The 61254-nt window shown below is 41.4% G+C and overlaps 1 protein-coding gene across 1 annotated transcript; it reads left to right on the forward strand.

Annotated features, from left to right (window-relative positions):
• Positions 1-16483: 16483 nt before the first annotated feature.
• LOC121398013 lies at positions 16484-40990 on the forward strand. Its single transcript, XM_041576355.1, has 9 exons — positions 16484-16657; positions 17313-17639; positions 18673-18972; positions 21840-21941; positions 22655-23014; positions 35098-35406; positions 36404-36739; positions 38935-39240; positions 40836-40990. Exons 1-9 carry the CDS (start codon positions 16591-16593, stop codon positions 40874-40876), a joined length of 2148 nt encoding a protein of 715 aa, XP_041432289.1. The 5' UTR covers positions 16484-16590; the 3' UTR covers positions 40877-40990.
• The last annotated feature ends 20264 nt before the right edge of the window (positions 40991-61254 follow it).

Genomic DNA, 61254 nt, shown 5'->3' on the forward strand with positions numbered 1-61254 from the left:
TTTTAAATTAAAAATATGAATATGCTTTGGATTTTACTGTAGAAATGCTTGTAAATATTAGCATTGTTTTTAATTATTGAATTTCAATTTGCTTGTATGATAGAAAGCCACTGTGTTAATGAACCCAAAATTGTTATTAACTTCCTAATTTAATATGTCAAGATTCTAACATAATTATTTTTCTTGACAATCAATGGCTAAAGTACAAATGTAAGGTACAGGTATGGGACCTGTTATGCAGATTGCTTGGGACCTGAGGTGTTCTGGATAATGGAACATTCCTTAATTTGGATCTTCATACATGAAATGTACTAGAAATTGATTGAAATAAAGCCAAAAATTAAAAAACATTAAACAAACTCAAAAGGCTGGTTTTGCTTCGAATAAAGATTAATTATATCTTACTTGGGATCAAGTATAAGGTTCAGCAATATTATTACAGACAATATGGAAAACGTTTTTAAAGATGTGGATTTTTTTCAAAAAATGGAGTCTACATAAGATAGCCTTTCAATAAATTGGAGCTAACGGGTTAATGGGCTTCACAATACCAGGTGTCATACCTGTACTTTGCTATTGTAATTAATTGTACAGCCATTTATTATGTACTATATAAAAAGGGAATGTTGTCAAACTAACTTTACCCACGATTATTTGGAAATGATCAGTTTATACCAATGTTTTGTCTACAAAACATTAATTAAAGGTAGAAGCCTGTGTCTCAAGAGAGCTATTTCTATGTTTACAGTGATTTATTAAATCCTAATTTAATTCACGTATTCACTTACTAAACTACAAATGTTATGTCATGTAATCAGGACTGTTTTTAGGTCTGATGCTGCCCTAGGCATTAGACCTGAATACGGTCCCTACATGCTGCTTGTGACATCAGTATGTCGTACGAATGATGTCACAGGCACAAACGTAGCGGAAGTGATGTCACACGGCACACAGAAGTGACGTCACTTCCGCAACCAGCCGGCCCCCTACCCCTCACCCTCCAGCTCTTTTACTAGATTACCTAAGGAAATTTGCGGAAGTAGTTGGTTTTTTTTTTATATATAAAAAACTTCTATAGGCACCCAAGGCACAGGTGAAGTTCACAAAGTTTAGTTCTGTTGTTACACATTGACACACTACAGCCTTTAATCTTTTAATTTATGAAATACTGTATTAGAATGGGAAACTGAACCTAGTTAGGGTGAGAAGTGCTGAAAGGAGCCAAAAAGCCCTTCCCTACCAATTACTTGCAAAGTGAAGCCTTCTGACATCGGAAGGTATTTACTTGTCTCATGCCATACACACAGCGCTGCCTAGATACCAAACATGACAGTTTTGATACTCCCATAAGGCATCATGGGTGGAGACATGCAAATCACTCCTTTGTGTCCCTTTGGCCAACTCTGCATCCAGAACCACTGGTTTATAGCACAGATACAGCCTAATGGTTCAGAGCCAGATATCCAAACTTACAGACAGTCTGTTTCGATACTGTATTGAAAACATTTTCTAAAATTCTCACATGAACTATTTACCCAGACCCAGTTGTTTTTTCAACACAGAACTGTGGTTTTTTAAAATCAGCCGTATTCTCCTGCAATTAGAATCATATAATTTAAAAGAATGCTATTGAGTTTATGACTTTATCTACCACAGTGTTACTGCAGTCTGGAAAAAACCATAGTAGTAATTTTACCTCTTCAGTTAAAATTAGTAGTTCTTCAAAAGCAAATTTTTCTTGTTTACTTCTTATGCCACATTGAGATTTAGGTATCAGTTGTTTTGCCTTTGTTGTACTACTGTTGCTTTGTGATTTTTCTGCTCTGGCCTCTGTTTCAGGTAAGTTTGAATTTTCACCATCGTCTGTTGATGAATTTGCTAGGTCATCAAGATTTATTGTATTTAAATCCTGAGTGTAGAAGGATAATTTTATATTGAAAGTTGTTGGTGTGTTGGGCATTTCCTGTTTTCACTTTAATAATGCGTGTTTCTGACAAAGAAATTCATTCTTGTCTGTTTTTTTTTGCATTTTGACTTAATGTCTTTCCCTAAAATTAGAAAAAAAGTTAAAAAAAAAACATACAACTTAGTACTTTATAGTTAAATAAGTAGCAACTTTAGAACCCATTACTAATACAGAACTACACTTGTTCACTACCTATTTCAGTTTGCATGAATTTTTTTAAAGACAAATTCCCCCCCATGTTTGAGCACATCACAGTCCCTCTGCTTGCTTACTAATGGAAAGTAGCTTGGGAACGGCAGCTCCCCAGTGGCCTCTTGGATGTAAGTGTAATTTTTATAGGAATTATTTATTTTAAAATTAAAAACTGGGTAAATAGACAAAATAGTGCAAAAAAAAAAAACCATGTTTTTAATATAGTTAATTAGGCAAAAATGTAATGTATAAAGGCTGGAGTGACTGGATGTGTAACATAATAGCCAGAACACTACTTCCTGCGTTTCAGTTCTCTTGGTTCCCATTGATTGGTTACCAGTCGATAACTAGAGACTTGAGGGGGGGGCACATGGGTCTCAATTGTTGCTTTCGAATCTGAGCAGATTACAAAAGATCAATTACAAACTCACTGAACAGTTATGTCCCATGTGGCCCCTCTTATAGTCAATGACTAACTCAGAGTTAGAGAGCTGAAATGCAGGAAGTAGTGTTCTGGCTATTATGTTACACATCCAGTCTCTCATGGTAAGTTAGGTTGTAAAAAAAATCGCCCATCAATTACAAACTTTTAACTTTTTTAACCTGCCTAGCTGCTAGTTGATCCCTGGTCTGGGCTAAGGTAATTTGGCACACAAGGCAAGGGCTTCAATCAATGCCCCCCCACCGGTCCTGCATTACAATTTCCCAATTTACCATTCATATTGCTCCCTGTACCTGTGCCAGAAGTTATTTTGCCCCCATTTGTCCTTTGCCAATGGCAGCCAATCACTCAGATTGCCTCCAATCTGTATTTGTGCCAGCATAAGCCAAAACATCCATCTTATTGTTTCCCCCAATCTGTTCCAATACCAGTGCCACATTGTCCCAAAATACTGTATATACTTGTGCCAGCAGGAGCCAGAATTCCATCATATTGCTCCCAAATATGTACCTGTGCCAGAAACAGCCAAAAAACCATCATATTGCCCCTAATAATTTTTTTACCTGTGCAAGCAGCAGCCACAATTTTGGCCACAATTATGTTCCTGTGCCAACAGCTGCCTAAAGGGAGGTGGGGAGGGCTTCTGTCCGCAGAACGTATTAATAACATTGATAAACCATATTTAGCAAATATATAGTAGTAGAAAAATAACGGCCAGGTAGCAAAGCTATCCACACATAAGAAATGAGCATTGGCGCATGTCAGAGAAGGGCTAGCAATGCCATTGTAATGTGAGTATTACCTCTCACTGCACTTGTTGGCCAGAATATATTCTCTCATGGAATTTTGACAAGTTCCTTAAATAACCTTATCCACCATGTTTTGTTACCCATAACTTTACCTTTAAACGAATTTAATGCGACAACACAATTCATGACATTTGTCGTTTAGACGAATAGAAGTTTCGGTACGGTAGCACTTATAAACACCACGCCCAACTTCCGGTGATGTCATTTCCGCTTTTCACGCGCGCACAAGAATGGAACAGCACGCTGAGTCAAGAGGCAGGTTAGAAAGAGCGTCCGCCATGTCTCGTAGGGAAATGGCAACGATGGTGAGACTCCTGGACAAATACAAGTATGAAGATTGGCACTATTTAGCCAAAAAAAAAAACATTTTATATGAAGACAATTATGAAGAAGATCGCAAGAATTCTAAAGAAGCAATATGGAGTGGATAGAGACATCAGACAGCTGCAGAAAAGGTGGTCTGATTTAAAGTGCAGAGAGAAGAATCAACTTCAAGCAATTCGTGAATCAATAAGAAAAAGTAAGTTTTTAATATTAATAATCAAATAGACATTTTTAAATCTTTAAAAAAAAATACTTAAAAGGTTTTTGTTTAAAAAACAGGTTTCAAAATTCAAGTTTTTGCAGGCTACCTTTTCTAATGATTAAAGAGTAAATTATTATCAAGTTCCAGTGCACCTTTATGCAGATTGTTTAGCAATTGGTAATAATTGTCGTTTGTTGATAGTTTAATGATTGTCGTATAGATGTCGTTTGCTAATGATGGTCGTATAAATGTGGTTTCTATAAGTTTTGTGGCATATGATGGTTGTTTGATGTCGTGCAATTCTCGTTTGTGATTGGTCGTGTTGTGCCGTGCAATTGTCGTGTTGTTCCGTGCAATTGTCGTGTTGTGTCGCGTAATTGTCATGTTGTGTCGCGCAATTGTCGTGTTGTGTCGCGCAATTGTCGTGTTGTGATGTAAAATTTTGATGTGTGCGAATATAAGCTGTAAATTCGATAAAAAGTGTTGCCTTGTCCGAGTAAAACTGATGTGTGTTAATCAGAGAAGCACATTGATGTCTTGGTTATCTTTTATAGTGTTTTTTTGACAAACAAATGCATACATAATATGGTTTGCTTTGCAATATAGTCAAAAGTTGTTATATGTTTTTCCCTATAGAATCTAAACAAACCAAGCAAGCCACATCAAAAACTTGCCAAGCAGCATCTTCAGACAAACAAATATCTCAAAGTAAGAAAAATCATACCATTACAACCAATACATCATACATATTGTTTCAGCATAATATTATATATTTTATATGTTCTTCCCTACAGAATCTTCTTCACAAACCAAACCTGTAGCAACAAAATGTTGTCAACCTGCATCTGCAGACATCGAAGTTTCTCTAAGTAAGATATTTCATGCCATTTTAAGCCTCTCTCAGAATTTTCTCTTTGGAAATATGTTATACATTTTTTTCTAAATTGCCATACAGATTCTACAATGCAAACCAAGCATGTCCTTTCAAAACCTGGCAAACCCACTTCTTCAAACATGGATGATCATCATAGTAAGATATTTCATGCAATTGAGAACCTTACTTGTACATGATTTTGTCTGCAAACAATAAATAAATAATTTTTTTTGTGATTTGGCATACAGATTATTCTTCACAAACCAAGCATGTCACATCTGAATCTTATGAACCCACATCTTCTGACATTGACAATTCTCAAAGTAAGATATTTTACTCTTAAAGGAGAAGGAAAGCTACGGAGGCATTTTATTGATAACTAGCTAATAGATTAGCTGCAATAGTGCAAGTTAGAATGCTATATTTATTCTGTAGAATGTTTTACCATACCTGAGTAATCAGCTCTTGAAGCTCTCTGTTTGTTTAGGATAGCAGCTGCCATATTAATGTGGTGTGACATCACTTCCTGCCTGAGTCTCTCCCTGCTCTGGGCTCAGATTACAGTAGAGAAGGGATGGGGGGAGAGGAGCAAACTGAGCATGCTCTTGCCCAGGGCAATGAGGTTTAAGCTGAAAACAGGAAGTCTGATACAGAAGCCCATGAGTACACAATAGAAGGAAAGAAATGCAGTGTTTCTTTTGACAAGGGACTCAGAGCAACATTACTTTGAGGGTTTACTGGTATATTTAGATGGACCTTTCTGATAAGGCTTACTTAGTTTTAACCTTTCCTTCTCCTTTAAGCACTGTTATAAATGTGTTAAAACATTAGTTCATAGACTAAAATGTAGTTTTTTTTTAAAAAAACGTAAACATAGAAAAAGGTTAAATATATTAAAAGTCATTATAATTAAAAACTTTCATTCAAGGCAAAATAATATACCTAGTATGTAAACATTTCTCCTGTGTAGTATAACAATAGAGTTTTTCAAAAGAAATTGTAGGCTTTGCTAATCTAGAAATGCTTTCATTAAACATAGTTCCTAACATTGACAATCTGCTTCTAAAGAAATACAAGCAACAATTTGTTCAAAATACACAATCCTCGTGTTTTTAAAGAAAAATTTGTAAAAAAAAACTTGTCTACTATCCCACTATATTTAGGGCAGTATACACTTATATGCACACTCCAAACTAATACTTTCTTTTAAATATTCAAAACTTCAATATTGCAGCTTCACACATGATAAGCAGTTTGTGTTTTCCTCCCATGTAAATATTCTGCCACATTTAAGTCCAAGTAGAAAAAGGGGTGCCTAACTAAGCGTGACAAAAAAAGTACAAGTAATGAAAACAAAAGCCAGGTCAGCCATTGCTTTTTCAAAGACAAGATAGAATGCATACAGTTGACTATTGAAATCCTTTTCTACTTGTAGCTATTAAAAAGGAAAAGTGTGAACAAAACAAGCAGGAATCTTTTATCAATATAATGCAGATAAATTATGGTTTAACCCCATTGGACCTTTAAAAACACAACCACAAGAGGTGTTTTTCACAATTGCATTTCTTATAATAACTGACCACAAACAATCTTTGTTGTACGTTGGGAAAAATTTTACATATAGTTTCATATACTTGATGTTACTTTAGAAAAAAATTATTTTCTGTTATTGAGCTAAAAGGGAATAACACTTTTCTTTTCTTTATAGATTTTTCAGAAGAGTCTGTGGACACTTAAAAAAAAAATTAGAATTTGATGATGCTGCATCCCAGTGCTCTATTGATTTTTTTACTTATCCTTCAGACGAAATTGCTGAATTGCAAAAAGATGTGAAATTTATTAAGTTAGTCCTTGTACGCATTGCAAAACATCTTTTCAATACTGAGGAAATCCATGCATCAGATAATGAATGTGTTCGCGTTTCTACCAGTTCTTAAATCTGTGATAGCATGTTTATGAGTATTCTAAGTAATCCTTGTTAGCTAATTCAATTTTATTTTTTTTAAAAGCATCATGATATTCTTTTAACATATCATGAGCCAGTTAAATTTTGAATGGCAACAAATCTTTAGTTTCTTGTATATTTTTCTACTTTAAGCATGATGTGCAATTGAACATCCAACAAGCACATCATTCTAATTCAGCTCCTCCAACTGAACAAGGCACGCCAAGCTGTCTGATGTCATTTATTTCAAATGTTTGTAAAATTCTTCATTGAAGCAACTGACTCAGAATGAGAAGTGCGCATTTCATTTATATAGTAAACCGGTGTTCTTCCAAACTACTCGTAGACGTCACAGAACACTGCAAGATTAGTCCTTTATATTTTTCTAATTTAATCATGATGTTCAATTGAACATACAACAAGCACATCATTCTAATTCAGCTCCTCTAATTAAACACAGCAAACAAAATGATTGATTTAAAGAGTTTTGTATGTTCAACCATTTCTGACAAATCATTATACACAATATACAGTAGACACTAATTAACTTTTTTCAAGGGACCATTTAAAAAAAACCAGTAAAACATTACATGTTAAGAATGCAGAAAAACGTAGGAGTTTTTAAATATAAAAAAGTTAATTTATAAGTTATCATGTTTCAACCAAAACACTAAAGCTATGTCAACACTCTGTGACTTTCCCCCATTCCTATGTGCTCCAGTCTTGTGGCCCAGTCCCTTTCTCTTCCTACACAGCAGCCACCTCTCTTTGTTTGTCACGGTCTTGTTCCTGGTCCCTTTAGCCTCCCTCTCCAAACAGCCTCTAACTCTATCCCTCCAAACTTTCCTTCTCTAGAACACTTGTCACTTCAGTTTCTACTCACAATCTTATGCCCCTGGGTCTTTCTCCAACTTAAGCATGTGCTTCATTCTTCCCAAACAGATTCTTATGGCCTTCTTTCCCTCTCTCGCCCCCTCCTTCTTCAATCCAGTAGCCACTTTCCTTGTGCCCTGGTCCCTTCTGCTCCTTCAGCACAGCACCTACCACACAGGCACGCTGCCTAGGAGTCATCTTAGACTCTCATCTGTCTTTTTCACCACACATTCAAACACTTGCAAAATCTTGTCATATTCAACTGCGCAACATTGCTAGAATACGACCCTATCTCAGTTCAGAATCAACTAAAACACTGATTCAGTCTCTCATCATCTCCCGCCTTGATTACTGCAACTTACTCCTTGCAGGTATTCCAACAAGTCACCTTTCACAACTCCAATCAGATCTAAATGCGGCCGCTAGACTCATTCATCTATCTCACCGCTCAACATCAGCTGCTCCCATATGTATGTCCCTTCACTGGCTCCCAATCTCTTCTAGAATCAAATTCAAATTACTTACACTCACATTCAAGGCCCTTAATAATGAAACCCCTCCTTATATTTCATCTCTAATCTCCAAATACTCTCCTTCACGAAACCTACGCTCTGCTTCTGATCTTCGCCTCACTTCACCTCTGGTCACTTCTGCCCATTCTCATCTACAAGACTTCTCTCTATACTTCAACCCATTCTGATCTACAAGACTTCTCTCTCATCACTTCTGCCCATTCTCGTCTACAGGACTTCTCTCTATACTTCTACCCATTCTGATCTACAAAACTTCTCCTCTGATCACTTCTGCCCATTCTCGTCTACAGGACTTCTCTCTATACTTCTACCCATTCTGATCTACAAAACTTCTCCTCTGATCACTTCTGCCCATTCTCACCTACAAGACTTCTCTCGGGCTTCTGCTTTTCTCTGGAACTCTCTGCCTCCAACTGTCAGACTTTCTCCTTCCTTTCAAACTTTCAAGCGCTCCTTAAAGACCCATCTGTTTAAAGAGGCTTATTCGATGTACCTTAATTAATCATTGCTGTATCAAAAATGACAAAGTGTTTATATAATCCTAATGTCTCAATTGTACCCTAACCTTTTAGTTTGTAAACTCTAATCTCTAGGTCCTTCTAACCCTATTGTACTCTGTAATCCTTGTCTGTTATCCACCATTTATTCCCTGTTTGCTATAACTGCAGTAAAGCACTGCGTATCTTGACAGCGCTATATAAATAAATGATGATGATGATGATGATAGTGTCATAACACGCGGTTGCATCCACATTGAAACTTTACAAAAAGGTGTATGAACAATGCATATAATAGGTTTTTTTTTGTTTTTTTTAATGTTTGGCAAAGGACAAGGCTGATTTACTAGTGTAAAATACATGAAAAGACCCCTTAGAAATGATGGGGCCACAGGTAAAAAAATGGAAAATGCGAATTCCAACGATGTAAATTAAGGGTAATACTGTAGATTCCATGACGCGGTCATGCATATATATCTCTCTCGCTGCTCTTCTTATTACCTAAGCAAAATAAAGGTGGAGAAACAATGAAACACAAATTAGTAGGATTCACAGTAGGTAAGCTTAGTCCACCTACAAGCCTGATTGAAAACAGTCTAGTGTTCTATCCTTTCCAAGACAAGTGTGCATATTAACAGGTTAAATATGCAATACTCACTTTTTTAAATAATGTTTTTAAGGAGGTGTGGGTTATAAGTATCAAAAGTTGCAAAATCTTTCCAAAACTTTTCCAAAGCAAAGAAGTATAATTTTATATTCTAGAAAACTCATTAGCACTTCCTAATTGCATACTCAAGACAATCTTAGTAGTCTTTCTCAACACATTAAATGGTTCCTACTGCAAATTTAAACTTTGTTAGAATTTCTACTCCTTGGGGCAAGTAATCTCTTTTAACACTATTAAAGTGGTGGTTCACCATAACGTTTTGATATGTTATTGAAGGTCTAATTCTAAACAACTTTACAATTAGCCTTCAAATTATCATTACTATAGTTATTTAATTATTTCCATTCTTCTGACTCTTCCAAGCTTTCACATGGGGGTCACTGATCCCATCTAAAAACAAATGCTCTGTAAGGCTACAAATGTATTGTTATTGCTATTTTTAATTACTCTTTTCTATTCAAGACTCTTATTCATATTTCACTCTCTTATTCATATCAATGCATGGTTGCTAGGGTTATTTGGACTCTGGCAACCACAATTATTAAGGTTTTTAAACCAATTACAAATTGTCTCAGATTGTCCCTCTATCTCCCTGAACTGCCTTCCTGCCGGCTTGAAAGTAAAATTGCCAGTGGTATGGCACTAACGGTGCTTCATTTTCCGAACTCGCCTGAAGTTTCCTCGTGACTTTGGTCGACTTTGGAAAATGAAGCACCACTAGTGCCATACCACTGGTGATTTTTCAATCATGCCACGGGAAGGTTTAATAGGATTTTCTAGTACCCGGCTCCTACACACGGGCATTTTTTCCTGTGCTCCCCTGTGTTGCGCATTCTTCCGTTCAGCCAAAGGGGAGCGCAGGAGTAGACACTCAATTATAGTCAGGTCCGGACTGAGAATTAAAATAGGACCTGGCATTTCAGGTACACAGAGACCCAATCAGCCCATATAGAAGCCCAAACAGGCCCCTCCAACCCACTAAATACTGACTTTCTATGGGACCTTATAGCAGCCCCTATGGCATTTGCCAAAACCCACAGATTGCCAGTCCGGGCCTGATAAGAGTGAAAGGGGGCTGTACTCACAGACGCATGTAAGCGCCAAACGCAGGTGTAATGCAACATGCTCCATCCCACATGCGTTTGGTGATTACATTTGTCTGTGCTACAATTCAGGATATCACGCTGAGTCACTTGACTGGGAGACACGCCGAACCTTTAATTCACAAGTTATTCAAAGTATAAGCTCAGTAAGTAGAGACAGCTGCAGCAAACTACCGGAGAGCAGCAGCCAGCAGATCCCAGTCTGACCGGTAGTTACTGAGGCTGTGGTGGGGTGCTGGGTGCATCATATTTCTCATGCAGATGGCTGGCCTGCCTGTACTGAGCCTGTACTGAGCCTGTACATAATGCTCCCTGCCAGTGCACACACATAAGTTGAGGTGAGGATCTCTATAGAGCAGGCTGTGGGCACAATCATTATGGGGCAGGAAGAGCTTGGAGTCACAGTTGACAGGCCAGTCACAATCCACCCCCAGGTGGTAAACTAAAAACTGACTGGCAGAACTTACACTCAAGACCATTTTTGATTGAGTCCACTGTGCAACTATTGTTGCAGTATTGTTGCCTTCTTAAAAATTGAACCTGAACGGTCTGATTGTCTTCATTCCTAACCAACACTTTTTCAGTCACACTTAATTTATTCATAAATAGAAGTTTAATTTTTTTAATAACAGAATAAAATAGTTAAAAAAAAAGTTTCATTGTTCAATGTGTCCCTGTTACTAGGGTGGGTCGTTGGCCATTGAGGGCCACAGGCACCCCAGTCCGACACAGAGTATTGTCCAAAGCTATATTATTATACCGTGCTGACCTACAACTCCCAGCCTTTGCCTCTCAATGACCTAGTACAAGTTGAAGTGCAACAATAGCTGGAGAGTCCTAGTAGTCTTCTCTTCAGGCCTAAACTTCTTCACCCTAAACTTCTTGGCCCTGTCATGGGCGTGGGGTACTTGTTTCACACTATTTTTATCTAACTACATCTCCTGATGGGGGGCAGGTGTTGAGAGTAGATCCCAGGGAAACAAAGTCTGGGCACCCTTGGTCTACGCCATCCTGTCATATCACTTCTGTATTATAAGGGCTAATGTACCCCCTACTGTAAATGATAAGGATATTAGAAGTCACTGAGGGGTTGTTCTGTGACCATATAAAGGCACAAGGCTGCAGGCTGAGTTATACAGGGAACTCTGAGTATCACTCATGTATTATAAGGGATAATGTACCCCCTACTGTAAATGATAAGGATATTAGAAGTCACTGAGGGGTTGTTCTGTGACCATATAAAGGCACAAGGCTGCAGGCTGAGTTATACAGGGAACTCTGAGTATCACTCATGTATTATAAGGGATAATGTACCCCCTACTGTAAATGATAAGGATATTAGAAGTCACTGAGGGGTTGTTCTGTGACCATATAAAGGCACAAGGCTGCAGAATCTTTAACATATTTTAAATAAATAACACTTAAGTCAGTAAAGCAGCTCTTTATGTACATAATTGTTTGCAGTTTTACCCTAATATATGAGTGGATGTGTACAAGATCATAATGTTTACATGGGGGCTGCTTTGATTTTCAGCTTTTTACTCCCATTCAAGCCCTGGGTGCAATGCCATTCCATACTAAAACATTTAAAAATAAAACCCAAATATAAATAACAATTGTTTCTTTACAACACTTCTAAGTCTAGTAATGGCATTGCCAAAAAAAAATGTTCGGAAAGACGACTTTGTAACGAATATTTCCCAAAGACAATTTGACCGACATTTTCATTTTGGAGAGCCTAATATGTCAGAAAAATTGTCGGTAAAAAAAATGAGTTTACGAGTGATTCATAAAAATGTCGGGAAAAGTGGCGCCGAAAAAACCACGGTCACTTTTAACGACACTAATTCGAAAGTGTCGTACATGTCGGAAAATTGGCGGAGAAATGATCTGTGAATTTGTCGGCTGTTGCTACGACACTTTCTACGACATTTTAAAGAAATTTTTTTGTTCCCGACACTTTTGTGAATTTCCCCCCATTGAGTGTAGAATACAGACACAATAAGATCACTCAGCTGAGGGGATGTGCTTGTATTGCTCATTTATTGCTCATTTATTGGTACATTTAAGTGTCATGTGAAAGACACACTCCATAACCAAGATGAAGAAATCCTCTCAACACTTATTCCCCTGTAGAAAATGGAGTCTGACCACTTACAACTTTCCCCCCAAACAGTGAGAAATATCAGCTGAGCCCTGTCTGATAGTGACTGATCTCTCCCTCCTCATGAGACTATTCACCAGCCCTCCCCAAGTACTAACATGACATTTTCTACTCACAAATTTCTCCTCTCCTCAGACACTGACCCAGCCCCGCCCTATAGTGTGTATGCAAATGAACCACACTGACTAGCAATCAGAAGCAGACTGACAGGAGAATCAGCCAATCAGAGTTTAGCTTCACAAACTGCTGCATGTGTGCACTTCCTGCTTCTGCCAGGACTGTGTATGATGTAAAATAAGGAAGTACAACAGTCCCTGTAGCGTTTTAGGGGGTCGGCGACCCCCCGAACAGGGGGCCCATGATGAAAGGGCCCCATCTGCAAAGGGATCCATCTGAGGTGAATATCTCATCAACTGCACATTTTTTGTTAAACATTTATATGGCAAAGCTAGTTATTTTTACATTTTTGAAAGTTATATGAAGGTGAATAATCCCTTTAAAACCAAAAAGATAGAACTGGCTGTTGCCTGTCACTTTGTGGAGAAAGGACATGGGGTCCAGCAGTTAAAATATCAGGTGGTTGATGGGGTCCCTAAATTACATTGACAGGGGGATAGGCTTAAAGAACTGCTTAAAAGGGAAGCCATGTGGATTTGTACATTAGGCACACTTACCCCCTCTGGACTCAATAGAGAGTATGAATTACACAACATTTTTAGATAAAACATTTTATTGTACATAGCAATTTTAAGAGTTTTTGTTATATATTTTCCGTTACAGGCAGTTGGATTGATGTATCAGTGGAGAGGTCCCAGTGACTTATCAAGATGGACTTGTTTGACACAATGTTTTATATTGATGTTACAACAATGAATATATTTATTACTGATGTAAGTGAATGCAGCTGTGTCTCTGATATTCTGATTAGCCACTAGATGGCGGTGTGATAGAAGATATAAAATGCTTTCACTAATTTGTATCCAGTCGCTTGAAAAAAGGCCATTGTGAGTCTGAAACGTCGCTGCTGTTTGTGTGTCCTGAGCCAAGTTCTTTTGGAATAAAGGCCTTTTAAAAATAAATCTCATGTGTGGTGCCGTCTATTCATCGATTTCATTAACAAAATGGATAAGGTCGTGCATCTGTGATCTAGGCGGTAGTTTGGTTTGCTATTTCCACCTGTGTACCCTCTGAGCTCTTACTGCAGTGGTTACCTGTAGACGGGCCAGGATCTCTGCTTTTAGCCGATCATAATTCATGGCATCATCTGGGTTAAGATGGTAATATGCCTTCTGTGGATCGCCAGACAGAAATGGAGCTATTAGGCAGGCCCATTTATCTCGGGCCACCCTTCTCGCTCTGCAGTCCTCTCAAATGTGATAAGAAAGGCCTCCACATCATCCGTGGGACTCAGCTTTTGGAGAAAATGACTTGCCTGGGTGGTTACCGGGTTCGACTGGACCATGACAATGGACTCCCGTCCTAGAGCAAACTGCTGGACAGCCTCAGCCAACACCTTGGCTTGAGTAATTGTAGCCTCTTGTAAGGCAGTTACTTGTAAATTTACAGACTCTCGCAAAGCCTCCAGGCTCTTTTGCTGGGCCTTTGTAGCCTGTTGCTGCACAACCATACCCGGCTGAAGCTGAACTGTAGCACGAGACATTTGCTGCAACAGTTCATCCATCTTTAGCAAAAATAAGTTACTGTCTGGTTACTGTCTCTTTAAATGTCAGGTTTTTTTTCCTTTGGTAGTGCCTGCCCGCAGCATCCGAGCACCAGTTGTGAAGTTTGGGGGGATCACAGCGGGATTGTTAGCATAAATACAGGCCACTCCAAGGTGAAAAGCAAAACAGTCCATTTATTTTGAACACAAAGAGCTTCCAGCAGCAGTGAAAATGCAACAGAAAGTAAAACAGCTTCATTCAGCAACATAATGTCCAGCAATAAACAAAATAGCTTACTTCAGCGTTTTTAAGTTTTCAGTATCTCAATGTACTATCCAGGCTTGGTCTGTGGGGAAAACACCAGGAAAATATCCCCCTGTCAGTGACGAATCAAGCCCCCCAGGTCTCTGAAAGTCCAGCTGTTCCAACAATACAGCCCAGCCCTCCTGTGCAGCTCCTTCTCTCACAAACTGCACTCCTGCTGCTGACTCCCTTACACACCCCTTGGCTGTCCAGCCCACCTTCTGGCTGCTTAACCCTCTGGTGTTTCTTAAAGGGCACACTCCTAAATGGATGGCTCAGAACCTAAAAACCGGGGATACATATCTGCCATCCACTATAAATCCCGTCCGACTTGCACTATATATATATGTATATATATATATAGCTTCCAGTAGTGAAACCCAAGGCCCTGGCACAGATTTCAGCACATGGAGACTGACCACCTTGTAGAGTTTAATATGCCGCTTTGCTGGCTTTTATTTTCAAAACAACATTACAAATCTTTAGCCCACTGACTTCACATGGGAGAAATACATAACATAACCAGTCCAGCTTTACATCCTCACTGGTGTTCTCTTTACTCACGTTTGAGTTTTAGCCCTCATTGGCTTTCAGCGGACCACAATTCCCATAATCCTCTCTGGGCACACTTGTCTCCTGGGAGAGGTTTCTCTGGTCCTCTCCCAGACCTTTGGAGCCCTCTCCAACTCAGGGGAAAAACAGACTTGTTCCGTGGTACTCAACAGCACTCCTTCCGTGGCCCCTTACCCTCCTTCATTCCAGGAGGTCTCTAGGGGAAGCCAGGGCCGGATTTACATAGTGGGTGCCCCTAGGCCCACTACCGTTCGTCGCCCCTGTCTCCTCCAGGGGAACAGGAGCAATGGGGATTGGCACACAGGAAATTTAAAAAATGATTGTATCTCCAGCACATCCCCAGTGTTTTTGAACCAATGTGGGTGTGGTTGGACAGCATGCCGCCCCCCCTAAAATCCTGCTGCCCTAGGCCCGGGCCTAGGTGGCCTTTCCACAAATCCGGGCCTGGGGGAAGCATCAGCAGCAGCACTGAGGTGTTGCTCCACACCTCCTTTTCAACTATTCTTAATTAACTAATAAGCTAGCTAGTTTCAGCAGCTGCAAAACCTTACATAGAGCAAGGGATGGAAGCCCACCCTGCTCTCTTCCATCCACTCCAGGGACCCAGTATCCAGCTTTTCCCAAGCTGGTACAGAATTAAGCAGAATTACTTGCTGCAGCAACACACTTTTCCCTGGAGTTTTGATTTCACCAGCTTAATGCTGGTGAAATACACACAATATGGTGCCCTTTAGACAGCCATATCTTACTATATATATATATAAATATATATGAAACAGTTCTTTCATACTAAGCTAATAAGAGGAATGAATACATTTTGCCCTACTGTAATTGCCTGGTACTGAGTTCTCTGCCAACTCTGGGCTGCAGAGCCTGCAATCAACACCACCATGCAAGAACCAGAAGGGCGAGGTTTGAGTATAAGAGAACAATATCAATACTGAGTTAATATGTCAGTGTTAACAGATGTGACAAAGAGCTCTGTCCTAGTAGGGTTGCTGTATATGATGGCAGAAACTGTATATAGCACTCCATAGAGGAATTTCCTTGTGATGGCCGTAAGGAGTTTTTGTTCTGTATTCTTTAACTGCAACCCACTGAGGTTTTGGCTTGTTCACTGTTATAGCACTTGAGTAAGGTCCATTTTGTTGCAAATCTGAGCCTCCTGTCTCATCTGTAGAACTGATTTACCTGAGCCCTATCCACTGCTACGAGCACTTCCCCCACACAGATAAGAGCTGGTTCAGACTGGACCTTTGTACTGAGAAAGTGAAAGTTGGAATAGAAAATAAGAGAGAACAATAAGAGGCAGATGTGTCTATACAGGATCTTATATTAAGAAAGGTTTACCCCCATCCAGGGCTAGTACATTCCAATAACACTGGTCACACTGACTTCTGGACCTCCAGGAAACTGCAGAAGAACCAAAGGAACCATAGGATAAAGACTAAAGGGTGACACCATGTTCCTTATCCACCACAACTGGGACAGGCTGATAATTCTGTTCCCTCTCCTCTTGTATCAAACAGGTGAGTGTTCTGGAAAGTCCGTGTACTGGAGGGGGCTGGTGAGGGGCAGAAGTGGGGTTCATTATGGGTGTAGATATTTCTTGTGTTGTTAGGAGCATGTATGGGTGCAAGTAACTTTGTGAATGGTGTTTCTAGTGCATTTTCAAGTCAACTTTCATCCAAAACACCTTTAAGATACAGTCAACTCACTTAATATAGAGACACACAATGATACAAGAAAAATAATCATTATATTCATTAATAATATTCATGTATTTCACTAAAACATGCATTTAGATCCTCCAATCAGCATTCTGCTTACCTTCCTTGACTTCATAGGCGGAAGATATGATGAGGTATCTGAGCACAAGTCTCATTCCGCAGAACCTTGGAATGAAGTGACAATAATTAGTGTTAGTGTTTGTGCAGCCATATCATGGGTCCCATAAACTGCTTCACCACACTACTCATTGTATATTAATTGTATGCACACTCACTAACCAATAACAAGCCTGTATATCCTATGGAACCACATTCCTGTTCCTCAACCCTCCAAACATGGAGAACTTCCATTGCTTCCCTGTGCAACCATTGCCTGTTACCCTACTGAGATCTTCTGTGGTGCATCATTATATTCAATTGCATTTATCCTTTGTATGCTAAACTCTTCCTGTAGGTGCAGTTCTGGATGTCTTTGTACCTTCCCATCGTGCACTCACTGGCTCTGATGTTCTTCTCCGCTGCAGCTTCCAAGTGGATAAAACTTCCCCAAACCCTGAACCCCCAATTGTAATATGGTACTTTCAGGATAAGGAAATTGTAAGATTTGATAACAAAGGTTTGTCCCTCAGCCCAAGGGCTTCATTCAATGGATTGGCAGCAAATATGGGAGATGCCTCCTTGTCTCTGGCCAATGTGTCCATCTCAGATGAAGGGATCTACAGGTGTCGGGTGATATATCAGCAACAACAGAAAGACACACGGGTCATATTAGAGGTTCTTGGTAAGGTCTAAATCTATGTATCAATAGAATAAACTCCTTCAATATTTCTATATATCTGTAACCGCGTTATGAGCTAAGGGGGCCCAGCCTGAAGGCCAGTTAGGGGGAGATTTGGGGTGAGTGTTTATTTGTGCCCTGGTTATCCCTGGAACTATAGCAGGGTGACTGTTACCCCAATGTTTCTATATATCTATAACCTTGTTATGAGCTAAGGGGGCCCAGTCTGAAGGTCAGTTAGGGGGAGATTTGGGGTGAGTGCTTATTTGTGCCCTGGGTACCCCTGGAACTACAGCAGGGTGACACCCCAATGTTTCTATATATCTGTAACCTTGATATGAGCTAAGGGGGCCCAGTCTGAAGGCCAATTAGGGGGGATTTGAGGTGAGTGCTTATTTGTACCCTAGGTACCAATGGAACTATAGCAGGGTGACTGTTACCCCAATGTATCTATATATCTGTAAACTTGTTATGAGCTAAGGGGGCCAGCCTGAAGGTCAGTTGGTGGGAGATTTGGGGTGAGTGCTTATTTGTACCCTGGGTACCCCTGGAACTATAGCAGGGTGACTGTTACCCCAATGTATCTATATATCTGTAACCTTGTTATGAGCTAAGGGGGCCCAGCCTGAAGGTCAGTTGGGGGGAGATTTGGGGTGAGTGCTTATTTGTACCCTGGGTACCACTGGAACTATAGCAGGGTGACTGTTACCCCAATGTTTCTATATATCTGTAACCTTGTTATGAGCTAAGGGGGCAAATGGGTTAACCCAAGGCATGCAGAGCTGGTGAAACACATTTTAACACTGATGGCCCCCATCCAATACATCAGTGCTCCCCAGCCCCCTGGCAGTCTCCTGTCTTTTACTTTTGTGTGAAATTATAATTAATCATCCATTATTATAATCCGTAACAAAGCGGAGCATTTGTAAATACAATGTAAATGACCAATCACTTGGTCTGTCTCGTGATTTTCAGCTTTTTCCTCTAATCTGAATGAGATTTCTGTACAAGGTTATTAATTTACTGCCCCCCCCAGTTCCCCCAGTGATCTTCATCCCCAATAAAGTTATTAGTAAGAATAAGGAGAACACTGTGATGTGCATGGCCAATGGATTCTACCCAGAAGATATTGACATAAGTTGGTATAAAGACAATGAGCCCCTCACTAACTCTGAGTTGGGCAAACAAGAGAGGAACCCAGATGGCACATACAGAGTGACGGGCACCATGACTTTACCCCCAATGGATGGGAAGATGGACCATAACTTCTACTGTAGAGTCCAACATGCCTCTCTCCAGCAGCCTCTCCAGAAAGACTTCCAGTTGGAGTATGAAGGTACCAGTAATGATTCTAACACATTGGGGTGACTTATCTCTGATATATTGCAATGCTGAGTATTCATGTTGTTATAAACAATATTTTGTTTTATATATATATATATATATATATATATATATATATATATATATATATAATATATTGTAGAAAGGACCAGCACTCCGTATTCCAAAAAAATCAGTGCTTTATTCAAAACTCACAGTGTCTCCAACGTTTCATCCTTGATAAAGACCCCAAAGAGGGTCGAAACGTTGGAGACACTGTGAGTTTTGAATAAAGCACTGATTTTTTTGGAATACGGAGTGCTGGTCCTTTCTACAATATATTATATATCCACATTTGACCTAGCACCCGGAGAGAAGAAATACATGTGAAGGAGTGCGGGTATTTTCTACATTTTTGTTATATATATATATATATATATATATATATATATATATATATATATATATATATATATATATATATATATATATATATAGTGTATGTATATATAATATTTTGTTAATATAATAAGGGATAAAGAAATTAATCTTCAGTGGCAATAGCTAATATTTGTGAATTTTGTAAAGAATGTGACGTTTAATGACAATTATAGACATGAATATCTCAATTATGTTTTATTCACCATTATGACAAATTACTTTTGAGATCAAACAAGTGATGGAAGATCATTTCTCCAGCCCTCCCCCTTATTATATACTCTGTAGACATGCACCCCTTCTTGGGAAAATCCCCTGATCCACTCATGGTGTTGATGGCACAGCATTGATGGCAAGGGGTTGCCCAGGGACTTCCTGCATTTAGAAGTCAATACCTGGCAGGAAGAATAAACAAAGAGATGCCAGAAAATGGAAAAACTAGAAATAAATATGGACATTCAGAATTATAAACATGAAAGATATAATCTACAACAAATGAAATGGGAGAGAGATGGGGATCAAACAGAAAAAGGAAAGGGAGGTCAGTAGACAACTTATAAAAAAGAAAAAAGGACATTTCAGTAAAAAGGGACAAAATTGGGAGAAAAGCAAAATTAATGATAAGAAGCAGGAAAACAGTGGATAAGAAAGTAAGTAGTAATAGGAGAAAGTAAAAGAAAATAAAGGGGAAGAAAGAGAAAGGAAAAGGTAGTAAAGAAAAGTAATACTGAGATGAGAGGAAGATCAAATACTGCAAATAAACTGTGGAAGGTTTGGAATGGAAAAGAAAAAGGGGGAAGGAATAACAGATGAAAGGAGGCAGAAAATTTGAGGAGAAAGAATATACTTTGGCTGACAGGTCCCCTTAGTTTGTCATCCCCTAATTAAAGAAAACATATAGGATAAACGACAAATCCTAATTTTGTAGTCAATTATGAATAATATGTGGTGTTGGTGTCACATTGGGCTAAAATGGGAAACAGAGAGAAGATACACACTAAACGGTGGGTCTTAAGACAACCCTTCCCATTAGAGTCTATAATAATTGACTGTGTCACTGGGTAGCACTGAGCCCCATACAGGCAGAATTGGGGGCTTTATTTTATCTCTAGTCAGGTAATTAGCAAAAATGTACTGAGTGAATAGAGTACACTTTACAAGTAGATTAGAGGACATTATAGACAAATGGCAGGGGACCTTTTTACCCATAAAGTGGATCACCGTACCAGAGGCCTCCCCTTCAGACTAGAGGAAAAGAACTTTCATCTGAAGCAACGTAGAGGGTTCTTCACAGTCAGGACAGTGAGGTTGTGGAATGCACTGCCGGGTGATGTTGTGATGGCTGATTCAGTTAATGCCTTTAAGAATGGCTTGGATGATTTTTTGGACAGACATAATATTAAAGGCTATTGTGATACTAAACTCTATAGTTAGTATAGGTATGGGTATATAGAATTTTAATTAAAAGTAGGGAGGGGTGTGTGTATGGATGCTGGGTTTTCATTTGGAGGGGTTGAACTTGATGGACTTTGTCTTTTTTCAACCCAATTTAACTATGTAACTATGTAACTATGTAACAAAACAGTGTTCTAAACACCACTAAACAATTTTATACAATTTGGAAGGGTTGCAGTGTAACCGCATATTAAATCTAGAGAAAGACGAGAGATCCTCTGCACATACCCATATCAATATATTAAAGGTATACTGTCCAAAAAGCATCAGTTAATAGTGCTGCTCCAGCAGAATTCTGCACTGAAATCCATTTCTCAAAAGAGCAAACAGATTTTTTTATATTCAATTTTGAAATCTGAAATGGGGCTAGACATTTTGTCAATTTCCCAGCTGCCCCAAGTCATGTGACTTGTGCTCTGATAAACTTCAATCACTCTTTAGTGCTGTACTGCAAATTGGAGTGATACCCCCCTCCCCCCCAGCAGCCAAACAACAGAACAATGGGAAGGTAACCAGATAACAGCTCCCTAACACAAGATAACAGCTGCCTGGTAGATCTAAGAACAGCACTCAATAGTAAAATCCAGGTCCCACTGAGACACATTCAGTTACATTGAGAAGGAAAAACAGCAGCCAGCCAGAAAGCATTTCTCTTCTAAAGTGCAGGCACAAGTCACGTGACATGGGGCAGATGGGAAATTGACAAAATGTCTAGCCCCATGTCAGATTTCAAAATTGAATATAAAAAAATCTGTTTGCTCTTTTGAGAAATGGATTTCAGTGCAGAATTCTGCTGGAGCAGCACTATTAACTGATTCATTTTGAAAAAAACATGTTTTCCGATGACAATATCCCTTTAAGGATATAAGGATATTAAGGATGATCTCTGGTCTTTCTCTGGGTAAATGGGAACCCAACATCACAGAAATACAACACTGAGTAGAAACCCTCATACAACAAATGTAATATTTCCTTTTATTCCAACAGATGAAAGTAACAGCTCTGTAATTGTGGCCTGTGGCATTGCTGTGGGGGTGTTACTAGTTGGACTGGTAATTGGAGCCATAATATGGAATCAGAGAAGAAAAGGTATTGTATATAATAATTGTTTATATTCTGAAAACAGCAAATAATATAAAATATTCCCAGTTCCTACAAAGTAACAATCAGAGGTGCAGTAACTAAACATCAATACTTTTCCAGTCTGTAGTAACTAGGGAGCAGGTAGTAAGCTAGTTAGGTACAAAGCTATTTCTCAGCAATTTCTTTAATAGGATGATGCCCAGAAGAAAGAGAAAAACATGGCTTTTGGCAAAAAAAATGGTACAGAATAGATTTTGTTTTTTTACTGGTGTATATCTTATGAACACTCTGATCCAGATTTTGTCATCAATTTCTACAATTTTCTCACCTTATTGAATCTGTCCCATTATTTTATTATTATTATTGATTGAGATTTCCCAGGACTGTACAATGAGTTGGGGGGAACAAACACTATGAGAGACAAAAGCAAAGCAATAACTACAGAAGAAACAAACATAAACTGAGACATAAATTCATAGGGCCCTGCCTGTTAGAGTTCTAGGCATTAGGGTACAACTAATACATGAGTTATGGGTACATGACCCAATAGTGAGGGTTCCGTTACACACCATGTCCCAAAATGAGAAGCTACAACTGAACTGAGAGTTATTGGGAAGAACCAGGAAAGATTTGATTTAGCAAAATTTGTCTAAAAACAAAACATAGAAATGTTCAAAAATGTAATTATTGACATTATAATGACTATAAAGGTATTTCAGCATCTTTACAGGGTCACACAGTGAGTGAGATTAAAGGACCAGCGAAGTTGTTGGATGGAGAAGAGACAACTCTCTACTGTACGGTCAGTAACTGCCCACAGGGGGACCCACAGGTCACATGGATTGAGGAGAGGTCAGGAGACCAGTGGGAGATACCACAGTGTCGGGACTCAGGGGAAGCAGAACAGCTGTTGGGTGACTCCTACTTGATCACCTGTAGGAATGAGGGGCTGCAAAGCTACTGCTTCTCCCTGAGATTTGTACCCCGTGTGGGGAAACACAGAGACATGACCCTTATCTGCAGGTTTGTCTGGGCTGGGAAGACTAAGGAGAAGAGATTCCATTGTACAAACATTTATGGTAAGTGCTGATAAAATAAGCAATAATCCTTCTTCACAAAAATTCAGCATAAATGTACAGGTATTGATAGTGAATTTGCCAGAATCCAGTTGTATAACACAATACTCATTATTCACTGGAGAAGGTTTTGTGCGGAGACTCCTGCAACTGCACCCAATTTATTTGGCACAAAAAATAAACACAGCTATTCCAGAGATGCACAAATACAGAGAAGCCTTTTAGCACCTTGTGCAGGGCATGTTTATTTAAGTGCAACTTTATAGTTAGTCCTCATTTTATTTATGGTTTTTAAACTTTAAAAGCACTTACACATTCTTTTCCGGACAGGGTTGCCAATAATAGCGGAGGACATGGTGGTAGACCCATACGGTAGATTTTTAATATTGAAAATGCTATTACATGATTATCAATTGACACTGGTAACATACTGTACCCCAATCAAAATCTTCTATTGTTTCTAACACGGTTAATACAAAGATATAACAAAGAATGGGAAGGAGGATTGATAATCTGTGGGGATTCATACTTGATCTTAGATGCGGAATGGGATAGACAGGCTGCTCCCAACTCTACCTCCTCTATTTCCAATATATATTCTATCCGTCAGTTCAGACAACTGATTAACAGTCACTCACTGGTTGACGCTTGGACAGAAGTTAACCCTTACGATAAAAGATATACCCACTACTCTTACTCACACAAGGTGTATACACAAACAGACCACTTCTTTATTGCACAGGAGCTTATACCACAATTAGGAGAGGTGAAAATCCACAATGTCTCCAGGTCGGATCATTCTCCGATAAATAATTGGAATCCACCAAATCCACTATTTTGGATTCGGCCGAACCCCTGAATCCTTTGGGAAAGATTCGTCCGAATACCGAACCAAATCCGGGAAGGGGAAAAATGTTTACTTCCTTGTTTTGTGACAAAAAGTCACACAATTTACCTCCCCACCCCTAATTTGCATATGCAAATTAGGATTTGGATTTGGTTCAGTCGGGCAGAAGGATTCAGCCGAATCTGAATCCTGCTGAAAAAAGCAGAATCCTGGCCGAATCAGGAACCGAATCCTGGATTCGGTGCATCCCTAATAAATAACCCTCCAACTATTTGCTCATAGTCTGGCCAGTAGAGGGTTCCACAGTGACTCATTACAGATTCCGGATATTAAGGGGCAAATTCACTATTCTGACTCCAATTGCTGTAATAATGGCTGAATCCCCGTGAGACCTCCCTGCTGGGCCTGTATGGAGCTGTAACAACCACTGAGGACAATCTTTGCCAGATAGCTGAACTCACCAGACACTTGTAGTCCACAAAGCTGCTTTATTTGAGGTGGATAAACAATGTAGTAGTGGATGAATAAGTGCTGCAGGTCATAAAGTATATTTCTTTCTTAACCTCTGAGCTGAAGCTACTCACTCATGGAAGGCAGGAACACAAGAGGATGATGGGAGGAAGTGACATCACACATAAGGAAGGAATAGGAGGAGGGTTTACAAACAAGTAAATACAGAGCTTGCAATACAGCCTTGGTCAGCAGGTGGCAACATAACAATGGGTATGTATATAAACATAAGCAATTAAACATATATTTTCTAACCCTGATAACTTTAACTGCTGGGACAGCACACTCCCCGTCTGGTATCTTTAGATACCACTATATTATAATAAACATAACGGCAGTTAAGAAAATGCAAAATAAACATTGAGCAGTTTTGCTTGAAGATTTTTCCTGTGATCTGAAAAACAAAGAGGAAAACAGGCATGCAATGCAATAAACATGGCATTGTAAAATAACCCAATGTCCTTAGTAGGTTCTTAGTGGAAATTGGTGGGAGTCTCTTACTTTAAGTGTTGAAGCAAATCAGAGTTCAATCCCAAAGGGTAAGATCAAGTAGAAGTTAAGTGATGGGCCAATTGAAAGTCTTTGTGGCACCATCCTTAGCAATTTTCGTGACAAGGGTTGAAACTTCAGGATGAATCTCAAAGTCTCTGTCTTAATTCAAGATACCAAAGATATCTGCAGAAGTTGTAGATTCTGAGTGATCCTTGAGGTAGACCACAACTGCTATGGCCTCAGTAGATGCATCTGAGAAAACATGGCTCTCTTTCTCCTTGTTGGCAGCAAGAGAATTTGAAGTATAGCACCTAGGTATGTGAACCCCTTCCAGGGCCTTTAAAGAATGCTTCCATGGCTCCCATTTTGATTGCTTATCAATAGGTAAGGGAGTGTCCCAGTCCTTAACAGTCTCTGATAGCTGTCTTAGCAAGGATTTACCTTGTATGGTGATGGGTGCTACAAACCCCAGTGGGTCATACAGGCTGTTCACTTTTGCTAAGACACTACGTGTGGTAAATGGATTATCTGCCGTGGTAACCTGGAAGCCAAATGTGTCATGCAATAAGTCCCATTTTAAGCCAAGGCTTCTCTGAATGGTTGGATCATCTGTTTCCAAATGTAAGTCTTTAAATTCTGTGGAATGATCATCAGAATGGAAGGCTTTCATTACAGCTGTACTGTTTGAAGCAATCTTGTGGAGTCTGAGGTTAGCCTCAGAAAGCATACATTGTGTCCTTCTGAGTAAGTCAATAGCCTCTTCATCTGTTGGTAAAGATTTAAGGCCGTCATCGACGTAGAAGTCTCTCTCCACAAAGTGTTGAGCATCTGCACCATACTCACATTTACCTTCACGAGCAGTCCTTCTTAGACCATATGTAGCAACAGCAGGTGATGGACTGTTACCGAAGACATGCACTTTCATGCGATATTCCATTACTTCGCTGTTGATGTCATTGTTGTGGTGCCAGAGGAATCTGAGAAAGTTTCTGTGGTCCTCTCGTATGACAATGTGTCAAGGATTAGGTAGGGGGCGCTGTAGAGTCTGAAGGGAAAGGGCGAGTCCTTGAGGCAGGGGCTGTATGTGCCAAGGGGAAACTTGAAGGGAAGCAGGAACAGGTAGATGAGGGCGAAGAGTCAGACTGGAACAGGACGGATAGGACGACGATCAGGACTGGACAAGACAGGAAGAAGAGAGCGACGACTCAACAGGAAAGGACTGGACCTGGCAGGAGTGGAACGGCTTGGATGGGACAGGACGGTGCGGGCGTAGATCAAACTGGGGGATAGAGTGCAGAGGGAGACAGGAGCGGATAGCAAGAGAGGACTGGAGCAAGATAGCAAGAGAGGACTGGAGCAAGAGAGGGCTGGAGCAAGATAGCAAGAGAGGGAGACTGGAGCAAGATAGCAAGAGAGGACTGGAGCAAGAGAGGGAGACTGGAGCAAGATAGCAAGAGAGGGAGACTGGAGCAAGATAGCAAGAGAGGGAGACTGGAGCAGGATAGCAAGAGAGGGAGACTGGAGCAGGATAGCAAGAGAGGGAGACTGGAGCAGGATAGCAAGAGAGGGAGACTGGAGCAGGATAGCAAGAGAGGAGTACAAGGTAGGGTTGGAACAAGGTCGAGGCTAGAAAGGTACAAGATAGGAAAGGTAAGCAGGACAAGACAAGGCAGACTAACAAGGGAGAAGGGGCAAGAGCTAGAAACCTAGTTAGGGGCGATGCCGCAGTACTAGAAAACCATGCAATGCTCTGGCAAGGAGTGGTCTGAGAGCTGCCCTTAAATAGGGAAGAGGCAGCCCTGATTGGTAGATTAAGATAGGCAGCAGCTGAGCTGGGGCTGGAGAGGCCAATCAGGCGGCAGCTGGGCTGGGACTGCAGAGGCCAGGTTACACACAGTGAGTAACCCTACAGGCTGCTCACCTGGCCAAATGGTTAGGGTATCGAGCCAGAAACCCAAAGGTCCCCGGCTCGACTCCCAGCAATACCTGACACAATGGAACATCTGCTGGATATCAGCTGTGATTGCAACTGGCTCCCTTCTGAACCTCATAAGTACTCCTACAAGGTTGTTAGTTAGGTTAGGACCAGTGAGAAGAACATCATTGAGAGAAGTACCTTGATATTTGGCACTAGAGTCGAATACCACCCTGATTTGTTTTGGTTTGCGTGGGTGATACACGCCAAAGGAAGGTAGGTACCAGCATTCATCGTGTTCTTGTAGTGGTGGGGCTGGTTCAGCATGATCATTGTCAAATATTTTCTTCATAAAGGCAATAAAATGTTCTTTCATTTCAGGCTTGCTTTTAAGGGTTCTCTGCAGTAAAGCAAATCTGGACATGGCTTGCTCATGATTGTTTGGAAGTTTGGTTCTTGTAGAGCGGAATGGCAAGGGTGCAACCCAACTGTTAGAGTTGTCTTTAAAGAATTCACTGTCCATAATTTTTATGAACTCCTTGTCCTCAATGGAAGGTGCAATTTTGTTATCATCACTTGTAGTATGAAACACTGTATCCCCAAAGTTGTCATCACAGAAGATGGGAGTGACACTGGATACTGGGATCATATACTTAGGATTCTCCTTTACCTCGAAATGATGTGGGCATGGTGTGAAGTGAGTTGCTTGTCCACTTCGCAATACATGAGTTTTAAAGGAGTCAACTTCAGATGGCCTGTGCATTTTGTCTAGACAAACATCGCCCACTATTACCCAGCCTAGGTCAAGTATTTGCGCATAGGGAGCATCATGAGGACCATTGCACTGTTGCCGTACCTTATGGACTCTAAGAATGTCTCTTCCCAACAAGAGCAGGATTTCAGCATCCCTTTCAATGGCAGGAATCTGACTGGCGAGGTGCCTTAAGTGGGGTTGGTGGCATGCAGCTTCTGGTGTGGGAATCTCTTCCCTGTTATTAGGTATCTCACCACATTCAATTAGTGTAGGTAAAGGCAGATGAATGTTACCTTTAATTGAGGAGATAATGTACCCATTAGCCCTCCTGCCCAGAGTCTCTATATGACCAGCACAGGTATTGAGGGTATAGGGTTCTGCATCTCCCTTGATGTTGAAAATCTCAAAGAACTGCGGTCTTGCCAAAGATCTGTTGCTTTGGTCATCAAGCATAGCATTAGTCTTTATTGCTTTCTCTGGTCGACCTTCAGGATATACCTGGACTAAGCATACCTTGGCACAGCATTTGGGACTATAGCCTTCTCCACAGACTTCGGTACATGAAGTTGAAATCTTTGTTGAAGCAGGAACACATCCTTGTTCCTCCCCGCCATGATTTGAGATGGGGGTTGGAGACTGTGGACTATCAGGAAGAGGTGTTGGATGCATTGCCGCAATATGCTTGTCACTGCTGCACTCAGTACACTTAATAACAGTCTTACAGTCCTTAGCAATATGGTCTGAGGAGGCACAGCACTTATAGCAGACCCCAAACTTCTGGAGAAGCTCCTGTAAAGACGTTGCCCTGAACCCACAACATTTCTTAAATGGATGTGGTTTCTTGTGAATTGGACACTGACGGTTGGGATCCTCGGTTTTCCCAGCAGAAGTTTTGTCAGCAGGAGGGATGTCTGTCTTTCTAACAGACACGGTGCCATGCAAGTCTCTGTGTTTAGTAGCTGTGTTGTCATGCCATGCAGATGATGAGGCAGAAAGGTTGGGTTCACTAAAGCTGAAGCTTGGATCATTCTTGACCCAGGAATAGTCGCTGATGAATTTGCAGAAGTATGAAAATGGAGGGAAGGATACATTATATTGTTTCTTGTACTTTGAGCACACTGTGGCCCACTTCTCTTGCAGCCCATATGGTAGCTTCAATACTACTGGGTTCACCCCGTGAGCAGTATCAAAGTAGCTGAGTCCTGAGAGACGAGGGTCTGCCTTAGCTAACTTCAGCTCCATCAGAAGGTCACTGAGTTCTTGCAGCTTGTGATTGTCTTTGTTGGTTATTTTTGGGAAAGATTGTAGTCTCTTAAACAAGGCACTTTCTATGGCTTCAGAGCTGCCATAGGTTTGTTCAAGTCTTCCCCAAGCAGCAGCAAGACCTGCATCTGGGTAGTCAACATGCACAGCTCTTAGTCTCTTAACACGATCTGCAGACTCTGGACCTAGCCATTTGATGAGTAAATCAAGTTCCTCTTTGGCTGTGAGGTTGAGGTCAGCAATTGCAGCTTTAAACGTAGATCTTCAGGCTCTATAATTCTCAGGACAGCCATCAAACCTTGAGAGACTAACTTTAATGAGCTCACGACGTATCATGTACCTGGCAAAGTCAGACAGGTCTGATCTCTCACTCTTTGGTGCCTGGGTAACTTGTGGAACCTGGGGGTTGTATAAGCTTCCCGGTGTATAAAGGTGAGATGAACCAGGATAAAATAAAGTAGCGTAAGCATTAAGCAGTGGTTCGGTCTGGAAGGCTTTTGCAGGCTCTAGTTTAAACTGAAATTTGTCACTGGAATTCACCTGAGAGATGGTAGGGGGTATCATCTCATGCTAAGTGACTACGTCTGTGTGGTTGGTCTGTCGCTGTGTCAGCGGTGGCAGCTCCATGGTTTGGGTACTGTAAGGTACAGCAGTGTTAGTACTAACAGGTAAAAGAGACTGACCTGTATTATGAGTTGCAGGAGTTATCCTTGTATTTTGTAAGATTGGTTGATTGTCATTAGATGCATCCTGGTTTAGTACATATTTACTTGTGCGTTCAATAGGAACAGGGCAGTCTGGTTCATGTGATTCTCCCAGTGCTTGCTCAAGGACCATTAGTCTTGCAATAGCTGCTGCCTTTTCCTTTTCCATTTGAAGAATTTCTAATTCAGCTTCCATTTCTGCCCTTTTGCGTGCAGCTTCTGCTTGCTGGCGTGCAGCTTCTGCTTGCTGCCTCTGATTGCTGGTGTGCAACTTCTGCTTTAAGGTGAACCTCTCTTTTAGCATAGGAAATTTGCACCTTAACTGCTTCCGCATTAGCACGGGCCTCTATAAGCTTGTCACTTAGTGTGGATTTCCTAAAATGAGAGGTCTTGGAAGATCGTGATGTGAGCCGTGATGATGTGGATCTTTGAGACCTAGTCTCTTGCTGGTGTGTAATCTTGAGCGCTGCCTTATCCTTAGCGCTTTGCACCAAAAGGACTCTTTCTTGGTCTATGGCTTCAGATCTGGTTAGCTCTGCTGAGGATTCCTCTATATTAGTGTCCTTTAAGAAGGTAGTATATTTAGCAGACAGCCGCTGATAATGTTCATAGTTAGCAGATAAGCGATTTATACAGTCTCTTAAATCGACTGCGTCATTGTTAGAATGTGAAAGAACAGACATGCATTGCACAGTTCTATCCCATAGTTCTGATAAATTGCTTGAAAACTCATCCCTTGTAATCTCATAATTTTCTCTGGACTTTTGAGATGGCTTTATTATGCGTTTGGGCCTGACGCTTTGCTCTGCAGTATATATAGGGTTTTCTCCCTGGATGTCCGTGAGCTCTGGTGCATGGTGCACTTGCTTTGCTTCAGTTGAAAATGAATGCACAGAGCCTTGATGAGACATTTTGCACTTTTGCTGAAAATGGTTACTGTCTCTTTAAGAAAGTTACAGCAGTGGCAGGAGTGTGGGGCAAACTGCAGCAGTGTTATAGCAGGACCCTGAGAGCAGTGTATACAGCAGCTTGAGCAGCACAATAACACAATCAGGGAGTTGTTAGACTGTATTAAGCTTGGTAATTGCAGGGAGTTGTTAGACTGCATTAAGCTTGGTAATTGCAGGGAGTTGTTAGACTGCATTAAGCTTGGTAATTGCAGGGAGTTGTTAGACTACATTAAGCTTGGTAATTGGAGGGAGTTGTTAGACTGCATTAAGCTTGGTGCTTGCAGGGAGTTGTTAGACTGCATTAAGCTTGGTGCTTGCAGGGAGTTATTAGACTGCAATAAGCTTGGTAATTGCAGGGAGTTGTTAGACTGCATTAATCTTGTGCTTGCAGGGAGTTGTTAGACTGCATTAATCTTGTGCTTGCAGGGAGTTGTTAGACTGCCTTAATCTTGTGCTTGCAGGGAGTTGTTAGACTGCATTAAGCTTGGTAATTGCAGGGAGTTGTTAGACTGCATTAAGCGTGGTAATTGCAGGGAGTTGTTAGACTGCATTAAGCTTGGTAATTGCAGGGAGTTGTTAGACTACATTAAGCTTGGTAATTGGAGGGAGTTGTTAGACTGCATTAAGCTTGGTGCTTGCAGGGAGTTGTTAGACTGCATTAAGCTTGGTGCTTGCAGGGAGTTATTAGACTGCAATAAGCTTGGTAATTGCAGGGAGTTGTTAGACTGCATTAATCTTGTTCTTGCAGGGAGTTGTTAGACTGCATTAATCTGGTGCTTGCAGGGAGTTGTTAGACTGCATTAATCTTGTGCTTGCAGGGAGTTGTTAGACTGCATTAATCTTGTGCTTGCAGGGAGTTGTTAGACTGCATTAATCTTGTGCTTGCAGGGAGTTGTTAGACTGCCTTAATCTTGTGCTTGCAGGGAGTTGTTAGACTACATTAATCTTGTGCTTGCAGGGAGTTGTTAGATTGCATGAGGCTTGTTAATTGCAGGGAGTTGTTGGACTGCATTAAACTTGGCTGCAGATTGAATATAAATGACTTGCCAGTGAGTGGAGACTTGATGGAACATACAGTGTGACAGCAGGTTATAGAATCATATTCTTTTTGACTATTCTGACTCCAATTGCTGAGATAATGGCTGAATCCCGTGAGACGTCCCTGCTGGGCCTGTATGGAGCTGTAACAACCACTGAGGACAATCTTTGCCAGATACTCACTGAACTCACCAGACACTTGTAGTCCACAGAGCTGCTTTATTTGAGGTGGATAAACAATGTAGTAGTGGATGAATAAGTGCTGCAGGGCAAAAAGAATATTTCTTTCCTAACCTCTGAGCTGTAGCTCCTCACTCATGGAAGGCAGGAACACAAGAGGATGATGGGAGGAAGTGACATCACACATAAGGAAGGAATAGGAGGAGGGTTTACAAACCAGGAAATACAGAGCTTGCAATACAGCCTTGGTCAGCAGGTGGCAACATAACAATGGGTATGTATATAAACATAAGCAATTAGACATATATTTTCTAACCCTGATAACTTTAACTGCTGGGACAGCACATTCACTAAGATCCAAAGTTGCGCCGGCGACAGCTACGCAAATTCACTAAAATGCTGTGCACTCAGCTCACTGCACTGTAGGACAGGAACCAATCAGCAGCTAGCAGGACCTGATAGGGAACTGAAGCCTGTCTGTGCTTGTGTGACTGCAGGGCTGTGATTGGCTGTCCCCCTCCTACTGTGCTTCTGGCAGGGACACGCCCACCCCTCATGTGAAACACAGACAGGGACCAGAGAACATCTATAGGGAGCTCCAATAAAGGGGCTGTTTTTAAAAATAATATACATTTTTAGCACCATGTAAAAGCAACACTTAGGGGTAGATTTATCAAAGGTCTAAGTGAATTATGGAATTAAAAAACTTTGAATTTTGAAGTAATTTTTGTGTACTTCGGCCGTCGAATAGGCCAAATTTGACTTTGACTTTGATTCGAAGTGAAAAAACGTTGAATATTCAACCACTCGAAAATCAAAGTACTGTCTCTTTAAAAAACGTAGACTTTGACACTTCGCCACCTTAAACCGGCCAAATGGCTGTTTAGTCTCCTCCTAGAACCAATCTGAGGCTTTTGGGCAAGTCAAAGATTTTTTTTGAAAAATCCTTCGAATCGTTCGATTCGAGCGGTTAAATTGTTTGATCATACGATTTTACTTTGATCATACTTCGATCGAATATGGCCGTTTTTGCTGGAAAAAATACATTCACCATCGAAGTACTCAAATTCGATGGTCGAATTTCGAAATTTTTTACTTCAAAATTCGATCCTTGATAAATACTCCCCTATATATTACTCATAATTGCCTACAAAATTAGGGTTTTTTCATTTATCCTATATGTCTCCTTTAAGGATTGAATTGAAAATTGTAATTTTTTTTTATGGTCAAAACCACCAGATTCCACTAGGGAATTATCCAAACTAGATTTGATGTTTTTTTAAAAAAATTCAAATTTGATTTTCGAGATTTATCATACTTTGGCCCTTTAAGAATTAGAATTTGACTATTCGCCATCTAAAACCTGCTGAATTCCTGTATAAGTCAATGGGAGAGGTGCAGTGACCAATTTGGAGTTGTTTGTAGCCTTCTTGACATTTAAGTTTTTTTCAGAGAAACACCTCGAATCGAGTTTGGTCAAATTCAATTGGATTCGAGTTTTTTTTGTCGATAAACTGTTCTGTTAATAATAATAATAATACAAGGTATTATTTAGATGGTATGTGACACAGAGAGAATAGCTAAAATGCAATCAGCCGACCCCAATTATTTTGGAGGTTGTCCTCAAATTTGCTCCATGCATCATATTTGGTGGACGTGTCCACAGGTGGTCTGATTCTTGACCAGCGTAGATAATGTTATTTTGTCGGCCCTTTTTAATGGTAAATGTACAAGTTTTATGAAATTACAACACAGGCTCCTTCCAATAATGGTTTTGGCTGAACAGCAAACCATTGGCAAGTCCTGGAAGTCAAACTTGATACATTTTCCAGCCTTCAAACACAAAATCGATTGGATCATGAGAAACAAAAATTTTACCAGCTTCATAACTAACACACATGCCAAATTCCTAAACATTTTCCATGACTGGATTACAGACAATATCCACATCCAGACTGTTGTTTTCTACTTAACCCACCTTGAGGTTTCCTTTCCCTTCCCCTTGTAGAGTTGTTCCACATTGTTGGATATACTACTTTATTTCACAAATTAGTAGCAATTCTGCTCTGTCTATTAAGTTAGTAACTATGGAAAAAATTTTGCAAAATGTAAAATAATTTGTGAAACTCATTTAAGTCAATTAGGTGTCAACATTTTGTTACGCTCACAACAATTTTTTCCTCACTCCAAATACATTAAAGTCAGTGGGCGTTTTTCTTGTGACAACTTTTTTGACTTGGTGACTTTTTGTCTTAGTGACGTTTTTGTCCAAATGAATTAAAGTCAATGGGCGTTTTTCTTGTGGTGACTTTTTGTCTCAGTCACTTTTTTGTTTTGGTGACTTTTTTGTCGCAGCGAAATTTTTCATGGCCGAGTTTTGCCGCAGTTTTACGAAAAAATTTGTAGATGGCGAAATGCAGAACTTCACCACAAATCCATGACTGACAAAAAAAATTATCATCAATGCATCATGTAAATATTTCTGGTCCAACAAAAGGAATTAAATTATTAATACAAGTCAGGGAACGTGATGATCCAATGCTAATTTAAAGGGATACTGTCATGGGAAAAAAAACTTTTTTCAAAATGAATCAGTTAATAGTGCTGCTCCAGCAGAATTCTGCACTGAAATCCATTTCTCAAAAGAACAAACAGATTTTTTTATATTCAATTTTGAAATCTGACATGGGGCTAGACATATTGTCAGTTTCCCAGCTGCCCCTGGTCATGTGACTTGTGCCTGCACTTTAGGAGAGAAATGCTTTCTGGCAGGCTGCTGTTTTTCCTTCTCAGTGTAACTGAATGTGTCTCAGTGGGACAAAAAAATCTGTTTGCTCTTTTGAGAAATGGATTTCAGTGCAGAATTCTGCTGGATTAGCACTATTAACTGATGTGTTTTGAAGAAAAACAACATGTTTTCGATGACAGGATCCCTTTAACACATTTTCTGAGATAACCTTACTTGAAACATGAGACTGTACTAGGTAATATGGGACTTAATTGGCTGGACTTGGTAGCCTCTATCCCACAAGGAGTGCAAGTTTGGGGCACGTGCTCTGTTAGTGCAGAATTTCATCTCTCTGCGCTGAAGATGTGCTCTCCCCAGGACTTGTTACTAGTGGTGACCCCGCTGTGATACTGGATGGCTGGTGCCAGGGAGGGAGCTAAGTTGGTACAAGAAGAGTTACAAGACTATAGAATTTTCCTAATGATGAATTAGGCAGACAGAGACAGAGATCTGGGGGGAGGTTTAGATTTCCAATGAACAAACTATAAAACTCCTCAATAAACCCTTTTGTTTTGCTAAATATTATTGCTAAATATTAATATATAAATATAAAACTTCTGGCCCCATCAGCATGTTCTATACTCAGGTATCTGGTTACTTTATATTCACATTATATTTATTTATATTTATATATTTATTTCCCAGCCAAACCAGCACAGGTATCAGTGGTCCCATCTCTGTGTGAGTCTGGGGAGATCCTGTACTCTCTCACCCTGCGGGGATTCTACCCCAGACATATCTCCATCACATGGGCCTGTGGGGTGGGAGATTCCCAAGGCAGAATATTATCTAAAGAACAAATTGAGGTGAAACCAGATCTCACATTCAGTGTGTGCAGTGAGGCCAGAATTAGTGGGGACCTATATAAAGATCCGGAATTCCGAGTGTGTGTGACCTGGGAACATGGATCCTTGGATGCACCGGGATACAGAGAGATCTCCATACTGGATCCAGGTGAGACATTTTCACTAAAACCAGATTTGTTCAATCATTGCCTTAATGTCCCACCTCATCCTCATGGCTCACCCAGAACTCAGCCCAATTTACTCTCTTTCCTTCTGCCCTCTAAATCTGGATAATCCAGCAAAATGCAGAGAAGTTTGGAGGCATCATTAGGGTTAATATATAAGTTATTTGTATTTCAGTTCTGGGTGTAAGAAAGGATATAAGGGACTATTACCCACCAAAAGATTTAATCCCTTACTGGAATATCTCTCTTGGCAGCAGTTGCCCAATTTGTCCAAAAGTTCAAGGTAATAGTTAATATTGCACTGACTATCTATAAAGACTTTCCCTTGCTGGATACGTGATGTAACCCACTCTGTGCTCTCTCTCCTCACTGAAATTGGCCCAAATGGTTCAGATATGGGAGACAAGGTACAAAGCACAAAGCTCCCTATTTTGCCCATAATGCATCTTGCTTTGACTCTCAGTTGTCTCAGGTGTCTGATGTATCCTTGGGCTGTATCCCAGTGTGTTGGGCCAGTTGGGCACATGTACACGGCACTGGTCTCTATACTTAGGAGGAATGGGTGGTTCTGGGGCCCAGAAGGTGAAAATAATATTAAGGGGCAGATTTATCAAGGGTCGAATTTCGAAGTTAAAAATACTTCGAAATTTGACAATCGAATTAAAATACTTCGAATTCGAATATTGACTTCAAAAAACTTAGAAAACTGCTCTAGAAGGTCCCCATAGGCTAACATAGCACTTCGGCAGGTTTAATTTGGCGAAGTATTGAAATCAAAGTTTTCTTAAAGAGACGGTACTTCAATTATCAGAAGTGGAACAGGAGGGCATTTCCCATGATGCAACTGTCTGCTGTAAGCTGTAGCCCTAGTTATGTCACTGCACATGCTCATAATGTGCTCATACAGTTGTACTGTAGTTCCTCTCAATGACTGTATTGTCTAAAACAATGTTCATGATAAGAATTCTCATTATTTTACAGAATACCCATGGGAACCAGTAGTGGAACCAATACAGGACACTAAGTGTCTCCATAACAGCCCAACCAGCCTGCAGTGCAACATCTCAGAGTATTTCCCTGATGCCCTGACAGTGACGTGGCTGAGGAAAGGGGCAGAGAGTGAGGAACTAACAGAAGTGCCCAATACTCACCCATATATAAGGTCCAACAAACAGACAGATAACACCTACAGTTGCACCCCCTGTCTGATCATTTACCCCTCACTGAGAGACCAGGGGGCAGAATATATCTGCAGGGTGACACATCCCAGTCTGGTCAGACCCATAGACACAAGTACTGGCACCATCAATGTCATGGGTGAGTCTATCAACTGTTTTTTCCCATAGTTTTCTCCTTCCCTCCCAAACTCTTTTTATTTTATCTATGTATGTACTGGTACAGGTATGGGATCCATTACCAGAAACCCATTAGCCAGAAAGCTCCAAATTACAGAAAGCTAGTCTTCCGTAGACTCCATTTTATTCAAATAGTCCAAAGTTTTAAAAATGATTTCCCTGTTCTCTATAATAATAAAATACTGTAGTAGCTTGTACATCCCAGCTAAGATATAATTATTCCTTATTGGAGGCAAAACCAGCCTATTGAGTTTATTTAATGTTTATATTATTTTCTAGTAGACTTAAGGTATGAAGATCCAAATTACAGAAAGGTCTGTTATCCGGAAAACCCCAGGTCCCAAGCATTCTGGATAACAGGTCCCTGTACCATGAACTTCTTTATTGAACAAGCAGGCAGGCCTCTAGTGAATGTATATAGTGATGGGCGAATTTATTCGCCAGGCGTGAATTTGCGTCGAATTTCAGCGTTTTGTTTGTCACCGGCGAAAATACGCTGGCGTCAAAATATATTTGAGGCCGGCGACAATTCTAATGCCAGTGGCAATTTTGACGCATCGGGATTGTCACCGGCGTCGGAATTGTCGCTGGTGTCAAAAATATTTGGACGCGAATTTTGCGGGAAATATGCAAATTTTTCGGCAAAATGGGAGAACTTCACCCATAACTAAATGTAACAGTTCTTACTGGCAGTTTGTACAAATGCACATCAATCCCAGAGATCTTCTAAATAGATTGTAACACTGAGAGTTGGAAATACTCTAGGTAAATGTCCTCCCCAGAGGTAGTTCTGCCTGTCCTGGTGATCCTTTCCCCAGCAGAGGTAAACTCACAGTGGTATCTTGCTCTCTGGTAGCTCCCCCTGCCCTTAGACTCACCCACTTTGTGGTGGTATCTTGCTTCCTTGGCAGATCTCTTGCCCCTAAGCTCCCCCACTCATACATAGTAACATAGTAACATAGTAACATAGTAACATAGTAACACAGTAACATAGTAAGTTAGATTGAAAAAAGACACATGTCCATCAAGTTCAATCCTTCAACTATTTTCACCTTTCTAACTGCCAGTTGACCACTCACCAGTGGAGTCCTGTTTCCTGGCAAATCTCCTGCCCTAAGCTCCCCCACTCATGTCCCTGTGCTGGAGGCTGATCACTGTAAGGGTACGACCCCACTGTCCTCCACGTTGGAGCTCCCCATCTAACCAACCTAGCCCTGACTTTCACTCCTAGAGCCACTATAACAATGATAACTATACTAAACTTTAACTAACAGGCCTGGGAACTTCTCAGACCCAATCCTGAACCCACCTCCCCACAAGGTAGGATCCAGGAAAAGAGCCCTGAGCTCTCACATTTAAACACTGCCACCTACTGGGCAAACCTTGAAGTAGATCAAATTACCAAAGACCCAGGAAAAGGGATGAAGTTGCCCAGGTGAGTCGAAGGAGCACTTAGGTTCCACAATACAGGGGGAAGTGTCTGAGTAAAATACGTAACCCTGAGGGTCTCTACACTATCCTCTGCATAAAGTATATGTGTCTCACAACTCAGCTACTGTAACCTGGTGTGACTTGTTCTACTGGAAACTATAGAATCAATTCCCACAATTAAATGGAAAAGGTCAGTTGTATAATTACATTAGTAACATTAGATTAGTGTAGATTTATTGACTGTAGCAGAGCCTGACATGTTTCAGATCACACAGGCCCTTCCTCAGGTGAATGTTACAAATAATGGCAGACAGATTCCTTATAATGCAAACAGCCCCTCCCCCTTCTCCCCATTGTCTCAATTCCTTAGCACCATCTAGTGGCCAGACATAATCATTTCACTTTCCTTGGTGTTAGTGATACTAATGATGATAATTATAATCATTTATTTATAAAACACCAGCAAGTTTCCTGGATCCACAACATGAGATTTGGGCACTTTATTAATTATTTGCTCTGGAGACTGTAAGTGATACAGTTGATTTGTTACTAAACAGAACCAGTAATGTCTCTAGGGATCAGTAATGTTGATTATAGTTCAGTCTTATTGTTTATTTATAAAAACTCTAGATACTTCATCATCATGAGCAGAAACAGTGATTAAACTAATTACTAAACCTCTAATTACTCATCCTCAGTATAATTAGAACAATATTTCCCCTCCAGCTAAACCCGTGTTCCTGGATCCTGTACAAATGGATCTTCTCACTAACGACAGAATTCAGTTCTCCATCACCCTACGGAACTTCTACCCCCGAGATATTCACATCAACTGGAGCCAAGGGGAGAAAGAGACAAAGTTTATTCAGCCTCACACAGACACAGTAACTCAAACAGATGAACTCACATATGATCTCACCAGTGTCTGTAGCCTCCCTGGGTATCAGTTCAGCAATCCTGAATATAAAGTCCATGTGACCTGGAACCATGTGACTATGGAAGCCCCTGAATCCAGGGAACTGTGTGTAACAGGTGAGTAGTAACTGGGATTGGGTTATTATAGGGACATAATGTAGGTGGGGGTTACATAGTTACATAGTAACATAGTTACATAGTTACTTAGTTACATAGTTAAATTGGGTTGAAAAAAGACAAAGTCCATCAAGTTCAACCCCTCCAAATGAAAACCCAGCCCCATACATACACCCTCTCTACTTTTAATTAAATTCTATATACCCATACCTATACACAGATCCCAGTATAAATCCAGCTGACAGCAAGAAATGGTTTCTGCAGGGGCGCGCCGCCAATGAGGCGAGCTGAGACGCTCGCCTCAGGCGGCAACGCCGGAGCGGTTTCCAGGGGCGGCAAAAAGCCGCTCCTGCACCTTTAACAGCCGAATTTCCGTTTTTTAAACCGGAAATTCGGCTTTACGAATGCGAGAGAGCGCAATTGCGCTCTCCGCATTAGTGTTCCTGCCTCCCCTCCCGACAGGTAAGTCGGCGAGGGGGGGCGGCATTGCAGGAGCCGCCTCTGGCGGCACTAAGGTACGAATCGGCGCTGGGTTTCTGGCATTTTTCTAGAGAATCTTAACTGGCAGGTGGGCACAAAAGTGGGTGATGTGATGACAAAAGTAAAATGGACAGAACTGTGACATTGTGACTGCTGGGGGGAGGGTAATAGAGTGCAGGAATAAAGTGAGAACTAGACAGATTGGGGAGGTTTGGGGAAGGGTTGGGGACAGGTCAGCTGCTAATATTAAGGATACTGCAGATATACTCACAACTACATTACTGTAAATGTACAATCCCGGCCTTTGTAGCTGTTTGACTGACTGAAGTGATGACCCCACTCCCCTGTCACTCATTTTACTGACGAATGAGTCGTCTGACTTCCCTCCCCAACTGTCACCCACTGGTTTCACTGACCTCTGCTGCCTGGTCTTCCCCCTTATTGACTGTCACTCACTGATTTCTCTCTTCACTCCCCCCCCAACCCCTAGTCCCACCCTGGGTGTCATCTGCCCAACTGACATTTTAGCTTTAGTCATACAACCGATTTAGTGACATAAAACGTGGTTTCTTTTTTTAATAGCAAATACTAAATGGGTTGTTCACCTTTGGGATAACTTTTAATATGATGTAGAGACTGATATTCTGAGACAATTTGCAATTGGTTTTAATTTTTTATTATGTAAAGTTTTTGACTTATTTAGATTTTTATTTGGCAGCTCTTCAATTTGCATTTTAAGCAATCTGGTAGCTATGGTCCAAATTCCCCTAGCAACCATGCATTGATGTGAATACAAGACAGAAATATGAATAGGAGAGGCCTGAATAGAAAGAGGAGGAATAAAAAGTAACAATAACAATACATTTGTAGCCTTACAGAGTATTTGTTTTATAGAAGGGGACAGCGATGCCCATTTGAAAGCTTCAAAGATTCAGAAGAAAAAGCCAAATAACTATAAAACTATAAAAAAAAAAATAATTAAAAAAAATAATTAAAACCTATTAAAAAGTTGCTTAGAAATTGCCATTTTAAAACATACAAAAAGGTACATTAAAGGTGAACCACCCCTTTAAGTGAATGTAATTAATGTAAATATATTATTATTTTATTGGTAGATTTGCCCTGGAGGAGAGATTGTGGTTCCTACACTGGGTAAGAAGAAAGTGACACTGGGTATTTCCCTGATGCCCTGACTAATACAAGATTCCTCTGCACTCAACCCATTATCAATATATTTAAGACAGAGACATTTTGTGCTACTGCTACTGAAAAATGCCTTACCCTTTAAACAAAACAGGGATTGTTTGTCCATATATTGCAATATATTTAAGCTGGCCAACTACGTCAAAGTCATCCCATATCTGGCCAGTCCTACGCTTAATTTTCATCTGATTCATTAAGAATTCTATTGCTTCATTATACATTTTACAAAGGGACTAGGTTTTACCTGCAACTTACTAGCTGCTTTCAAAGTAAAACTCCATACTTGGCTGCCCTTTTATTAGACCTGCCCTGACTGTCAGCTGGTTCAGGAGGGAGAAATCAGACCAATCAGAAGTTCCACTGGCTGACCAATGTGTTGGTTCAATGAACACAGACTGGTTTTAAGAAGTTGATAACTGACCAATCAGAGACCTCACTGAGCACCAGACATTATAAAGTATCTGAGGCCAAATCCCAGAAGCAGGAGGATCAGACATTTACATGTGAAACACAATTAACCTTCTCCCCAGACCAGAAGACTGACCAAGGAGCTGAATTCATCTGCAGAGTGAGACACCCCAGCCTGGGGCAGTTAATAGAGAGAAGGATGGGGCCATTAGTGATACCTGAATAATCCCTATTCCTGCCCCATATGTCACCAAACACAACTGTCATGTTTTCATATTAAAAATATGTTTATACACTTCAGTCATTTCTAACATTCTAGTTTTTTTATTTATACCCCAATTTCCATTTAACAAACCCACTGGTACCCATATACAGGAATATAAGTCGTATCTAGATCTGCATTAGAGGGAATAGAGGGGCTGGAATCACCGGCTCTTCTCAATGTACATAAATAGGCAACAAACTGACGGTACTGAGACTTGGGGAGGAAAATCAAGGGTCAAATTTTAAATTCATGAGAGTTTTTTTTTAAACTTCATTGAACTCGAAATTTGACCAATCGAAATGAATTATTAAAATTGAATTTTTTCAACTCATGGTGAATTAAATCAGCCCGAAAACTCAAATTCGATTCGAATTTTAAGAACTCAATTTGGAGAAAAAAACTCAAATGTCAGGAAGGCTGCCAACAACTCCAAATTGATCCCTGGACGCCTCCCATTGACAATTCAGCAGTTTTTTAGGTGGCGAAAAGTCAAGTTTGAGTTCTTGAACTTGAATTGAATTTGAATAACTCCCTAGTCAAATCTGACAGTTTTGACCATAAAAAAAAACTCAAAAATGTGAATTTTAAATTAGAATTTTTGAATCGATCCTTGATATATCTGTCCCTTAATTTAATGTCACATTATGCATTTTCTCCACCAGCCCAAAAACACCAATACAGCTGTCCCTCCCCCCCTGACAAACGAATGACATATTTGTGATTTACCCCACACATAGAATGGTATCAGGCTGTACTGGTGTTTTCTTGCCAATTGTTTTTCTTCCAGTAGGGAAAACATATCCATTGGCATTGCATGGCAGCACAGAAACCAACACAGTCTGCATCAGAATTGATTCATAATCAGCCCTGTAGCATCAGCTTCTATGACAGATAAACCCAGGGCCAGATTACCCGCTAGAATGGTATCAGGTGTACTGGTGTTTTCTTGCCAATTGCCTAGGGCCCGCCTAGCACTAGGGGGCCTGGCCTGGAAAAAAATTACCTCTAGTTGCGCCGCCGCTGGATTGTCACGGTGATGTTGCGTGCACGCTGACACCATGGCTAAGTACGGGTGTGCGCAGGGAGAGCGGCAGTTGGTGCCCAAAACTTGAACTTGTAGGAGCTCTCTCCGTCTCTCCAGTCCTTGCGGCTACTGAATTCTTTGTCTTTGTCTGGCTGTCTGGTCCGTCAGTCTGTTCAGCAACAGTGTGTGGCCATGTGCCGGCTGCAGGCTGACATTTTTTTTAAATTGTTTTAATAGATTTTTGAAGACTGTGTCTGGGACTGTGTGCTGGTTTGGCTTGTGAGGGGGCAGGAAGGCCAGGCTGTTTCGTAGCCATTTAAGAGTGATCCGGACATGTGGCCTCTGGGGGTAAAATTGAAAGGGTCTGTGGGGCAGTGGAACTGGTCAACTGGTTCTGCAGTGAGTGAGGAAGGGGGGGGGCAGACAGAACTGAAAAAGAAACCTACAAAAAACTACAAAAAAAATAAACACAAAAATACAAAAAAAAATTGGGGGCAAAGTAATTTGTAAAGGGTCTCTGTGAGTGGGACTGTCTGAGTGGCTCTGAAGGGAGTCAGGGAGGGGGCAGCCAGACAGAACTGAGCAAAATAAAAACAAAACAATAATAATCTGTGTGCTAAATAATTAGTTTAGGGTCTCTGAATGTGGGACTGTCTGACTGGCTCTGAAAGGAGTGAGGGAGGGGGGCAGCCAGGCAGGTTTTAAGACCAACCAAGGCTACAACTGAGCTGAGGGCAAAATAATTATTCTATTCTGGTCATCTCAGCTGACTATAAAATCATCTAGTCTTCTCATCTAGCTGCAAAACAGTTCTAATACCCTAATCTTCTTGTCTTCTTGCAAAACAGTTCTAATACTCTAGTCTCATCTGGCTGGTGGCTGCAAAATAGTTCTAATACTCTAGTCTTCCCAACTGGCTGCAAAAGAATTCTAATAACCTAATCTTCTCATCTGGCTACAAAAGAATTATTTTACCCTAGTCTTCTCATCTGACTGCAGAAGAATTCTAATATTCCAGTCGTCTCATTTGGCCGCAGATGGATTTTTATGGAAATGTGGAACAAGTCTTAATGCAACTGATTCCCAATTCCTGACATAATTCTTGTTAGAATTCATTCATCTAAGTGCACAAACTCATTAAAAGCAAACTAATAATTTGTATTGGTTATTATGTTTGGGAAGCTCACCCTGTTTTACAATGTTTCTTATTATCTGTGGCTCAAGTGTTCATCATATTTCTGCAATAATAATGGCAGTATTCCATGTTTATTTTATGGGCAGACTTTGTGAGTTCAGTACTGGACATGTTGCCTTTTGTTACCTGATTAAATGTATAAATTAACTCTTGGTCTGACTTTGAGTATAAAGAAGTAAATGCTGTGCAGGTTATTAAACAATAGGAATGGATAAACAACAATCAATTGATGTCTTTTTTGAAGCAATGGGTTAATGCAGAGTGTTTTGTTAAGACACTGAATAGAAAGAAAACCTTCTGCCAACAGTGTTGCTACTGAACTTTTAAAAGAACTTTTATAATAAAGATGCGCTAGTAAAGCAGAGCTTCTTTTGTAACTGTAACTTTAGGTGGTTCGAGATGGGGGGGCCCCAGAAGTACTACTTTGCCTATGGCCCTGTTTAGTCTTAATCCGGCTCTGGATAAACCTCCAGATTAACCTGCTTGATTATATCCCCCAACCCCTTTATCTTATCTTCTCCCAGCAGCCCCGAGCTCACTGAGCATGTGCAGTGCCACTGACTCACAGAAGATGCCAAACAGGAGATGGGGATCTGCTGGGTTCACTCCTATTTCTTTATCTATTGGATAGGAATTCCCAGTGAGTTTCCTACTGAGAGGCAATATCCAGAGGTTTCTTAACCTTTAAAGGGGAGACACCAAATGTTATTGTTGATCTGGAAGTGCCAGTGCTTTCTGGTATTAGTCACCATGACGCTCATTCATTAACACTGGGCAAATTTGCCTGTGGGCAGTAACGCATAGCAACCAATCAGTGACAGTTTTTTTCTTACGACCTGCGGTAGGAACAATTTGATTGGTTGCCATGACTTTGTCAAACGTGTGTCATTTCCATTGAAATCATGGGAGAAATATTAAGGAACTGTAAAGTGAACTCACTGGTAAATATGGGGGAGCAGTTGCACCTTCAGAGCCTTTAGATGAGGGGACAGACCAAGTCAGCAATCTGAAATGAAAACCCCCCATATGTCAGGCTTGTAAAATCCCAACTGTCTTTATTATATGTATATATATATACTGTATTTATTGTATACCTTAATATCTGCATTATGTGTTTCATGCCCTCACACACTCATTGACTTGAGCATTTACTTACATTCCACAAATATATAAACAGAAACTGACCAATCAAACAACACAAGATGTCGTCCAATCAGAATTAAGGAACAAACCACCAATTTCATTGGAAATTATGGAAGAAAATGTACAATATATTCATTTAAAGGTTTATTCAGAGGAGTTAATGGAGGGGCAATTCAGAGGGGTCTGTCACACACACAAGCTGGAGATGATAAGGGTAACAAACCCCTTCCTATTGCCCCATGTGTCTCTTGTACCTGCAGAGGTGGGGGGAACTGAGGGGAGACACTGAATGTTGTGAGGAACGAGGGGAGTAAAGGCAGAACAGAGACACAGTTGGGGTATCAAAGTCCCCCCAAATACACACATTCAGTTTATTATATAAATTAATTTCCACAGCCCAGGTCTAATTAAAGCTTTGGTTAAACACAGAAGAACAAATTTCACTTTCTAATTCCTAATTCAGAATCACATCCAAGGGACGAGTGGGAAAGAGGGGTTGGGACGAGTGGGAAAGAGGGGTTGGGACCCCCCCCATTGTATGTAGCTCCTCCTCCTCCCCAGGGCACATATTGTAGGACTGGCATTTGGGAGAGAGAAAATAATGATCTGCACCCAAATGTCCCTCCTGCTTCTCATCCAGCCCCTGTCACTGCCCAGTCATTATTTACAGTAATAATCACGCTGCTCCTGGGGGGCTTCTATGTGGGACACAGTGGGGGGGGGGTGTCAGGAATCCAGTCTCTATAAAGTGACCGTGACCTTCACATTTTCTCTCCCACTTAAATGGGGGGGTGTTCACCTTTAAGTTAACTTTTAGTAGGTTATACAATGGCCCATTCTAAGCAACTTTTCAATTGGTCTTCATTATTTAAAGTTTTTTAATTATTTTCCTTCTTCTGTCTCTTTCCAGCTTTCAAATGGGGGTTTCCTATTCATATTCCAGTCTCTTATTCAAATCAGTGCATGGTTGCTAGGGGAATTTGGATCCTAACAACCAGATTGCTGAAATTGCAAAGAGGAGAGATGCTAAATAATAAGCTATAATTAAAAAAAAAACACAAATCATAAAAAATGAAACCAATTGCAAATTGTCTCAGAATATCGAATAACAGGCAACTCGAAGGTGAACGATTCCTTTAATTATATTACTAATAATTATATACTAATATTATCTTAGGTGGGATCAAGTACAAGGGACAGGCTTATTTGTTTATAATGGAGTCTAAGGGAGACGGCCTTTCTGTAATTCGGAGATTTCTGGATAATGGGTTTCCAGATAATGGGTTACATTCAGTACAAAGGGGAACTAAATGATATATTGTATGTTTAGAGGATTAATCTTGAGTCAGTACAGAAGTAACAGCAGTGATGATACAGAGCAGGGGTTGGATTTATAGGTGAGAGGGACCCCAGAACATAAGTGATACAGGGTGGGTATCCTGGGGGGCTTGATCCATTGCTGCAAGAATCAGAGCCCATAACTGGCATTGAATTGACCCGAATGAACATTTGAGCTTTGCCACTGGTTATAGACATGAGTGTCAGTAAATAGACTTGTTTGTCCTTATACATTCCCTCAGAGCAGTCTCATTATTTGCCTCATTAACACAAACTGAGGGAAAGGTCAGTGTTCTGTCCCCACATGAAGGCGAATGAAGGTATAACTAATAGTAGCTGTGTGACTTCCTACCTTCGTATCCAAGCAGTGGGGCAGACCGGACCGGCAGACGCTCAGGTTGGATGGATTCAAACGTAGACACAGGGATGAAATCAGCCTGGGTTTATTTGATCCAGAATACAGCAATATACGGTGATACAATACTGTTCTGTAGTAGTGGTATCAATACTGTCCTGTAGCTGACTTTCCTGAGGCTAACTGCTGGTCAAAAACTGATGCCTTCACAAGCCCAAAATGTCTGAATGTCCAGTCACACAGTAAATGAGGCACTGAAAATGGCTGCCGGAAGTGACAAGGACTGAGCTGCAGAAAACCACGCCCCCGAGAGGAAAAACTTTACTAACAAGAACAGAGGTGTGCAGCATGCAAATTTTGTCCAGCAGAAAGCAGCAGTACAACAATGCACAGAAAATAACATAGATAAAGAAGGATTAATAATAACGTATGCAATTAACTATGAGGAGAACAGCACACTCCCCGTCTGAAATTTACTTTGGAGATTTCACTATGACGAATGTCCATGAAATATAACACAAACCTGCAACAAAAACATGTTAGAATACAATAAACATAACAATATAGTTGGCTTTCTTAGCTTGTAATGGAGAAGATGTCTATATTTCAACTACAGTCCTGTTCATCCTGCAGGAACGTTCTCAATTGGTAATATCAAAATGAGTTTGTTAATTGGCCTTGCGAACGTTTTAAGCTCGCCCTTCCTGAAGATCTTCAACTCCACTTTTAGGACTTTGCCATCCTTGCTAGGGAAAACCTTTGTAATTAGTCCCATAGGCCAGGCAATCCTTTCGGTTTGTTGCTCCTTCATCAATACAAGGTCTCCTTCTTTCAAGTTTGGTTTTTGGTGTTGCCATTTTCTTCTTCCTTGAAGAATATTGAGATACTCCTTTCGCCATCTGTTCCAGAAGTAATCCGCCAGGTATTGTACACATTTCCAGTGTTTTTGGTAGATATTCGCGTGAGTAAATTCTCCACTAGGCATTAGTATATTCTCAGTTTTTTGGGTAAGTAGAGTAGCTGGAGTCAGTATGGCTGGTGTTTCAGGATCCATAGACACTGGCACAAGGGGTCTTGAATTGATAATAGCCGAAACTTCAGCAAGAAGGGTGACAAGAGTCTCATGTGTGAGTCTTGAAGAGTTTACATCCATCAACATAGAATTTAAGATGTTGCGTGAGATCCTGATCATTCTCTCCAAGGAACCCCCCATATGGGAACTATGAGGAGGATTGAAGATCCAGGTGCAACCTTTCTCCGCCAACTGATCTTGAATGGGCTTAGTGTCAATGTTCAGTTCTCTACAGGCTCCAATGAAGTTACTTCCTTGGTCTGACCTCAACTGTTTCACTGGTCCTCTGATTGCGAAGAACCGTCTTAAGGCATTAATGAGACTGGATGTGTCCATGGATTCTATCACCTCTATGTGAACGGCTCGCACACTCATGCAAGTAAATAGCACAGCCCAACGTTTACTGTTTGCGTGACCACCTCGGGTTCTGCGTGCGGACACCATCCATGGCCCAAAGACGTCCAGGCCAGTATAGGTGAAGGGCGGTTCTGAACATAGTCTATCCGCAGGCAAATCGGCCATTTGTTGGTGTAGCAGTTTCCCTCTAGCTTTGCAGTGCACACAGTCATGCAGTATTTGGGCTACATGTTTTTTCATACCTATAATCCAAAGACCTGCAGACCTTAACTTGCCTTCAGTGATTTGTCTGCCCTGGTGTTCAGCCTTTTTGTGGTAGTGTCGGATCAGCAACACGGTGATATGATGTTTGCTGGGAATAATTAGAGGATTTTGTTCTGCAACTCCTAGGTGAGCTTGATTCAAATGACCACCAACTCTGAGCAGGCCAAAACTGTCTATAAATGGATTTAGGTTGGCAAGAGGACTTTTTATAGGAATCTGCTGTCTGTTGTACAAGCACTTCCATTCTATGTTAAATTCTCCCTGCTGGACGTGACGTATTATGAGAGACTCGCTATGAGAAATGTCCTCAGCAGAGAAGGGTTTATGGCAGACATGCCAACCATGACAATCTTTATCTTCCTGAGTATTGTGATAACATCTAGCGATGTGCACTAACCTTGCAATAGTTCTGATGAGTCTCATCCAACTGGAGAAACGTACAAAGCGATAACAATGGAGGCTGGAGGTTTGCCTTGCTTCAGTGACTAATGCACTAACTTCAGCGCGGATTTCTGGATCATTATCCGGGTCCTGGATGCTGAAATCTTCCTGTACATTTTCATCCGCCTCTCCTAGCAGAAACTCTGGACCTGTAAGCCAAGAAGAGTAAGTAAAATAACCAATAGACATAGGCCTAGTGGCATGATCTACTGGATTGAGTTCGGATGGTACATAGTGCCATTGTTCAGGTTTGGAGGACCTCCTGATTCTCTCTACGCGGTTACTGACATACACATAAAATCGTTTTGTCTGATTGTAGATGTAACCTAAAACGACCTTACTGTCGGTGTAATACTGGACTTCATCTATGTCGCCATCCAATTCTTGTTGTATGAAATCCGCAATTTCCACTGCTAACACGGTCCCACAGAGTTCAAGTCTGGGAATAGTATGGTCAGGCTTGGGGGCTAACTTAGCCTTACCAAAGACAAATCCAACGTGATTTTGATTGTGGGGGTCTGTCACCTTCAGATAGGCAACCGCTGCTATGGCCTCTGTGGAGGCATCCGAGAACACATGGAGTTCCTTCTTTACGCTAGAGGTAAGTGAGGTTTTAATATAGCATCTTGGGATGCGGATCTCATCCAAAGCACACAAAGATTGCTTCCAGGCTTCCCATTTTTGCTCTTTATCAGAGGGAAGAGGGGTATCCCAATCCTTGATGGTTTCAGAAAGCTGTCTCAGTAGGGATTTACCCTGTATAGTGATGGGTGCTACAAATCCCAGTGGATCAAATAGGCTGTTCACCACAGATAGGACACCACGTTTTGTGAATGGCTTGTCTGCACAACTTATTTGAAAACCGAAGGAGTCGGCTGAGAGATCCCATCTGAGGCCCAAGCTCCTTTGCACGGGTGGACTATCCTGTCCCAGGTTAATATCCTTGAATCCAGGTGCATGATCATCCGACTCGAAGGCCCTCATTACGGCCAGGCTGTTTGAAGCAATTTTGTGCAGTCTAAGTTTAGCTTGGTACAACATGCCTTGGGTCCTTTTGAGCAGATCGATAGCCGCTTCCTCAGTTGGTAGTGATTTGAGTCCATCGTCTACATAAAAGTCCTTTTCCACGAAGTCTCTAGCATCTGTACCGTACTCCGATTCTCCTTCTAACGCAGTTTTCCGAAGGCCGTACGTCGCTACGGCAGGTGAAGGGCTATTTCCAAATACGTGTACCCTCATTCGATACTCCACCGTCTCTGCGTTGGTGTTATTGTTCTTATACCACAAAAACCTGAGGAAATCCCGGTGGTCCTCTCTGACTACAAAACAGTGGAACATCTGTTCGATATCAGCAGTGATGGCGATAAACTCTTTCCTGAACCTCATCAGCACTCCGACCAGGTTATTTGTCAGATTAGGACCTGTAAGAAGGACATCATTAAGGGATACACCTTGGTGTTTGGCACTTGAATCGAAAACAACCCTAATTTGATTAGGTTTCCGTGGATGATACACTCCAAATGAAGGCAAGTAGCAGTACTCATTGTTCTTTCTTAGGGATGGAGCTGGTTTTGCGTGGTTATTACGGAATATTTTATCCATGAAGGCAACGATGTGTTCTCTCATTTCAGGCTTGCTGTTCATGGTACGCTGAAGAGAGTTAAATCTGGATAGCGCTTGCTCTCGATTGTTCGGGAGTCTTACCCTGGTGGCTCGGAAGGGTAATGGAGAAACCCAGTTTTGTCTTTAAAGAACTCACTGTCCATTATCTTGACAAACTCTCTGTCCTCTACTGACAAGGCTACTTTATCGTCATCTTTGGTTGTGTGAAAGACCGATCTCCCCAAGTTGTCAGCAAAGAGGGGAGAAATGATGTCAGGTGGTTGTATGAGGTCTGGAGACTTCTCTTTCACTTCATAGTGATGAGGACACGGCTTAATGCAAGTTGTGCGTCCATCTCCACGCACGTTTTGAAGGAGTTAATTCTTGGTTGATCCGAGCATACATTTCCTATGACTACCCATCCCAAGTCCAGTCTCTGGGCATATGGCGCGTAGTCGGGACCATTACATTGTTGGCGCACCTTGTGCACCCTTAGATTGTCTCTGCCGAGCAGGAGTAGAATCTCTGCGTTGTTGTCCATAGGTGGGATAACGTTGGCAAGGTGCCTTAGGTGTGGCTGGTGAAATGCAGCTTCTGGGGTAGGGATCTCATCCCTATGGTTAGGTATTTGATCGCATTCGATCAGTGTTGGTAGGGGTATTTCTGTATTCCCATTGATGGGAGAAGCGATGAATCCTTGTGCCCTCCTTCCGCTAGTCTCTATGCGGCCCGAGCAGGTGTTTAAGATGTAGGGTTCTAATGTTCCCTCTATTCCAAAGGCATCGAAGAATTTAGGTCCTGCTAGGGACCGGTTGCTTTGGTCGTCAATGATAGCATACATTTTTACTGCCTTTTCTGGTAGTCCCTCTGGATAGACCTTGATTAGGCATATTCGGGCACAACATTTCTCACTCTTGCTGTCGCCACATACTTCCAAACATGAGCAGGAAACGGCGGTGGCTGTGTTAGCATGATTCTGAGGCTCCCCGCCATGACTTGGAGCAGGACTGGTGGTGAAGACAGCTGGTGAGTCTCTGGTGAGCGGAATTGGGTGCATAGCTGAGGCATGTCTTTCACTATGACACTCCTCACACTTGATGATGGATTTACAGTCCTTAGCCATGTGCTCCAATGAAGCGCAGCATCTGAAACATACCCCAAGCTCGCTGAGGACTTTTTTCCGCTCCTGTATGGTTTTAGATCTAAACCCTCTGCATTTGTTCATTGAGTGTGGTTTTTTATGAATATGACATTCACGATTGAAGGACTTGTCTCCTGATGAGGCATTGTACTGTTTACCCGTGGGTGCTGCAGGTGATGGTAGGTTAGTCTTTCTGACACTCATGCTGCTCTTAAAGTCTCTGTTTTTATGCAAGACACTTTCATACCTTGAAGATGGTGTCGCTGAAGCTGTAGTGTTGAACTCCAGGAAATCGAGGCTGGGCTCATTCCTCATCTGGGACTGTTCATCGATGAATCTGCAGAAATGAATAAATGGGGGAAAGGTGACGTTATGCACTCTTTTGTACCTTGAGACTGATGCCGCCCACTTTTCTTGCAGACTGTAGGGTAACTTCACGACAATTGGGTTCACTCCGTGGGCTGTATCCAGGTAGCACAGGCCGGTCAAGCGAGGGTCTCTTTTGGCAAGCTCTAATTCCATGAGCAGATCACTCAAATCCTGAAGCTTATGGACATCCTTGAGATTGATCTTTGGGACGTTCTGCAGTCTCTTGAATAGGGCTTTCTCTATTGCTTCTGCACTGCTGAACGTACGTTCGAGTCTCTGCCAGGCGGCAGCAAGACCTGCTTCTGCTTGTCCCACATAGACAGTTCTGAGGCTCTTAATATGACTTGTGGAGCCTGGGCCCAGCCATTTGATCAAGAGGTCGAGCTCCTGCTCTGCGGTCAGGTTGAGGTTGGCAATGGCGGCTTTGAAGGTTGCTTTCCAGGCTCTGTAGCTCTCTGCACGGTCATCAAATTTTGAGAGACTTGTGTTAATTAGCTCTCTGCTCACCATAAACCTGGCAAACTCGGACATATCCGATTTCTCACTGCTTGTTGCCATGACAACTTGTGATGCCCCCAGGGCGTGTGGGCTGCGTGGCGTGAAAGGGTGAGATGCTTCCGGGTAGAATGATGTTGCTGCAGGGTTGAGCTGTGGTCTAGCCTCTGTAGATTGTGATGACTGCTGCTTGAGCTGTGGCGGTAGGCCGGGAAATGCCGGGTAGCCTTTTTGCTGTAACACCTGTCCTTGAGAGGGCACATCTGGGTGAACGTCATCAGGTTGCTCAGGTGCTGTGGGTGGCACTGGCACTGTAGGTAGAGTTGACTTGAGGGTTTCAGTGTTGTCGGCTTGGACAGTACTGCAAACTGGGGGTGGTGCAGGTAACTGTTTCAGTACATAGTCACTGGTGCGATCAGCTGCATCATCTATCTCCTGTGGTGGCAAGCAGACTGGGTCAAGGCCTTGGCTCAATGCTTGCTCAAGTAGTCTTACTTTAGCTAATGCAATTTCCTCTTCCATCTCTGATTCAAGAATCTTTATTCGGGCCTCTGCTTCTGCCCTCTTAGCCTCTGCGTCTGCTTCGGCCCTCTTAGCCTCCGCCTCTGCTTCTGCCCTTGCAAGAGCTTCTTTTTCAGTGAAGGAGCGTCTCACCTTGGATTGCTCTGCATTTATGCGGGCCTCTAGTAGTCGGTCGCTTAGGGCTGAGCTTCTTGAGCACGATGATCTGTATGACCGAGAGGAATGTTTAGATGAATTTGATCTGTGGGATCTAGTTTCTTGCAGATGGGAGATACGGAGTTCCGCTTTATCTTTAGCACGCAGCACCATGGCGTCTCTTTGTCCGTCTATTAATTCTGCCTTGCTCAGTTCTGACGGGGCTTCATCATTATTAACATCTTTTAGAAAGGTTATATACCTTGTGGACAGTCTCTTATATCTTTCATGAGCTGTATTCAGCCGCCCTATAGCAACTTGTAAGCTTGTGGCATCACCTGAGGATTTAAGTCCTGACATGATGGAGGAGACTCGTTCCCATAGCTCTTCCAGGCTATCGCATAGCTCATCTTTCCTGGTTTGATAGTTTTCTCTGACCTTTATTGTCGGTTTGAGAGAGCATCTTGGTTGCACGACTTGGTCTGCTGGAAGTGTGGAATCTGCTTCCTGTTCTTCATAATGATCAGTATCAGGTTGCATTAGCATTGTTTCATCACTGGGGAACTGTGCGAGGTCCTTTTCGGCCATTTTGATTTAAGGTGCGCTGTCTCTTTAAGAAAATAAACTTTTGAATTGGGGGCTGAAAATAGCAGTGCGGCTCCGCTGAGGCACCCTGACAAGCTTCCTAAGGTGTTTTCAGTGAATTGCGGGGTTTTGTTGGAGGGGGACCCCGCGTGCATTAACAATTCTTGTACTATGCGAGCAAGGGTTAATACAGGATGTAGAAAATGGCTTGATGGGTTGTGGAGGACTTTCAGGTGAGAGTATAGATACTGCAGACATGTGGTGCTTGCCCTTTGGCTTCTGTGACGTGCACTGTATCTGGGCAGATTTGCTGCAGGTGGGCCTGTTGCCAGGGAGATTCCTGAGTGTGGTACTGAACTGTGAGGTAATCTGTGGCCAGGGTATGGGCATTAAGGCAGTTTTTGACTGTTCTGTCCCCACATGAAGGCGAATGAAGGTATAACTAATAGTAGCTGTGTGACTTCCTACCTTCGTATCCAAGCAGTGGGGCAGACCGGACCGGCAGACGCTCAGGTTGGATGGATCCAAACGTAGACATATGGATGAAATCAGCCTGGGTTTATTTGATCCAGAATACAGCAATATACGGTGATACAATACTGTCTGTAGTAGTGGTATCAATACTGTCCTGTAGCTGACTTTCCTGAGGCTAACTGCTGGTCAAAAACTGATGCCTTCACAAGCCCAAAATGTCTGAATGTCCAGTCACACAGTAAATGAGGCACTGAAAATGGCTGCCGGAAGTGAGAAGGACTGAGCTGCAGAAAACCACGCCCCCGAGAGGAAAAACTTTACTAACAAGAACAGAGGTGTGCAGCATGCAAATTTTGTCCAGCAGAAAGCAGCAGTACAACAATGCACAGAAAATAACATAGATAAAGAAGGATTAATAATAATGTATGCAATTAACTATGAGGAGAACAGCACAGTCAGTGCACAATAAAAGGGTCGTTCACATTTAAATTAACTGTTAGTATGACATAGAGAGGGATATTCTGATACCCCGGGCCGGGGCTCCTATCAGCAGAAAACTGCACCGGCCCAGTGTTATACCAGTGAGCACCACAGTGTGATCCTCTTCCGGCTTCTTCTTTCTTCAAATTTCCCGGGGCAGACGCATGCGCAGTTGAACGAACAACTGAATTTTAACTAGAAAGTCGCTATTTCGTTCAACTGCGCATGCGTCTGCCCCGGGAAATTTGAAGGAGAAGAAGAAAGAAGAAGACGGAAGAGGATCATTCCGTGGTGCTCACTGGTATAACCCTGGACCAGTGCAGTTTTCTGCTGATAGGAGCACCAGCCTGGGCTTTCAGGTAAGTCAATACAGTCACTTGGGGGTGTCTAACATTTCTCAAGGATGACTTTCTTTCTCCTTTAAAGTTATTTTGCTTTTTATTCAGCAGCTCTCCAGTTTCAGCCGTCTGGTCCAATTCCCTAGCAACCATGCACTGATTTGAATAAGAGACTGGAGTATGAATAGGAGAGACTTGAATAGAAAGATGAGGAATAAAAAGTAGCAATAACAATAACCCCATTTGAAATCTGGAAAGAGTCAGAAGAAGGCAAATAATTCAAAAATTAAAAAACTAAAAAAAAAAAAAAAAACCAATGAAGTCCTATTTAAAAATTGATTTGAATTCTATAACATACTAAAAGTTAACTTTAAGGTGACCCATCTCATTAATCCTTATTGAAGGCAAAACCAGCCTATTGGGTTTATTTAATGTTTACATGATTTTTCTAGTAGACTTAAGGCATGAAGATCCAAATTATGGAAGGATCAGATATCTGGAAACACCCAGGTCTCGAGCATTCTGGATAACAGGGCCCATACCTGTAGAAATCATTATATTAAATGAAGGATAAAATTGCAGAACTGAATTGAGGTGATTGAAATATTGTAATTATGTAATTATGTCTACTGATACTGGGGAACCCCAGAGTTATATCCTGACACCCAGAACTGGTAGCTCCTGAGTTCCCACAGCAGGTTGAGTTACATCCAATGGATCAGATGCAAACACCACTTTGAGCAAGAAACTAAAAGTGACCCCAAAAGTGACATTATAGTATTACTGACAGAATGGCGGGATTGAGTACAAACAACACTGAAGCAATTCCAGTTTCCACTGCCCCAGCTTTATTAATCATACCCATAATTATAATGGACTCACAGCCCATAATGGAGGAATCTCATGGCACAGCAAGTGATCCAGTCCCTATAAGATGATATAAGACAGGAATCCCCAACTTTTAGAACCCGTGAGCAACGTTCAGAAGTAAAAGGAGTTGGGGAGCAACACAAGCATGAAAAAAGTCCCTGGGGTGCCAAATAAATGCTGTGATTGGCCATTTAGTAGCCCCTATGTGGATTGTCAACCTACATTGAGACTCTGTTTGGCAGTGCAACTGGTTTTTATACAACTAAAACTTGCCTCCAAGCCTGGAATTCAAAAATAATCTCCTGTTTTGAGGCCACTGGGAGCAACATCCAAGGGGTCGGAGAGCAACATGTTCCTCACGAGCTACTGGTTGGGGATCCCTGATATAGGAGAATACATTATGTAGAGTTCATAGATGACATCGCATCAGAACCCTCTAACCTTTCACTTCTTATCCCTGAAATTCTGTCTGTGCTCCTATTTGTTAATGAATATTTATTGATTGTGTCGTCAGTAACAAATGCTTTGCAGACATTACTGGAGGTGTTACACTAAGAAGGATGGGAAAGTCTAGGCTTTAGGAACCAGATGACTGGAATGAAGTCAAGACCAAGTAGGAAACAGTAATACAAACAGGTAGGAACAGTCCAATGTGTGGTACACAAAAGGTTAAAAGACTCAAAATTGAAATCCATACAAAAAGTCAGGCACGGGCAGCAATCTGTGTAGTGAAGATCAAAGCAGGAGTATCAGGAACCAGAAATCAGTAACCAGAAACAGCAATATTAGAGAATCCTGGAACTCACACAATCAAAACCTTTATTCCGGCATTGAACCCGGGTCTCTGGGGTCCTTCTATTTTGAATTCTTGTGCCAATTGTTGATGTGATGATATCACGTGGCAGTGAGTCACTATGTCATACACCAACTTGACCTGGAAGCCATGGGCACCACCATCTTGAAAATGGCTCTCGCCTGACAGACTTACATGTATGAGAAAGAAAGAGGTGATGAGACAGAAATGTGTGGTGTGATGGTGCCAGGCCATGCCAGGTCGTGGGCATAAGGTAGGACTCACACACACACACACACACACACACACAACTCCTTTATGGAATGAGTGTCACACATGATTTCCCAAACCCAGAGCAAGGGCCACAGTTCTGGTCTTGACACTTCTGTCAATAACAGAAGCCTTTCACTTTGAGGGGAGCCCTCTGCTACTCAAGATCTTAAAGTGAGAGGACCAGGGCACAGGTTCTGGCCAGACAAGGGAACCGGAGCATAAACAAGTGGAACAGGGTAGAAGCAGAACTTAGTCAGGGGGGTCAGAACCATGAGAATTGTGAGGTACCAAGTCAGAATCCAGGAATGCAGTGGAAGTGCAGACAAAAGGGTCAGGACAGACAGCAATGATCAAGTTCAGAGTCAGGCTCAGGTCAATACACAGGAATCAATACAGAATGGCACAAAGGAGATATACAACACAGAATCTACATTGGCAGCAAGAAAAGGACGAGGTTCCAATAAATATTTGAATTTAGCGCCAGAGCAATGATGTCACGTGTCATGTCAAATAAGAATGATGTGGCAAGTGGCTCACGTGTCAGTAATGAACAGTGCGGAGAAGAGGAATGAGGGGGTGTCACCCCAAGTGATATTACAGTGATGCTCTTTATTGTATCATGGCAACTTCAATGTTCCAGGTTTTCCTCAAAGTTTCTATGGTGGCCTGTGTGTGAGTGGCCGGCCAGTGGGAGCCATTTTGTTACCATGTCCAGTTTAATTGGAACGTAGGATCCAAATGGGGCACCGCTGTGTATTGTGTTACAGAAGGTCCTGGTTTCTTTCCCCTCCCAGTATGGGGCAATTACCTGGGAGAGCAGGTTGGATACAAAGGCTGGAATTCCGCTATCATTTCCCCCCACAATTAAAAAATATATATTTTATCACATGCGGGTGGGTGAGAAATATGTTTGTCTGATCACTGTCTCATTGTCTGATCATTTAAAGGAAAATAAGGAGACTGAGGAGACTGTTCTGAGATTCTCTGAATCCTGTCAGCTCTATATGAAACTCAGTCTCTTACCAACACTCCTACCCACAGGCTTTATGTGCTGCTGTACCTTTAAATCCTTATGTAACCTATGGAGGATAATGGATCAGAACCGGTTTCATTTCCCCATCTTGGCCAGTCATTGGTCCAGTATTCTGGTCAGAGAATGAAATTTCCCTGGGGGGATGGACCCATGGAGCAGGGGAACTACAGTATAAGCTCTGTTCTGCCTCTTTAAAGCAAATCATGTGATGATAATATTATCAGCATTAATATATGTTTGTTTATATGTTGGATGAAACGCTGCGTCTTCATCCTGCGATTTCTCTTTGACTTCCTGTATCTGCTGGACATCCTACATGTTACATGCGTGTGATCTCTAAAACCCCAGTAGTATCTGACACAAATGGGTACCCTTTCTTTCTGATCAGGCCATCCAGATAGAACCATTGTCTTTAATGACTGTCATCTCATCCAGTATGGTGTTGTACGTATGTTGGATATTTGTAAATATTTAGTAGTGTATTAGTAAATTTAGTAGATTTGACTCATTTTGCTTTGCTGAAAATTTGCCACCAGCGAAAATTCACCAAAATGCATTAAAGGCTATGGGCATCAAATTTTTTTCACATATTGAAGCCTATGGGCATAATTTCTGCTGTGAAAATTCGCTCATCCCTAATATTGAGCAAAGTTAATGTGTTCTGGCTCCTTCCTGAAGGCATCATTTGTATACATGGAGAAAATGTCATACTCTGGACTATTAGATTTCACTTGGGTTTTGGATATTGGTGCTCTTGACAAGAATTCTGCAATATACATTTATGATCCTTTTTAGGTTGTACTTTTGTAGTTGCAGCATCTTGCACTGTATGCACTTTGGGGCTCCTACTAGAGGTTTCTTGGAAATGCTTTCCAGTGGCTTGTGGTCACACTCAATGCTGACTAGGTTTTTTCCATGTAGGTACTGATCACATTTCTGACATTCCTTTTCAATCTGCGCATCTCTTTGCTCTGTTGGAGACAGTGTGTGTGATGCAAAGGCAACTGACTGGTCTTGTTGCATTAATATTGCTCCTAGTTCCTTCTCCCTAACATCACATTGTACTGTCACTTCTTCAATTGATTCCTCATGGCTGGATTGCCAGACCCATACACTTTCTTTGTTTGTAGCCTTCTTAGCAGTTCACATACATCAGACAAGGGTGTTGAAAGTTTAACTAAAAGTTTATAAATCCTAACATTCTTTGGACTGCTTGTACATTCTCTGGGTCTGACATCTCCAAAATAGCTTTTACCTTGTGTGGATCTGGATGCAAACCCTCAGCCATCAGTAGATTCGCCATGTAAGGTGCTGAGGATAGTCTCAGTCTTAGCTTCTGCTTGTTTAACTTTAGGTTTAGCTTTCTGGCACTTTCTAAGAGTCCAATCAGATTTGTGTTATTATCTGATGTGGCTTCCTCTGTGATGTTTCCACACCCATACACCAAGGTGTCATCAGCAATAATCTTCACTCCTGGAAGACCTTCTGCAGCTTCTACTGCTTCATGTTGTATATGCTGGTATTCCTCTGGAGCAGTGGCAATCCCAAAAGGCATCTGTAGCCACCTCTAGTCCAGGTCAAGAATATGTTTAGATAACTACTGCGTTTGTCTAGTTTAACCTACCAAAATCCATCTTTTGCATCCAACACCGAAAAGACTTTTGCTTTTTCCAAGCTTGGCAGTATTTCCTCTATTGTGGGCATTGGATAATGTGATCTTTTTAGTGCCTTATTCAGATCTTTAGGATTAATACAAACTCATAACTTGCCTGGTTTCTTGACTGCAACCATGCTGCTTATCCATGCTGTTGGGTGCTGATACTTTCTGTGGCTGATGTTGCACTGGGGGCATTGAAGTGATATTCTCCTGGGAGACATCTAAATCCTGGAAATAGATCTTAATAGTCGCTTGTGATCTGTTCAAATGATAAGGGTGATCTTTTGACTTTTTGATTGTTAGTGTGCACTGTTGTTAACACTTCATGCTCTATATTCACTGTGAGCAGTCTCAGTTTTTTACAGTTATCTGCTGAAAGAAGTAGCTTATGAGTACTTATGACAACTAGTGATGGGCGAATCTCTCCTGTTCATGAAAATTCGTCAAATTCGGCTGTTTTCACGAAAAATTCGTGAAATCCAGACGTTTTCATGAAAAATTCGTGAAATCCGGATGTTTTCACAAAAAATTAGTGAAATTTCACACATTTTTTTTGAAATTCACACGTTTTCATGAAAAAAAATTGAAATTCGCACGTTTTCATGAAATTTTTTTGAAATTCGGACATTTACACGCAAAATCAAACTTTTCATGAAAAAAATCTAACATTTCGAACGTTTTCATGAAAAAATTGTGAAAACCGGAAATTGCCGCAGGCGAATTTTCACTGGCGAATTTTTGGAAGAGATTCGTAAATGTAATTGCCGGCGGCGAAACACAGGAATTCGCCGCAAATTCGTGCCTGGCAAATTTATTCGCCCATCACTATTGACAATCTGGAAATTAAGGCGATACTCTTTGCCTTTATATGTGCAGTTCAAAGTACACTGTCCCATTGGTATCATCAGGGCCGCAATCAGGGGGGGACAGGGGGGACAAGTGTCCCGGGCCTGAAGGCGGGCCCGGCAGAGCTGCATTTTTGAAAGAGCCCCCTTACGAGCACACGAGCCGTGCGGCCATTTCGCAGGTTGCCGAATGAGGAAGTGCCAAAAAGCCAAACAGCCGAAGTCCTGAAGTCCGGAAGCGGCAAAAAGACCCGAAGTCATGAAAGGAGGTGAAGTTGAAGTCCTGAAGCCTTGAGTTCAATTCTACTGAACACCAATTTGTGTTTTGTTTTTTTTAATCCCCTGCCACCAATTGTTTTTTTTTTAATTTTTGGGGCCCCAATTTTTATTGTATTTTAGGGGGGGCCTGGCAGCAATTTTTTTTACAAAAAATATTTTTTGGGCCCCCAATTTTTATTGTAACTTGTAAGGGGGTCCTGGCAGCAATTTTTTTTAATACATTTTTTTTTTAGGGCCCCAATTTTTTTTTGGGGCCCCAATTTTTTTTAACTTGTAAGGGGGCCCCTGCCACCAAAGGTTTTTTTAAAAAACAAATTTTTGGGGCCCCAATTTTTTTAAACTTATAAGGGGGTCCTGACCATCAATAGCTTTTTATAACTTGTGTGTGTGGGGGGGTTACTTTTTTAGCGCTGATGTCTGTGTGGTCTTTTAACTGTGATGCGGAGTGGGCGGGATATGGGGTGGAGCTTGGGCGTGAGTGTGGGCGGGGCCCGTGATTTCTAATGGCGGCCCTGGGTATCATATGTGTCATTATACCACTTCAGCTTAATATGGCTTTTTTGTAATGTTTGTTTTCT

This window comes from Xenopus laevis, chromosome 9_10L, assembly GCF_017654675.1.
Source record: "Xenopus laevis strain J_2021 chromosome 9_10L, Xenopus_laevis_v10.1, whole genome shotgun sequence".
Classification (NCBI taxonomy): domain Eukaryota; kingdom Metazoa; phylum Chordata; class Amphibia; order Anura; family Pipidae; genus Xenopus; species Xenopus laevis.

Bases quoted from the DNA above. Each gene is read 5' to 3' on its own strand.
- LOC121398013 (XM_041576355.1), top strand. From the start codon at position 16,591: ATGTTCCTTATCCACCACAACTGGGACAGGCTGATAATTCTGTTCCCT. The intron at 23,015-35,097 runs GTAAGTGCTGAT...TTTATTTCCCAG, and splicing joins CCATTGTACAAACATTTATG to CCAAACCAGCACAGGTATCA. The intron at 35,407-36,403 runs GTGAGACATTTT...ATTATTTTACAG, and splicing joins GATCTCCATACTGGATCCAG to AATACCCATGGGAACCAGTA.